Below are 60,948 nucleotides of genomic sequence, written 5' to 3'. Positions count from 1 at the left end.
AGAGAGGGGAAAGAGATGAGAAAATCTGATTTTTCATCTTAAGTCACCCTATTTATAGAAAAACCCTAAAAGTGCCCCGAACGGGTCCGGAAAAGTGGAATTTGCGCAGACGCGCTCAAACGGTAAAACACTATAAACAAAAAAGAATCGAAATGAGATAAAATGAACAATGGAAGAAATGACATCGAAAACTAAGTCTCGAGCAGAAAGATATGCCCCGAACAAGTTCGGCAGCAATCGAGGCCAGAAACCCTAAAACTGGGAAAAAAACGATCGGAAGGAAATTCTAAGAGTACGCAACTCGACGAAAAGTGAAAATGAATCTCGTACGAGGATCCAGGCTCAAAATAAGACATTTTTGCAATAACTTTAATTAACTGCACAATAGCCCCTATAAAAAATAATAACTACTAATGACCCGGAATGAAAATATCTTCTAAAAATATTTTCTTAAAAACCACTGAAATAAAATATCTCCAAAAGCTATTTATGAAAAACACCCCAAGAAAAGAAAATGTTTCTGAAGAACTATGCATCCATACCTCTATAGACACCAAGAGTAACCAGAGTACATTTTTACAAAAGTAAAGATATGTATTTCGTGGAAACCACTTAGAATGAAGGTACGTGAAGTCGGAAATCAACTCTGAGCACAAAAAGTGAGGCTATGCCAACAAAGTGACAAACGGGAAAAAGGACGAAAAGTGAATAGTGTCGAAAAAACAAAAAAGTGGAAATGACGCGGTCCTTTAAGGAAGTTGTCAATCCAAATGAAGGAGTCTTGGAAACCATTCCCGGGCACTCAAGATGACTCTAAGTGACGAGAAACCAAACTCAAAAAAGAAAAGATCAATTGGAAAAAAAAATATCCGTGATATTTAAGGAAAAAAGAAAGGAAGGAAAATGACCGGATCATTACACTAAAAATTTATTAAATGCCTTCAGTTATCCTTTTTTTCTGAACCAATGTAGTTAAAAATGATTAGTATGGTTTCATTATGACTCTTAACACTTAGTAAGGTGTATAATGACCATTTTTCCTGTAACGACCCGGTCTTTTTCCTCCTTTTCCTTTTTCGGTGATTTTCTTTTTTCGTCTTTTTCCTATCTTGTCTTTTCCCTATTTCATCTTTTTCCCGTTTATCATTTTTCCTTGCATAACCTCACTTGTTGTGCTCGAATTTGATTCCGATTTTGCGTGCATCCATGATATTTGATTTCCATGATAGTGGTATTTTTACTTTTATAGAAAAGCATGTTAGTTGCTTACTTTTTTTCATAAAGGGCATGGATGCATACTTTATTGTAATTATTCTTTATTTTTGGGGTTTTGTGTAATTACATAAAGTAATTATTTTTCGTCTTAGGAACCATTGTGCAATTTAAATTGTAATATTTTGAAAAATGACTTTTTTGTAATTTTTGAAAAATGTGACAAGTGTCACATTCTCATGGAGCCACTTGTTGGCATTGGGGTGGAATGACTTGGGAACACAATCTATTGACATTTGGAGGGTGGAGATTCACCCACTTGTTGGCCTAGGATTGGTGCACTTGTTGGCTTAGATGGTTGACAAGTGTAGGCTTAAGATTAAGCCTATGAAGGAGCCATTGATTTGTGACAAGTGTAGGATCATAATTTAGTTTTACATTGTGTGTGTGAGAGAGGTAGTGTAAGAACACATAGTGAGTGGAGGAATATTAGATCCTCCACTCACCATTTTCAGTTGATCCTTTTCATTTCACATGTTCTTCAAGAACCTTAGCCTAGCCACCATTGGAGAAGAGCTTGGTTAATAGCTTTGACTTCATTTTTGGCCTCCTTCCGTTCACCCTAGACTTAAAACCTTGGAACACAAAATTTTCCCCTCACTCTCCTCTTCATTAACCCTAAACTTGTTTTCCATTTTGAGCTTGGTAGCTTAGATTATAGAGATTCAATTCTCTATTGAGGTAGGGGTGGTAGTATGTTTATATTTTAAGTGTTTTATAATCCTTGAGATTTAATATATATTGTGTACATGCTTTTAATATGATAGTCTTGCATATTATAGGAAACCCTCACTTCTTGACATAGAGTTTATTGATTTAAGCATGTATGATATGTATAAACCATGTGTAGAATGATTATATAATTTAGTAGTATATTAAATTCTAGTATTTTTCACATGTGGTAGTGATATAGAGCTCTTGTAGAATTATTAATATTATATACAATTACTATTGTCTTGAATTGTTATATTTATGGTGGTGATAATTCTATAATCTTGTTGATGATAATTGTGATTATTTTAGAAGCTTATTGCTAAAATGTTAAGATTTAGTATATAAAGCTTGTTGTTGAAGCATGATTTAAATTGATAAGTTAGTGGTATTATTTTGTACATTATATCATGTTAGAGACTTGTCATTTATTATGTCATTCTAGACTTGGAACCCTAAGACATGGTTTGTGTAGTTTCAAAAATGTTTGTGCATGGAAGGTGGTATCTATATGCCTAAATATTGTGTATAAGTTTTGAACTTGATATATTTTGGATTCTCTTAGGACATTGTTACAAGTGACATGGTTAAAGTTTGGCTCTAGTGTGGGAAGTATGAGTTCTCCCCAATTGAGATAGTGCGCACTAGGGTGGTCTTCCCAACGGGTTAATGCCCGGAATAACCATTGAGGTCTCCGCAGAATTCTGAGCTTACGTGTCCAAGGATTCCACTTTTTGATTTCGCATTCAATTCTAAGTTGACAATCAATATTTAAATTGTAACTTTTAATTTTGGTTTCATGCGATTTAATGTTGTTAAGTACATCCATTTTGGAATTGTATTGCTAGATTCATTTAAGTTAGCTTAAGATGATCCCTTAGAACACCTTGAACATAGACGTTAAGTGGAATGCTCCCTTGTATTCGTCTATATTGATCTTGCAATGATATTGAAACTTTAAGGTATACGCATATGCTTCTTTCTACGAGTAACTTGATTACTCACCCTAGTGGTTTGGGTTGTTTTACAGTTAAGGAGATTATGTTCTTGGATGCTCATCATCCTTAGTGGCTTATGAGCAATTTGGAACATTTTTGTTTATTGATATGCAAGTGTTAGCATGCTTTACTTTTGAAGTTATACTTTTGCATACCATGGATGTATGATATTTTTGAGGTTAATGTAGCTACCTTGATGGTAATGATACCCAAGTATTTACTTTTGATATTAGAAGAACGTATGTATGGAGGCCAAGGGCCAAGCATGTTTATATTAGTACTTGTATCTATTTGGTACCAACTTTTGTTACAAAAATGTATTTTTAACTACTTTGGAGGTTTGGCATGTGAAAATCTTGTAAAGGACATGTATGAGGCCATGGACTATTGTTTTGTATTCATTTATGCATTTAAAGGTTGTTGATATGCTCACATACTCACATCTCATTGAAAATCAGTTTTAAACTTTCATTTTTGAACCAAATCATCATGGGATTCAAAGCTTGGGTTGAGCCTTAACACCTTTGGTATATAGCAGTTCATATAACAGCATTTCGAGGTGTTTCGGTCGATCGAAACTTTATTTTGGTCGATTGATAGCTTTTGTAGCTTCATTGTATAGTAATTCATCAATTCCAGTAACCATTTTCAGCTTTCAGGGCCATTTCGGTCGACCGATGGTTCAATTCGGTCTACCGAACCAAAGACTCCTTAAAATCATGATTTTAGAAAAGTTTCTGTCCAGTTCGGTTGACTGAAACTCTATTTCGGTCGATCAAAACTCTATTTCGGTGGACCGAAATAGCTTGAACATGCACAGCTTCTCTATTGGGTTTCAGCACTAAAGTTTTAACTTCAAAATGGCATAACTCCTTCATTTCTAACCCAAATGAGGTGATTCTTAAGCCTAAATTCATGGATTTTGAGTCAGATTTCCAATGGTACTAATTCCATTCTTAGATTCCAATCATAGTGGGAGTTATTCATGTTTTAGTGAGGTAGTGTCAGTTTTTGCTTAAACCGGGAAAGGGCATTTTGTGGGATTCTTGTCCAAAGTTCTTAGAACCTCTTGAAATGTTGTGAAATGATTAGATTAGGTTGTATTCACCTTGTTTGACTTGTTTAGAGTCAATTATCTCTTCTCAATTATGAATTGACCTTTTTGCCCTTAATTGACGGATCTAGGCCGTTTTGACTCTCGTTTGCCCATTCGCTTTTCTTTAACTTTCGTGCCCTCATGGAATGTTACATTGATGTCTTAGAGATGATTTATATCTCAAAGGAATATGGTTTCATCTTTTGCTTCCGCATTTCGAATCCGTTATCGGGTTAACTTCGGGTCATCACTGACGCACCGGGTTGAAAAACTTGGGCCATCACATTTCCCTTGGGTGTTTCCAGGTCGAGTTAGACCCGGATAGAGATTCGGACCCACGAGTTCGGATCGTTACAGTTTTATCGACTTGTTTGGGCTGTTGGTGTGTTCGGTAGCATTGTTCTTCATCTTTTCTCTTTTTTCTTTATTATTCACACTTGTTGTCACTGATCATCTTAATGGTAAGTTGGACATTCATGCTCTAACTTGACAGGGAGTATTGAAGATTTAATGGAGAAATCAGTGGAGAAAAATCTTTCAGTAATTGATATTATTTCCGATTATTGAAGATTTGGTGTTACTAGAGGAATCAGCGGAGAAAAATCCTCCTTATTTCCTACTTTCTAATTCTTTCCATTCTGATAATTTTTCTCCTATATATAAAGGAGCCTCCACCATTGTATTGTATATGAATTGAGTTAGTATTATAAAAGTGATGTAGCCCTTTGGGCTTTTTGTGTTGTGGATGTAGGCCCTAATGGCTGAACCACGTAATATCTTTGTGTTCTACTTGTTTTATTTATCTTTTTGTTTCCGTTTTAGTTTGGAATATAAACTGAAAGCCTCTGTCTCCACACTCTTTTTACTCTTTCTCATTCAAACCAATGACATACTTGTGTACCATAATCATTCTTACCTTTTACTCCATTCGTCTTATATTAGTTGTCCATCTTTGTAATTAGAAGTTTTTAAGTGGACATGCAATTAGTGCATTATTCCCTTTCAGAATTACGAACTTGTCCTTTTAAGTTTAAATAGATATATAACCAAGTTGGAGCATTTTTTTGAAAACTTAAAGGGTAATGATGAAAAAAGGGTTAATTACACGGACCTCCTCTATGATTTGTCATAATTATAGGACCTCTATTATAATTCAAAAAATTAGACCTTTCTTGAAAATGAAACTAACCTATACGACTTTCCTTTTTAGTGATGGAAACTTAAATGCACTAAAAGACTTGCCTAATTTACTGAAATACCCTCACTTTACTATGTAAATTACTTAAGTACCCATTTAATTTTTTTTTTTTTTAACAAATCAGACTTAGTGATGCTCCAATGAGACTAAATTGCCAACAATGAAGTCTTATTTCAATGTCAGTTACACCAAAATTTTAGGACAAGAAACTCACCCGTTTTAGTTACTAAGAAAATGTCTAAAAAAAATGAAAAAAATAATCCAAAAGCTAGATCTTTTTATTTTTATTTTTTTATGGGGTTACACACCATATCTCTACTAAAATTTCAACTCTAACCTCCCTACTAAAATTTCAACTCTAACCTCCCTTTAAAAAAAAAATTAATTTAATATGGTTGAACCTGCTGGTTAAAAAAAAAAATTAATAATACACAAAAGTAGTTCTTTTACTCCAGTGATTGCAACAAAACTGCTTATCAGTAACCAATGCGCTGTAATATCTTTAACAATCTCCGGAAAATAAGGATGTAACAGGTAACAACCTCCTCTTTTCTTTTCTTCTTTTTAGAACGAACTTGCTTGCTTGTTGGTCTTCTTAGAGTTGTACAAGCCATTCTTTAAAGAATCTCTCTCTAAGCACTCACTTCCTCTCTCTAGATCAGAGATGATGATACCACCTGCCACGAGCATGAAACCGATCAACAAACCCAGCATCCAAAACCTCAATTTCCGGAAACCCAATTCACAATACTCAACGAGGTATCCAAACGATTCTCCCTCTTTCTAAAATATACTCACTCACTCTCTAGACCTGCGATCCACCATGGAGATGATCAAGAAAACCATCCACACCCTCAATTTCACAAAACCCATTTTACAATACATCTTTCTCCTCATCCTTTTCTCTCTCTACTCAACACCATCTTCAGTTTCTTCACATCCAGTACCACCACCAATTCCAATTTTGCCCATCCCAACCTCACAACAGCTCTCATGGCAACTCTCGGATATGGCCCTCTTCCTCCATTTCGGCCCAAACACGTTCACCGATTCGGAATGGGGCACTGGCCACGCCGATCCCTCCGTCTTCGCCCCCACTGCCCTGGATGCCGGGCAGTGGGTTAGAGTTGCCAAAGAAAATGGATTTTCTCGTGTAATCCTAACAACCAAACACCATGATGGATTCTGCTTGTGGCCTTCCGACTATACTGATTACTCGGTGAAGACTAGTCCTTGGAAGAGTGGCAATGGCGATGCTGTAGCTGAATTGGCTGAGGCTGCTAACAATGCTGGTGTCCAACTGGGGCTCTATTTGTCTCCGTGGGACCGGCACGAGCCCAAGTATGGGAAGACTCTGGAGTATAATGAACACTATATGGGGCAAATGACTGAATTACTGACAAGGTAAATTGTGATTGAACCGTTTCTGAAATGGGTTTGTTTGGACCAGTTATGGAAGTTCTACATTGTTTGTTAAAGTTTGTGATTCTGATTAATTTATATTAGTTCAATTTGATTAATTATGCCTTTGGAGGATTCATGTCACGGACTGTTAACTTTTAAAATAGCGAAGGGTGGACTTGGACATTCCATGGAAATTAAATTGCCAAATTATGTTTTGCATAATCTCATATAATGTTTTGCATAATCGCACATACAAACACAATACTTACCCAAACAAAATTATATACGCCCACAAATGCAACATCATCAACTGCGCCAATCTAGAAAATGTATGTTTGAAAAAGAAAGTGTGAAAGATCATACGATCGATTTTGTCTTCATCTCATTGTAGATAATAGTTTGCAACTAAAAATACCATAAAACATAAATGGATGCTTTTAGTTTCATGGGGATGTCCAAGGATGCAATGCAGTTGGAGAATTAGGAGCTTTCAAGTAATTCAGAGAATTGAGGAAGTGACCTTGTTTCCTATCCTTTTTTTTTTCCTCTCCCAAATTTGGAGCAGATATGGTGTGATAAAGGAGGTATGGCTAGATGGCGCGAAAGGGGAGGGAGAGAAAGATATGGAGTATTTCTTTGATGACTGGTTTGCTCTCATTCATCAGCTCCAGCCCGGAGCAGTCATTTTTTCTGATGCTGGTCCAGATACCAGGTGGGTAGGAGATGAAGGTGGTGTTGCTGGGACTACTTGCTGGTCGCTTTTCAATCGGAGTGCTGCAAAAATCGGCGATACTGATCCCAAGTGAGTTCTCTTTCTGCAACATCTCTACTTTGATTACTTAAAACAACAGACATGGACTTTTTTTTTTCTTCTTCTTAGTTGGTACTCACACACACGTCCCTTCTGAGACTTAAACCCCTAACCTCCCTTTGGGAAGTAAAAGGCTGATACCGCTAAGTCACTGGCCCGTTGGTCAGACATGGACTTTATCACCATTTAGAAATCATTATTTAATGCAGAGTTCATTAATATATTCATTTTGACAAAAAAAATTACAACTTCTCTCTGGAGTAGTCTAGCCAATGTATTGGAGCTTTGAAAGAAATATAATATAAATTTGAAATGAAATTATGTATCATTCCTTAGTAAACATATTTAGCTTGAATAGCTTCACAATAGTTGTATGAATTAACCTTTGAGACGGGCAGAGGCAGAAATTTCGTTTGGGCTGAACTGGTACGAGGTAATTAATATTTGAAAAATTTATAAATCAATTGTAATAAAATTTTGTTTATAGTATTAGTCTTATTATATATCTTGAGAAAAATACAATCCGAAAATTTGAGAAAAATGCAACTTAAATTAATAGAGATGGGAAAACTGATATGTGCAATAAAAATTCAGAGAGAAGAGGAACTGATAAGATACAATAACAAGTGGTACATTTGAAGCATTGTTAAAGAATAAATTTTCTTCAACGATTGTTACAATTTTATTCAAAAATTCAATTTCCGGGAAAATATATCAGTAATTAAAACCAAAAAAAGTACTATTTTAACTAAACAAAAACCCACAAGCTTTTATAAAGGACAATAGATTTTTTAGTAACTTATTTAAGGAGTACCATAGATTTTTTCATATAACAAGTATCAACTATAAACACACCCTCAAAATCAAGCTCCTAATCCTTCAGATGTCAAGGAGGATAAAAAAAAAGGGGGTAAAGGGAAAAAAAGGTCTAGGATATATGATATCATCCTTGTTCCTGGCATTCTTGCCATCTTGGTCTCACTACACTTCAGTTTCCTTTCTTCCTAATAATCCTAAGTCTCTCCAATGGAGTGTTAAAATATAATTTTAGATATTTTTCTTGTAAACTTGTATATATATATAAAAGAAAGATCATTTTCTTGTAAACACCATCCAAAGAAAATTTCTGGTAGGGAAGGTTTGTATATTTGTATTAAACATGAGGGGCAATAGTGTACTTTGCCCTTTTTCTCTCTCTTGAATTCATATAATGGATATTATACATGAGTGTATGTAAATGTGAATGAAGTATTGTGATGTTGTAACAAGTAGCAAGAACTACCATCATAATAAACTATTTTTTTGTTTCACAAGATTAGGGTATTCAAAAGTAAGTTTAGAAAGGTCAAAGTTTTCTACAACTTTTGAGGGGAAGCAATTGATATTTTTATTGAGTTTTGGAAACCAACAGTTAGGTTTTCTTACAAAATCATTATTTTTGAGGGTCCATAAATAAGAATTTATGAAAACTTTTGTAGTTAGTTTAGCCCTTGCTTTGAGAAGTATATGACTTGAGCCAAGGAACAGAAAGTTATTCTCTTTTTCGTAAGGTTTGCGCTTCTACAATGTATTTCTTGTGTGGTAGATTTCAGCATCCACCTTTATAAAATAACAATTCAGCCAACAGTCGTAATTTCTCTTAGTCTGCAAACTTGGAGAAGCAAAATTTTCACCAAATATATAATACTTTATTATAAAGTAAAGAGTGAGGAAGAATGCCTAAAGACTAATTGGAGATTAGATGATAGTCCATGATTTCAAATAAATAAATTAAGAATCAAAATTCCGTTGTTAACTTGCAAAGTTCTAAAATTCATGCTGAATGAAAGCAGAACTAGATTCAGTAAATTTTTTTAGGGCAAATTACCCTCACATCTCCTAGAGTTTGGCCTCTTCACCTACAAATTAAACTATTGCTAAAATTACTCTTGTCGGAATTGGAAATCTCGGCATTTGTGAACGGTGTATGTGAAATGGAAAAAATGCCTTAGGATTATCGCAAAAATAGAAGTGTTCGTCTTACGGACATGCGATCGTATATGATGACAAAACTAACCCTATTTCCTCTCCCTTAGACTTCTTCCACCGCCACAACCAGAACCACCTCCCTCTCTCTCTTTCTTCTTCCCTGTTTCTATCTTATTTGCTGCACAAAAATCATATCTCACAACAAGAATATCAGCAACTGTTGAAAAAGAGATATTCGGTTTTAATAAGACTAGATTTTAGGGGATATGATAGGTGTGTAAATATAGATAGTCCATGACTAAGATTAGGAATTTTTGTTAGTGTACAGCTTGTAGCTTCTGTTAGTTTACAGCCTGTAATTACAGCCTGTAGCTTGCTGTTACAGCCTGTAGTCAGCCTGTAGTTTCCTTTTGTTAGCCCCTTGTATTTCCTATTTAACTAAAGCATTGTAAACCATTCAAAGTACGGCAATATACAGATTCTTTTCAATCTTGAAATCGCCTATTTGGTATCAGAGCATCTTACCGATTCTTCTGAAAAAAAACCCCTAGCCGTCTCTTTTTTTTTTTCTCTCTTCCAAACAACCCTAATCACCATGTCTGATGATGTACCTGAGTCCAAGACCAAGACCAAGACCTTTTGATGTAGGAGAAGCAGAATGGAGTTGGGGAAGAAGAAGAAGAAGAATATAGAGAGAAGAAATTTCCACAATAATCTCAATATCAATAATCATAAAACGTCCATCACAATGCCTCCATCAGCCATATATATAGGCTTAAAACCCTAAATAATTAAAGAAAGTCAAATATAAAAATTAGGTAACATAATCCCTAAATAAATAAGGAAAGATTAAAGAAAGTCAAATATAAAAATTAGGGAACATAATCCCTAAATAAATAAGGAAAGCTGAATATAAAATAAAATAGAATAAATCATAAATCATCCTCTGCGCCTACGCCTATAGTAAGTGCGTAGACCACTTGGCTCGGGATCTCCATCAATTCTCCTCGGCTGAGAAGAACTCTCCTCTGGAGAGTAAAGCTCGTGATACTGCTCCAAAAGATCTGGATCAATGCGACGAAGTTCACCCTCTGTGATCCATGCATCATCTGTATCTGGACGATCTCTCCAATGGACAAGGTATCGCTGATAACCACCCTGACGTGAAGCAATAATTTGATGGTCAAGTATCTCTGCAATCTGATCTGTACTCGGTGGCTGAATCGGAGGAAGAACTGGCACTGGTATAGATGAGGATGTAACTCCACCTGTGGGTATACCTGCTGGAAAAGTGGGAGGCTCAAAGGTGCCTCGGTAAGGAAACAAATCCTCCACATTGAAAATTGGACTAATACTCATATTAGATGGTAAGTCAAGTAAATAAGCATTAGGTCCCAACTTACGAATGATACGAAATGGGCCAGTGGCACGGGCATGCAATTTCTTGAAGGAGTTTTTAGGATAACGCTCTTTGCGTACGCAAACCATAACATAATCTCCTTCATTGAATTCTTTATTCCTACGATGAGCATTAGCAGCAATTTTATAATTTTCATTAGTTAGAGCAATTTTTCGTCTTATATCGGCATGAACATCACGGATGTGCTGGGCGAAGGAATCAGCAGACTCAGAGGGACGGGATTCAGGTGGTAAAGGAATAAGGTCAACAGGTTGGCGAGGGGAAAAACCGTAAACAATCTAAAAAGGGCTCTTACCAGTAGACCTATTCACCGAACTATTATATGCAAACTCAGCTGTAGGTAATAGCGAATCCCATATACCTGGGCGCTCTCCTACCAGACACCTTAGTAAGTCTCCTAAACTTCTATTAACAACCTCAGTCTGACCGTCAATTTGGGGATGGAAAGCAGAGGAAAATTTCAAATTAGTCCCAAAGAGTTTCCAAAGTGTCTTCCAAAAGTAACTCACAAACTTTACATCCCTATCAGACACAATGGAAATGGGTAATCCATGGAGCCTAACAATTTCCCCAAAGAACAACTTAGCGACATGTGAAGCATCGGCTGTCTTGCTACAAGGAATGAAGTGAGCCATCTTAGAGAACCTATCCACAACAACTAAGATCGAATCATGTTTGCTAGAGGTCTTAGGCAGCCCTAGAACAAAATCCATGCTAAGATCTCTCCATGGCATGTGTGGGACAGGCAAAGGGGTATACAATCCAGTGTTTCTCTTCTTAGCTTTAGCCAGCTGGCATGTGCAACACTGAGAAACGATCCTAGCAACGTCACCCTTTAAAGAAGGCCAATAAAATCTGTCCTCTATGAGGGAAATTGTCTTATCTCTACCAAAGTGACCAGCAAGTCCTCCCGCATGCAACTCCCAGACTAAGAAATCTCTAATCGAGGTTCGTGGAATGCAAAGTCTAGAGCTTCGGAATAGATAACCGTCTCTAATCACAAAGTCAAGATAATCTCTACGGTTACCATTCTGAATCTCTGAAAATATTTCCCGAAAGTCAGGACAAGTGGGGTACTCATCCTTCATCCTTTCAAAGCCTATAACATCGACACTCATAGCTTGAAGAACAGCTACAACTCGACTGAGAGCATCAGCAGTCTTATTTTCTGAGCCTTTACGGTGATTGAGCACAAAAGTGTACTCTTGTAGAAAAGCAACCCATTTTGCATGTTTTGCACTTAACTTTCTTTGGGACTGAAGGTACCTCAAGGCTTGGTGATCGGAGTATAAAACAAACTCTTGAGGCAACAAATAATATCGCCAATAGCGGAGTGCCTGGATAACAGCGTACAGCTCTTTCTCATACGTAGAATATTTTTGTTTAGCTTCATTAAGCTTCTCACTGAAGTACGCAATAGGTTGACCCTCTTGACTTAAGACACCTCCTATTCCAACTCCAGACGCATCACAAGCAACCTCAAAAACACTGGAGAGTCAGGATGACGTAGACCTGGTGCTTTAGTCATTTTCTGCTTGATTTCATTAAAGGCTTGTGCTGCAGGTACAGTCCATTTAAACTCCCCTTTCTTCAAGCAATCTGTGATAGGAGCCATAATGGAACTAAAACCCTTGATAAACCGCCTATAAAAAGTAGCCAAACCATGGAAACTATGAACCTCTGAAATGGATTTAGGTTCAGGCCACTCTTTAATTGCTCTTACCTTTTCAGGATCTGCAGCAATTCCTTGTGCAGAGACAATAAATCCTAGGAAAATCACTTCAGTCTTCATGAAAGAATATTTCTTGAGATTGACATTTAACTTTTCAACTCGAAGAACCTCAAAAACTTGTCGAAGGTGGCTTAAGTGTTCTCCTTTAGACCGGCTATAAATTAAAACATCATCAAACTAAACCACCAAAATTTTTCCTATGAAAGGACGTAGGACTTGAGTCATGACCCTCATGAATGTACTTGGTGCATTTGACAACCCAAAGGGCATGACTAGCCACTCATAAAGTCCATCATGTGTCTTAAAGGTGGTTTTCCATTCGTCACTTGGTCTAATGCGGATTTGGTGGTAACCACTACGCAAGTCAATCTTGGAAAACCACTGGGAACCAGCCATTTCATCCAACATATCATCTAAACGAGGTATGGGAAATCTGTACTTGATTGTGATTTTGTTAATGGCTCGGCTATCAACACACATTCTCCAAGAACCATCTTTCTTAGGAGTCAAAAGAGCTGGCACAGCACATGGACTACGACTATCTCTAATAAAACCTTTATGCAAAAGTCCATCAACTTGCCTCTTCAATTCAACACGCTCCTTAGGATTCATTCGATAATGAGGGAGGTTAGGCAATTGGGATCCTGGAACTAAGTCAATTGCATGTTGAATATCCCTCATGAGAGGTAATTCATCAGGCAACTCCTCTGGTGTCACATCTTGAAATTCTTGTAAGAACTAAGTGACCTCAACTGGAGGTGGATCCACCACTTCATCAGTAGGTTCTTCAGGAACTTCCTTGGCAACTAGTGCTAGTACAATGCCTGATTCCTTTCCTTCTTTCTCAAACTTCTTTCGGGTCAAAATGTGGAGATGTTTCTTTGCATCAGACTGAGATTGCAACTTATGTTTGGATTTACTAACTTTCTCAATTGGCTTTGTGGGTGTCAACATGATGGTTTTTCCCTTATATTTGAACACGTGTTATCTCTGCCATGATTAGTAACATCCAAATCATAAAGCCAAGGGCGACCAAGAAGGATATGGGCTACATCCATAGGTAGGACATCACACCAAATCCTATCTGAATATTCGCCCATTTGGAGAGGAACCAAACACCTCTCTGACACTGATAAGGAAGTCTTATCTACCCATGCTACCTTATATGGTTGCGGGTGTGGTTCAAGTTGAAGCTTCATCCTAGCAACACCTGATTTGGAAACTAAATTCATTGAACTCCATCCATCAATGACAATCTTGCAGACTTGATCTCCACTTCTTAGGTATGTATTGAAGATGCTGGTGCGTTTCCAATTATCCTCTCCAGTGGGAGTAGATAGAATGCACCTCATGACGCTAATGTGTGTATCGTCGACTTCCAAATCTGCCTCAACCTCCTCATTTCCAACGGGATCTTTCACAGCGTCAATGAGACTAAGCTCTTCACCTTCAACAACTTCATTCGTCTCAGTGCTTATGGTCATTGTACGAGGAGGACAACATGAAGCATAGTGACCCTTATTGTGACAATGAAAACACTCAATAGATGACTTGTCAGGCCTAGTGTTAGACTTTGGAATTTCCTTAGCCTTGGAAATATTAGATCTCTGATCGAAATTATTGCTATATCTGGAGGCAACAAACCCACGGGATCCCTCGAAAGATATCAATTTTGTTTGTTGGGACTCCCCAGCTTGAGAAGTCATTCACCTTGGGTTAGGAAGCTTATAGTACTTTTCAATCTCTAAAGCCTTGTGATAAGCTTCTTCCAAAGTGTCAGGCGCATGCAAATTGACTTCTCTCTTGATCTCAGGCTTTAACCCATTGATGAATTTAGCTACTGTGACCCATTGTTCCTCGTTTACCTCGCATCTTATCATGAGTTCTTCAAAACGAGCCAAGTAATCAGTCACACTAGAAGACATCTGTCTCAAATTCATCCATTGGTCTAGCAATTGCCTCCTATAGTATGTGGGAAGATATTTTTCTTTTAATTTCTGTTTCATTTCAGCCCACAACGTAATAGGTGGTTCACCCAAGCGTTCTAGGTTTCTTTGAACTCCCAGCCAATGCCTATTGGCAGAGCCCACCAATTTCATTTTTGCAAATCTTATTCTGTGATTATATGACATATCATACCACTCAAAGTAGTCTTCCATGTCAGCTAACCAGTCAAGGAACGCATTAGGATCTAACCTACCATCATAGCTAGGAGCATCGACCTTAACTTTCTTGGTAATGTCGCCCGAATCATTAGGATAGTACCTAGGTTGGTCATGGTAATGTCTTTGAGGGAAGTGATGACGCCTATCTTGGTTTCTACCCTGGGGCCTAAAAGGTCTCTGATGATTTTCACGGTCATCCTCACACACGGGCTCAAAGTCATCTAAATCCTCAAAGTATTCATGTGGAAAGCTACGATCAGGCTGAACATGTGATATAGGCCTTCTAGAATTTGGAACTTGACTATCTCTAAAATTAGAATCCCTTTGTTGGAGAAGACCACGGCGAGGATTTGAAGGCTCGATTGGGTTATCATGATGACTGCCATTGGGACTTGTCCTAAGTATAGGAGAAGCGGATGGGTGACCCTCATGTACATTACTAGGACGCTTACCCGTAGACGTGGTTAGTTTAGCCACCTCTTCACTGAGTCGGGCCATGGATTCTACAACAGTATTCATATTTTGTTCCATGTTTTGAATTTTCTCTACCATTTCAGATTGACCTTTGTATAAGTCTCCAATGGTCATGGTGACTTGATGGAATACGTGCCGATATTTGACTTTAAATTGAACTAAGTAATTCAAATTTTTAAATACTATGATGAACAAATAGGAATTTAGAATGCACTGAAATCGATTATACTAAAAGTTCAAGCACAAGAAATAGGGATTTGGGTGCAAACAAGGTGCGTGGAGATGATTTCAAAATAATGAATTTTATTTTATTTTATTTATTTATTTAATTTTTGTGTTGTTGTTGTTGTTGTGAAAAGGGTTCAAAATTTAAATGGTTTCAGCTAGGACCATGCAAAATTTTCTAGACTACCAAATAAATATATAAAGTATTAGAACAATTTTTAAATGAAGGAAAAAGTACCTTTTCCGAAGTCCTATAAGTGGATCCCAAGTGAAGCAGATAATCCAAAAGCGGCAGGAACTGAAATGGATTTTTTTTTTTTTTTTTTTTCGGGAACTGGTCTACTTCTGGACTGGCTTCTACTGAAAGCAGATAATCCAAAAGCGGCAGGAACTGAAATGGATTTTTTTTTTTTTTTTTTTCGGGAACTGGTCTACTTCTGGACTGGCTTCTACTGAAACTGGTTCAGTTCCAGGACTGGACTACCTCTGTAACTGTTAACAGATGATGAAGCAGCGGTGAGTGATGACGAAGGCTAGGGTATTTTGTTTGTGGCGTGAATAGTGTGGAACTTGATCCTTTGCACTGAATAAATTCAATAAACTAAGAATCTTTCGCTCTGATACCAAAACTGATGTAGGAAAAGCAGAATGGAGTTGGGGAAGAAGAAGAAGAAGAATATAGAGAGAAGAAATTTCCACAATAATCTCAATATCAATAATCATAAAATGTCCATCACAATGCCTCCATCAGCCATATATATAGGCTTAAAACCCTAAATAATTAAAGAAAGTCAAATATAAAAATTAGGTAACATAATCCCTAAATAAATAAGGAAAGATTAAAGAAAGTCAAATATAAAAATTAGGGAACATAATGCCTAAATAAATAAGGAAAGCTGAATATAAAATAAAATAGAATAAATCATAAATCATCCTCTGCGCCTACGCCTATGGTAAGTGCGTAGACCACTTGGCTCGGGATCTCCATCACCTTTGAGTCCCAAGTCCAAAACTCTCAAACACACTCGGTCCAGATTATCACAATTCGGCTAAATGGTGAAAACTTCCTTTGCTAGTCCCAGTCCGTGCGGATGTACATTCGAGGCAGAGGCAAAATTGGTTACCTGACAGGAGAAAAGAAGGAACCGAAACCTGAAGATCCATCCTACTCGACCTGGGATGCAGAGAATTCGATGGTGATGACCTGGTTGGTGAATTCTATGGAGGAGGACATCAGTTCTAATTATATGTGTTACCACACAGCAAAAGAACTCTGGGACAATGTCAACCAGATGTATTCAGACCTGGGAAATCAGTCTCAAGTCTATGAACTGAAACTCGGAGAGATCTGTCAAGGAGATAACAGTGTTACAAAATATTTCAACTCTCTAAAACGTTTGTGGCAGGACCTTGATTTGTTCAGCGATTATGAGTGGAAATCGCTTGAAGATTGCAACCATTACAAAAAGAAGGTGGAAGACAACCGTATCTTCAAGTTTCTCATTGGACTCAATGTCGAGTTTGATGAAGTGAGAGGCAGAATAATTGGACGACAGCCCCTGCCTTTAATCGGTGAAGTCTTCTCCGAGGTTCGAAGAGAGGAAAGTCGCAGGCTGGTCATGCTTGGAAAAAAGTTATCAAATGGTGCCATTGAGACCTCTGCCCTGGTCGCATCTGAAGCGAATATTGGCAGGAAACATAATGAAAAGCCCGTCTTTGGTGTGACCACTGCAACAAGCCTCGCCATACCCGTGAAACCTGCTGGAAAATTCATGGTAAACCAGCGAATTGGAAGAGTAAGCAGGAAGGCAGATTCAACCAGGAAGGCAGAGTTAATCGAGCCCCATCAGCTCATGAAGCCGAGGCACTTCCCTTCAGCAAAGAACAGATGGATCATCTTCTAAAATTGCTGAAATTCAACTCCTCATCTGGTACTCCTAATGCTTCTCTTGCTCAAACAGGTAACAACCCGAAGGCCTTATCTTGTCGTTCAAATTCCAGTGTTACCCAATGGATCATTGATTCAGGGGCTTCTGACCATATGACGAGTTTTTCTCATTTATTTCAAACTTATTCACCCTGTTTTGGCTCTGAAAAAATCAGAATAGCCGATGGTTCTTATTCTCCTATTGCAGGCAAAGGTTTGGTAAAACTTTCAAAAATTATTGATCTTAAGTTTGTCCTTCATGTCCCTAAGCTTGCTTGTAACCTTTTATCAGTTAGTAAATTGTCCAAAGACTCTAATTGTCGTGTTATCTTTTTTGAATCCTATTGTGAATTTCAGGACCAGAGCTTGGGGAAGACGATTGGCAGTGCTAAGATGATAGATGGTCTCTACTATTTTGAAGATGATATTTCAAGTAATAAAAAGGCTCAAGGTCTGAGTAGTTTTCATTCTATCCCTGTTAGAGAACAAATAATGCTATGGCATTTTAGACTAGAGCATCTTAGTTTCCCTTATCTTAAAAGATTATTTCCTACTTTGTTTAAAGGATTGGATTGTTCATCTTTTTATTGTGAGAATTGTTTTTTATCAAAGAGTCATCGTACTACGTATTCTCCCAAACCTTACCAAGCATCAAAACCATTTTATTTAATCCATAGCGATGTTTCCCTTCTAGAATCACAACTCTTTCTGGAAAAAAATGGTTTGTGACTTTTATTGATGATCATACACGTTTGTGTTGGGTGTATTTAATGAATGAAAAATATGAGGTTGAAAAATTATTCAAGGATTTTTATATGATGATCGAAAATCAATTTCAAACAAAAATTGGCATTCTTCATACTGATAATGGCACCGAATACACACCCCAACAAAACGGAATTGCTGAAAGAAAGAATAAACATTTACTTGAAGTTTCTCGTGCCATCATGTTTTCAACGAATGTTCCTAAGTATTTGTGGGGTGAAGCCGTTTTAACAGCAACATATTTGATTAACAGGATGCCTACTCGTGTTCTTAACTATTTTACACCCCTTGAAAGCCTTAAAAAATCTTTTCCTGAAACTCGGAATTATTCCAACCTGCCTTTGAAAGTATTTGGGTGCACTGTCTTTGTCCATTTACCTAGTAAACTTCGGTCTAAATTGGATCCTTGGGCTGAAAAATGTGTATTTGTTGGGTATGCCCCGAATAAAAAGGGGTACAAATGCTTCAATCCGAAAACAAAAAAAATGTTTATCAGTATGGATGTTTTTTTTTCTAGAAAATCATTCTTATTTTCAGAAAACTTTTCTTCAGGGGGAGAAAGAGAGTGAAGAAAATTTTTGGGAGATTTCTATTAATATTCCCTTACCCAAAACTATTGTCTCACACTCTATTACTCCGAACACTGATCTTTTTAAACAAGGAAATGATGTTCTAGAATCAGGAAACCCAAGGCCTCCTAGTCTTAATCTGCTGAGCCTTACTGTATCTCCAACAGGGGGAGAAATCCTACCAACGGTTCCAAAAAAACCGAATCCTGAGCTTTTGGTTTATAACAGGAAAAAGACTCATTAAAAGAGTAGAGAGCCTACTATTGTACCTGAGCAAGGCCAATCAGAGGTCCCGAGCAATGACTCCCTGAACACTCAAGGTACCCTAAATCCTAACTTGTCTGCAGTTGTCCCTACTAATTCTGATAGTACAGAGTCATCTAGCCAAGTTCCTGTAGACCTTGATATCCCTATAGTTGTTAGAAAAGGAATCCGAACCTGTACCAAGCATCCCATTGCCAAATACTTGTCTTATGATAAACTTTCCCATAAACATAGGGCCTTTACTTCAAATATTTCTCACTTGTTTGTTCCAAGAAACATTCAGGAAGCACTAGATGATCCGAATTGGAAATCAGCAGTGTTAGAGGAGATGACTGCTCTTAAAAGGAGTGGAACGTGGGAGATGGTTGACTTGCCCAAAGGAAAGAAAACTGTTGGGTGTAAATGGGTTTTCACTATTAAGTGTAAAGCTGATGGTAGTGTGGAAAGGTACAAGGCAAGACTTGTGGCGAAAGGTTTTACGCAAACGTACGGCATTGATTACCAAGAGACGTTTGCTCCTGTAGCAAAAATAAATTCTATCCGAGTCTTATTGTCGTTGGCAGTCAATTCTAACTGGCCATTACATCAGTTGGACATAAAAAATGCCTTTTTAAATGGAGACTTGGAAGAAGAAGTGTTTATGAGCTTGCCACCTGGGTTCGAAGGAAAACACGGTCAGAGCAAAGTCTGTATACTCAAAAAATCCCTGTATGGTTTGAAACAGTCTCCAAGAGCGTGGTTTGAATGCTTTGGAAAGGCTGTGAAGAGTCATGGGTATCATCAGAGTCAGGCAGACCATACCATGTTCTACAAACACGGTGAGGAAGGGAAAATTGCCATTTTAATTGTGTATGTGGATGATATAATTTTGACAGGTGATGACATTGAAGAGTTGACCAGATTGAAGAAGAAACTTGCTAAAGATTTTGAAGTCAAAGATTTGGGAGCATTAAAATGCTTCCTTGGAATGGAATTTGCCAGGTTAAGAGAAGGAATTTTCGCGAATCAACGAAAATATGTACTTGATTTGCTTAATGAGACAGGACTACTCGGGTGTAAAGCTGCTGACACTCCAATTGAAGTCAACTTGAAGTTAGAAGCTGCCAAACCCGAGAATATGGTTAATAGTGAAAGATATCAGAGATTGGTGGGAAGACTAATTTACTTATCTCACACACGCCCAGATATAGCATTTGCAGTCAGTATGGTGAGTCAGTTCATGCACTCTCCTGGGCAGGAACACTTTGAAGCAGTGTACAGGATTCTGAGGTACTTAAAGGGCTCACCAGGTAACAGACTTATGTTCAAGTGGAGGTGTACACAGATGCTGATTGGGCAGGCAGTATAGTTGATAGACGATCTACCTCAGGATATTGCACCTTCGTTGGAGGAAACTTAGTCACGTGGCGAAGCAAGAAACAAAATGTAGTAGTGAGGAGTAGTGCAGAAGCCGAGTTCAGAGCACTCGCTCATGGGATTTACGAAGCTATATGGTTAAAAAGACTCCTTGAAGATTTGAAGGTTACTGTGTCTCCTCCAATGAGAGTCTACTGTGACAACAAGGCTGCCATTTCAATTGCTCATAATCCAATACTCCACGACAGAACCAAACATGTGGAAGTTGACAAACACTTTATCAAGGAAAAGCTTGACTGTGGTATGATTTGCATTCCTTATGTCTCTACTACTGAACAAGCTGTAGACATCCTTACCAAAGGACTACACAAGAGTCAGTTTGAAGTTTTAAGAAGCAAGCTAGCTATGGAAGACATCTACAAGCCAGCTTGAGGGGGAGTGTTGAAAAAGAGATATTCGGTTTTAATAAGACCAGATTTTAGGGGATATGATAGGTGTGTAAATATAGATAGTCAATGTAAGATTAGGAATTTTTGTTAGTGTACAGCCTATAGCTTCTGTTAGTTTACAGCCTGTAATTACAACTTGTAGCTTGCTGTTACAGTCTGTAGCGTCCTTTTGTTAGCCCCTTGTATTTCCTATTTAACTAAAGCATGGTAAACCATTCAAAGTACGGCAACAACAAAAAGCCTACTACTAGGCCGATCATTCTAATGCATATCAGCACAAGCACAATAAAAGCATTTGCAGCCTAAATTAGCACCTATTCATCCTTTAGGGGTTTTGCCTTCGCAAGAAGAACAGATTGAATTCGTTGAATTTGGTGGGGCAGTGCCAATTCCGTGGAGTGGTCGTGGAGATCGTGAGAGGCTATGTCAGGCGTAGGCATAAGGACATTTTGTTTGGTTTATTATAGTATTATTGGATATTTTATATTCTTTTTCTTTTTAGGGTTTGCCCATCAAAGGCTACATGTATCAAAATACTAAATGCATTTGTCCATTTAGCCCAACCTGCTTTGATATTGTGATTAGCAATTTTTTTAATTTCTCCATCATTATAAATAGTTGGGCCTAGAAAACGGAAATGTTAACTTTTTTTTACTTCATGATCCTCAATCTTTGCTACATCCCATTTTGTATTCATAGTTTAACTAAAGTTATGATTCACATATCCAGTTTTATTCCTGTTTATCTTAAATCTTTTAAGTCTCGTGTTTCCCTCCAAACCTCCAATTTAGCACGCACTTGTTCTTTAGTTTCTTCAATTTAAACAATATAATCAACAAATAGCATACACCATGGAATCTTGTCTTGATTGTGTCTTGTGTGTGCATTCCTAATTAAGGCAAAAATATATGGGCTTATTGATGACCTTTGATGTAAGGCTATAGTGATTGAAAATTCACTTGTTTTCCCCTGAGTCGTCATAACTATAGTCATATCAATCATACATGAACTTATTGTATTTATATATCCCCTTGTCACTCCTTATGATGGGATAAAAATGTTAATCTTAATCTACCTTTACGTAACGGTAAAGTCTACTCCATTGTAACCTAGAGGTCACGGATTCAAAAAGAAAACAGTCTCTCCGCATACAAAGGTAAGGTTGTGTACATTTGACTCTCCCCATACCTTGCAATGGCGGGAGCCACATGCACTGGGCTTATGTGGGCCATTATCATATTCTTTAAATTGATAAAAACCATATGAAGATCTTTTCTCTTCTCTTTATATCTTCTCATTAGTCTCTATAAACAAATATGGAGAGAAACAAATCTATTGCCATGTGTTTAAATTGTTTACAAGGTATTTCTTAAATAGAATTACAGGGAGATAAATTAGGAAACTAACAATTGTACACCAGCTAATTTTCCTAATTTCTAGCAGTTGACAAAATCTCTTTCTTTCTATATTTACACACCTATTTTACTCCTAAAATCCGGTGCAATAACCACCAAATATTCTCCTTTCCAACACTCCCCCTCAAGCTGGCTTGTAGATATCTTCTATAGCTAGCTTGTCCATCAAAGTGTCAAACTGCTTCTTGTGTAGCCAACTTAATCAATAGTAGGAACATAGGGTATACAAATTAGGCCGCTTTCGAGTTTCTCTTTGATAAAGTGCTTGTCTACCTCAATGTGCTTGGTTTTGTCGTGAAGAACTGGATTGTGTGCAATCGAGATAGTTGCCTTATTGTCACAGTAGACCTTCATAAGAGGAGGAGGTGAAATCTTCAAATCTTCTAGAAGTCTCTTTATCCATAACACTTAACAGATTTCGCGAACAAGTGACCTGAACTCAGCCTCTGCACTGCTTCTAGCAACAACATTTTGTTTCTTGCTCCTCCACGTGACAAGATTTCCTCCGACGAACGTGCAATAACCCGAGGTTGATCGTTTGTCAATCACGCTTCCTGCCCAATCTGCGTCTGTATGGACTTCAACCTGTAAATGACCACGCTTCTTAAATAACAAACCTCTTCCTGGAGTTCCCTTTAGATATCTCATAATCCTGTAAACGGCATTAAAATGTTCCTGTCTAGGAGAGTGCATGAATTAGCTCACCATGCTGACTGCAAATGCAATATCTGGGCATGTGTAAGACAAGTAGATTAATCTGCCTACCAAGCGTTGCTACTTATCTCTGTCTATAACATTCTCGGGTTTGGCAGTATCAAGTTTTAAGTTGGCTTCAACTGGAATTTTAGCAGCTTTGCAACTAAGGAGCCTTGTTTCTCCAAGTAAATCAAGTATGTACTTCCGTTGATTTACGAATATGCCTTCTCTTGATCTGGCGAACTCCATCCCGAGAAAATACTTTAGTACTCCCAGATCTTTAATTTCAAAATCCTCCGCAAGTTTTTTCTTTAAGCTTGCTAATTCTTCAATATCATCCCTTGTCAATATTATGTCGTCTGCATAAACGATCAGAACAGCCATCTTCCCATTTTCAATGTGTTTGAAGAACATAGTATGCTAGGAAGCACGGACACTCCAAAATGGGCGAAGAATCCGTGTCCGACACGTGTCGGACACGGACACGCGTTGGACACGCCCCGACACGCGTCGGACATGCCCCGACACGTGTCGGACACGCCAAAAAACGTGTCTGGAATTTTTTTATTTTTTTTTAATTTTTGGACACGGCTCGAACACGCCATGGACACGCTCAGACAGCTCGGACACGGCTCGGACAGTTCGGACACGGCTCGGACACACTTTTCTGGAAATTTTTTTTTTTTTAATTTTTAATGCTGATATGTTAATTTTTTTTTTTTTTTAAATTTTTAATGCTGATATGTTCTATTTTTTGTTTTGTACTACCTTAAAGATGCTGATATATATATATATACTAACCTAAAGATGCCACAATTCGCCGTGTCCGTGTCCTAAAGATGTTGATATATATATATACTAACATATCAGTGATATATATATATATTCCAACCTAAACATATCAGTGTTTTTTTTTTTTAAATTATTGATTCTGATATATATATATATATATACTATTCGCCGTGTCCGTGTCCTAATTTTTTTGGATTTGCCGTGTCGCCGTGTCCGTGTCGTGTCGTATCCGTGTCCCGTATCCGTGTCCGTGCTTCTTAGATAGTATGGATTGCTTGACTTTGACAGTAACCATATCCCTTCACGGCTCTTCTAAAGCGTTCAAACCACTCTCTTGGAGACTGCTTGTGGCCATATAAGGATTTTTTCAGTCTGCAGACCTTATCTTGACTGAACTTCTCCTCAAATCCTGGTGGCAAGCTCACTTATCCAAAAAAAAAAAAAAAAAAAATCCTGGTGGCAAGCTCATAAACACCTCTTCCTCTAAATCACCATTTAAGAAGGCGTTCTTAACATCCAACTGGTATAATGGCCATTTAGAATTGACTACCAAAGATAATAGAACATGGATGGAATTTATTTTGGCCACCAGAGCAAAAGTTTCTTGGTAGTCAATTCCATATGTTTGTGTAAAACCCTTCACTACAAGCCTCGCTTTATACCTCTCCAAGCTTCCATCGGCTTTACATTTAATTGTAAATACCCATTTACATCCAACTGTCTTCTTCTCTCTGGGTAAATCCACAATTTCCCACGTTCCACTTTTTCTAAGAGCATTCATTTCTTCCATCACTGCTAATTTCCAATTTGGATCATCAAGTGCTTCCTGAATATTTCTTGGAACAAACAAGTGAGAGATTTTTGATGTGAAAGCCCTATGATTATGAGAGAGTTTATCATACGAAAGGTATTTTGCAATGGGATGTTTGGTACAGGAGCGAATTCCTTTTCTGAGAGCTATAGGAATATTAAGATCCTGAGGTTTCATGGAAGGCTCATTAGACTCAGGAATGGGTGCTTGAGGTTCCATGGAAGGTGTATTAGACTCAGGGATGGGTGATAAGGTAGGAGAAATGGACGATAAAACTTGTAAAACATAATTTTGTGTACCTGGTTGGTTCAGGAGTTCATTACTCAGAGTTTTCGATTGGTTTTGTGCAACGATGATAGACAGATCCCTACCCATTTGTTGACTTCTTTTCCTGTAAACCAAAAGCTCTGAGTTGGGTTCCCTTGGAACTGTAGGTAGTATTTCTCCCCCTGTCGAAGACACAATCGCGTTTGGCAAGCTTTGGTTAGGTTCACTAGTTTCCCTCAACTTCGAAGTGGTATTAATTTCCTGATATTTAAAGCCAGGTTCAAACACAATGGTTTTAGGTAAGGGAACATCCCAAAAATTTTCTTCATTTTCCTTCTCCCCTTGAAGAAAAGTTTTCTGAAAATAAGGTTGTATTTCCACAAATGAAACATCCAAGCTAACAAAAAATTTCCTAGTTTGGGGATTAAAACATTTATATCCCTTTTTATGTGGAGCATATCCTATAAAGACACATTTTTCAGCTCTAGGATCGAATTTTGACCGACCTTTATTGGGTAAATGAACAAACGTAGTACAGCCAAAAACCTTTAGGGGTAGGTTGGATTGAATTCGTGTTGCTAGAAAAACTATTTTAAGACACTCAGGAGGAGTAATGTAATTAAGAACATGCGTAGGCATTCTGTTGATCAAGTATGATGCAGTTAAAACAGCCTCGCCCCATAGATATTTAGGAACATTTATAGAAAACATGATAGCACGAGAAACTTCAAGTAGGTGTTTATTTTTTCTCTCAGCAATGCCATTTTGCTGAGGTGTATCAATACAAGTTGACTGATGATGAATTCCCTTTTCTTTCAAAAAACTTTCTAGTACTTCATTAAAATATTCAGTGCCATTGTTGGTATGAAAAATACCGATTTTAGTTTGAAATTGAGTTTCAATCATGGTATAAAAATTCTTGAAAAGATTTTTAACTTCTGATTTCTCACTCATTAAGTAAACTTGACATAAACGTGTGTGATCATCGATAAAAGTCACAAATCACCTTTTTCTAGAAATAGTTTTGATCCTCGAAGGACCCCAAACATCACTATGAATCAAATAAAATGGCTTTGAAGCCTGATAAGGTTTTGAAGGATAATAAATACGATGACTTTTTGCCAAAATGCAATTTTCACAATGAAATGATGAACAATCCAATCCTTTAAATAAAACAGGAAATAACTTTCTTCGATAAGGAAAACTAGGGTGCCCTAGCCTATAGTGCCAAAGCATTATTTTGTCTTTAATAGGGATAGAACTGATACTATCAAGCCTTGACCTTTTTTATAATTGGAGACTTCATCTTTAAAATAGTAGAAACCATCTATCATTTTAGCACTGCCAATCGTCCTCCCAGAGCTCTGTTCCTGAAATTCACGGTGGGATTCAAAAAAGGTGACACGACAGTTAGAGTCTCTAGACAGTTTACTAACAGACAAGAGGTTACAAGCAAGTTTAGGGACATGAAGAACAGATTTTAGAGTTAGACTTTTTGACAAATTGACCAAACCTTTGCTTGCAATGGGTGAAAAAGAGCCATCTGCTATTCGGATTTTTTCTAAACCAGAACAAGGAACATAAGTATGAAACAGATGGGCAAAACTGGCCATATGATCAGAAGTTCCTGAATCAATGATCCATGGAGCAGAATTTGAATGTAAACGACAAGACAGGGCATTTGATTCACTACCTGATTGCGCAAGAGAGGCATTAGGTGTACCAGATGATCCGGAGTTGGATTTCAGCAGTTTTAGAAGGTGATCCATTTGCTCCTTGCTGAAGGGAACTGCTTCAGTTTCATGGGCAGAGGGAGATCGAGTGATTCTGCTGTTTTGTTTGCCCTTCCAGTTTGCTGGTTTACCGTGGAGCTTCCAGCAAATTTCATGAGTGTGACGAGGCTTGTTGCAATAGTCACACCAAACACGGGGCTTGTCTTCAGTTTTCCACGGAATGGCTCGACTCACGTTCGCCTCGGAGGCAATCAGCGCTGAGTTTTCAATTGAGCCGCCGGAGGACTTTTTTCCGAGCATAACAAGGCGGCAACTTTCCTCCCGTCGAACTTCAGAAAATACTTCCCCAATTGAGGGAAGAGGCTGCCTGCCAATGATTCTTCCTCTCACCTCATCAAACTCAACATTGAGTCCTATGAGAAATTTGAAAATACGATTATCTTCAACAGTCTTCCGATAATGGTTGCAATCTTCAGAAGACTTCCACTCGTAATCGTTGAATAGGTCTAGGTCCTGCCACAAACGCTTCAAAGAATTGAAGTACTTCGTGACACTGTCTTCACCTTGACGAATTTCACCAAGTTTCAGTGTTAATTCGTAGACTTGGGACTGATTTCCCAAATCAGAATACATTTGGTTGATATTGTCCCAAAGCTCCTTAGCTGTGTGATAACACATATAGTTGGAGCTTATATCTTCATTCATGGAGTTCACCAGCCACGTCATCACCATTGAATTCTCGTCATCCCAAGTAGGATACGTCGGATCTTCAGGCGCAGTTTCCTTATCTCCAGTCAAATATCCGATTTTTCCTTTGCCTCAGATATACATCCGTACAGATTGCGATCAGCGCAGAAAGTTTTCTCCATTCAGTCGGATGGTAGTGATTTGGACAGAGTATGAGTTTTCTCCATTCAGTCGGATGGAGTTTGAATCGGAATTAAGGTTGGCTTGAGATTCAGAGGGTTTTGGTTGCTCAACATTGTCGTTGGAGGATTCAGAAACAACATCAGACATGGTGTTTAAGGTATTTTGATGTAATATGGCAAGGGATTTTTTTTTTTTTTTTTTTTTTTTTCAAGGGGATCGACACTCTGATACCATATAAACAAATATGGAGAGAAAAAAATATATTGCCATGTGTTTAAATTTTTTACAAGGTATTTCTTAAATAGCATTATAGGGAGATAAATTAGGAAACTAACAACTGTACACCAGCTAATTTCCCTAATTTCTAGCAGTTGACAAAATCTCTTTCTGTCTATATTTACACGCCTATTCTACTCCTAAAATTTGGTGCAATAACGACCAAATATTCTCCTTTCCAACCGTCTCCTCAATAACTAAATAGCCTCGGTCATAGACCTCTCCGGTACGAGACCAAATTGATTTTTCGAAACTACAGTTTCTCGTCTTAGTTGTTCTTTAAACACTCTCTCCCAAAGTTTCATTGTAAGACTTATTAATTTCATACCACGATAATTTGTATAATTTTGTATGTGCCCTTTATATATATATATGTAGGTTTTAAAATATTTTACATCACTCATCTGACATTTTCTTGTTATTTTAGTAAACAAATTTTGTTAGCCGAGACACCCCATCTGATGAGGCAGAATTTCAAATTTCTGCAAGTGGAATTTGTGTTTTTCAGAAACTTTCCATATTTTGAAAGTTTACTTAGTTTGAGTAGTTTTCTGATTTTCATCGGCTGTCCTTTTTAAGTAGTTTTCTGATTTTCAGAACTTTTCTGATGGTCATCACGGTTTGGTGTGTAATGGAAATGTAATTGAAGTGGGAGACCTCAATGATGAAGGGTCTAGGCGAGATCAGTTGGCGGTTATTAAATTGGAATTAATTGATTATTCAAATAAAACCAAAACAGGAAAGCTGCTGAAAATCAGAAAACTACTTAAAAAGGATAGCTGATGAAAATCAGAAAACTACTCAAAATAAGTAAACTTTCAAAATATGGGAAGTTTCTGAAAAACACAAATTCCACTTGTAGAAATTTGAAATTCTACCTGCATTAGTACCATCATTCCCTAAAAACTCCAAATCACTAGCAATGCAATTTGGTTCAAAAGCCCTTTATGATTTCATCTTTCTTAATGCATTTTAACCCCACATTCCTTGATCCTATGAAAATTATGTTTTCCCTAAGCCTAAATTTCCGATACGATTTTCATTAAACAGTTTTTCAAAGTAACTTTTCAATCTTCCTGTAATTTCATCATCTTTTAATAAAACCCTTAAATCTTCATTTTTTATGCATTCAGTATGACTAAATTTCTAGTTCTCCACTCCCTTAATTTATCAAGTTGGTATGTATTTTTGTCAGTTTTTTTCTCTCAAAGCATATGGTTTCTCTCTCTAGCGTTTTGCTTGTTTGCTCGACGTCGGAGTCCTATACTCTGGCGTCTTTTGAGATCCTCTGTTCTTCTGTTTTGCTGGTTTCCTTGGGTGCTCTTCGCTCTCTCAATGAGAGGTCTGGATGGTCAGAAATTGTCGTTTCTCCAACTTGCAAGGCTTCCTCATTTGGATTTACAGGGAGAAGTGGATTGTGAAACCACAAACAGAGGGCATGTTCTTTGGGTTGATAACCACAGCACCGTCATTTGCAAATCAACGCTTAAATCTTGCCTTGTTGGGAGATTCGACAGAGACGTGGGGTCTTTGGAAGAAATCGAAGAGTGGGCTACGAAGACATGGTGCATCTCGTGTGGGGTTAGGGTTTCTACCCTGGCTGATGGTCTTCTTCTGTTCAGATTCCCGTTAGAAAAGGAAGCTCAGAAGGTTTTCAAAAGGGGCAAGAAGTTTTGGGGTGATGCGCAGCTTTTATATTGACTTGTGGTGTCATCATGTTGGGTGTTTTGGGTGGAGGAAGAAGACCAAGCACCGGCGAGTCATCTTGTATGGTCTTCCTCTGCATCTTTGGTGTCAGAATCTTTTTGTAGCCAATGGGGACCGTTGTGGAGGGTTTTGGGATGCTGAGTCTTATGAAATGAGCGAAACTGAGAGGATCGTCATTACTGTGGTCGAAGGCAGTGAGGTCCCGGAGTTCATCATGGTGGAAGACAAGTGGTGGGCTTTCAGATTATTGTTGACTGAAGAAATTTCTCCTTCCCTTGTGCCTCTATCCAAGTCTTACACCGGGAGTGATGATTTGAGGTCTCATGTGATGACGGCAAGCACGACTCAATTGAATTGAAGGTCTGGGTTGTGATGCTGCCTTACCAAGAGGAGACGATTAAATCGACTTCACAGCAATACTAAAACGAAATAAAAGAACGATGCAAGAGAAAAGAGAATTGCAAAGCAAACTTTATTTGCTGCAAAAATATAAAATCTTCAACTAGACTGTAAACCCTAGCAATTACAAGGCTTTGTATAAACCTAAGACTAGCTAATTACCAAATATAAAATAAAATCAAAATACGAAAACTGTTGAAAGTCAGAAAACTACTCGAAAAGGAAAGTTGCTGAAAATTAGAAAACTACTTAAAATAAGAAATCTTTCAAAACATGGAAAGTTTATGGAAAACACAAATTCCACTTGCAGAAATTTGAAATTCAGCCTCCATCAATCCACTTGCAGAATTTGCCCTCGAGTTTGGAGCAATTTTCTACGATCAATCAAAAATTCAAACATGGCTTTCCATCCCTTCTTTTCCGAAATCGAACCAAATACATTAATCTTCTTATACTAGCAAAGAATACAGTTGCATAAGACTTTCTTTGAAACTGAGTGGATTCTCAAAACTTAGTAGAACACGTATCTGGAACTATAAATTTAATCAACTTTAATTTTTGTTCCAACAATCACATAGTAGATGTAGTGCACTCCAAGAATTCATCCCAAACCATATCATAAAAATAATTTCCATTATTTTTCATGTTCATGGATCCAAAAGCTTAATGATTAACCACGTATACTTCATCTTGATATCCTTCTTTTGTAACTTCCTTATTATCCTCATGTTTCGGAATCAATAGTGGCTTTTGCATAACCAGAAATTCACCTATATCACCATATATGATATCATCCTCTTCCTCCGAGTAATCATCATATTTTGGCTTGACCATTGGGGTTGCATCATCTCCCTCGATCAAAGGTAGTTTTTCTTCCCCATCAAGATTTCCTACAAATTCAGGAATTTCCTCCATATAGCCACCATTCCAACGCATTTCATCAAGTGGAATAGGTGCTGATCTGGATGTTGCGCTACTGCAAAAAGGATTGAAAAAATCCTCTTTAAGTCTGTCCTTATAAAAATAGAAATCTGGAAATTGATATCTGTTGACCAACAACAATCAGTCCACTCGTCGAGTGATCTATAGTGACGCGAAAAATAGAATGATTTTTTCGCAATAGTATCCGTGTATGACACATCATCATTCACCGAAACATTGTCATTAACTAGTGTGAGTGTTGACAACACGTTGACGCAATAGTTGAGTCAACAACTCACCTTGTCTCTGCAAAAACTCTATCTCGCTTTCGTGTTGCTTGGGTAAGGGTTCAACCAGATTCTGCATCCTACGATTTCCTCCTCTCGGTTGTTGTCGTGGAGGCATGATTGAGTAGTTGGAAAGCCGAAACCTAAGCTCTGATACCAAACTGATGCCACCTTACCAAGAGGAGACGATAAAATTGCCTTCACAGCAATATTGAAACGAAATAAAAGAACGATGCAAGGGAAAGGAGAATTGCAAAGCAAACTTTATTTACAGTAAAAATATAATATCTTCAACTAGACTGTAAACCCTAGCAATTACAAGGCTTTATATAAACCTAAGACTAGCTGATTACCAAATATAAAATAAAATCAAAATAGGAAAACTGTTGAAAATCAGAAAACTACTCAAAATAAGGAATCTTTCAAAACATGGAAAGTTTATGGAAAACATAAATTCCACTTGCAGAAATTTGAAATTCTGCCTGCATCTGGTTGGTTTTGGTTATTTGCCGAAGGCTTAGAGTTTGGAATTTCATCCTGGTCGGACCCAAGGACAGGGATGCGTGCAGCTCAACGCGCCAAAGGAGAGTGGGATGGGGAGAAATATGAGTTGTACACGTGGTTGGTGCACAAACGCCTCCCGTTGTAATTGTAATTGCAAGACAGCTGCCTTCTCACGTGGATGGGCACGTGAGCGGATGGGGAGTTTAAACTCTGCAAATGATGGGCCAATGAAGATTGGGCCTGGACAGATTGGACCACGACATGGACGAGATGGTTCATCCTCTTCAGGTTGTTGGACCAGGGTTGATAGGCCCAGGTCCATTGGGTGAAGATCTTTAGCTGGGCCTGGTCAGACTAAGTGCGCGTCCAGCCTTTTTAAGCAAAAAGGAGATAGGGTGGTGGTTTCCGAATAAGGGTCTATCTGTTTCTATTAAGGGGAGGCAGCCCAGCCCATTTAGTTGAAAGGAGCCAGAGTTAAAGGTCAAGCCCAAGCCTAGGTTTTATCTTCTTCGCAGCAAAAGGCTTCTTTGCAGTCGCAGTCTGTTGATAAGCATTGGTCTCAATCGGAGAAGGAAACTGGGTCAAGGTTTGTGCTAACATGAATGGTGATGGGTCGACGACGAAGTTGTTCCGACACAGTGCGTGCTGCCAGAAACTGCTCTCTGGTAATAGGTTTGGATCGCTTCAGTTGGGTTCCTTCAGTGATGCTTCAAATGATGGATGTACATCCAGTAGTGATTGGCTATCAGTGATGCCTCGGAGTCTATTGCCTGTGGTGGAGGTGGGTTCTGAGGCTCATGTGTTTGACACGGATTCGACTGAACTTGGGTGTTTTGGGCTGTCTGAAAGGGATGGGATGGCTGGAAAGATTGTTGACCGTTGCACTAATCTGGAATTTTTGGGGAATGATGGGTCTGTTTTTGAGTTTTCCTCCTCTACTCAGCCTTCTTCGGCTGGGGATGTTTCGGGTTGGGTATCCGAGCTTCATTTGGGTAGGGATGAAGGAATTGGTATAAGTAGGCCAGAAGGAGACATGATACAGGCCATAGATTGTTTCTTTGGCTGGTGTTTCTGAGAAGATGACAGTTTGTGTTGGCAAGGATTTTCGATGGGCTATCAGTGATGCCTTGGAGGCCATCGCCTGTGGTGGAGGTGGGTTCTGAGGATGAGGTGTTTGACACGGATTCGACTGGACTTGGGTGTTTTGGGCTGTCTGAAAGGGATGGGATGGCGGGGAAGGTTGTTGACCGTTGCACTAATCTGGACTTTTTGGGAATGATGGGTCTGTTTCTGAGTTTTCCTCCTCTACTCGGCCTTCTTCGGTTGGGGATGTTCTGGGTTGGCTATCCGAGCTTCATTTGGGCAGGGATGAAGGAATTTGTATATGTAGGCCAGAAGGAGACATGATGCAAGCCACAGATGGATTATTTGGTTGGTGTTTCTGAGAAGATGACAGTTTGTGTTGGCAAGGATTTTTGCATTACCTTTAGCGATGAGTCAGCTGCTTTGTTGGTTCTGGAACTGAAAAAAACACACGCTATTGTCTGATGATCATACCATTGCTCCGGACACTTGGGTTGATGGAATGGAAGGTGGGGCAGATAGTGTTGTTGACTGGTTGTCGTGTGTTGATGAGGAGGAGGAGCTAGAGGATGGCATAGGAGAGGTGTTGAGGGATGAGCAGGGTGGGTCTCTTGACATGATTTTGTCGGCTGAGGAGGGTCATCCAAACTTGGGGGTGGTTTATGCCCTGGCTGTTGTGAGACCGGAAAGTATGGAGAGTGATGATGTTAGGCAGGATTGTGTTGACTTAGGCAAAGATGGGTCAAGGAAAATATTGATGTTGCTAGTGAGCTGTTGGGTGTCTCCTCTAATGGCAACCGTAAACAGGCATTGTCGATTCTCCATGCGATGGTGGAGGGGAGAAGAAAAAGAAGTCTAGGAGGGGGGGTTGAAAGAAGAGGATTTCCCTCCCTTGTAAAGGGGAGAGGGAGGTCAGAAATCTTTTCTTTTATGTAGACTATTAAGGAAAGGATTTGGTGGGGGGGGTGGGGGCGGGGAAGAAGGGAGTGGTGATTGACATTGTTTCCGCATGAAGGTACGACGCATTTCTTGGAATGTTCGTGGTCTCAATGGCCCGAACAAGAAGAAGGTAGTGAAGTTGGTAGTGAGAAAATGGGGGGCTCATGTGGTTTGTTTGCAGGAAACGAAGGAGGGAGATTCTCTATTTTATGTGCCTTTATGATGGAAGGATGGTTTTAAATGGCCCTTTTTTGGTGTTTATGGGCCGGTGGATGATAGCGAGAGAGTTGTACTATGGGAGGAGCTCAGTGTTGTGAAGGGGATGTGGTCTCTTCTATGGTGTGTGGCCGAGGATTTCATTGTGGGTAAGTTTTCGTGAGAGAGATCTACAGGTGGTAGATGGTCTTTGGCAGTTTTTGGAGTTCATTGATAGACATCATCTTATTGACTTACCATTGGAGGGTGCTGCATTTACTTGGTCCAATTGTAGGGATTCCCCCACTCTTTCCCACTTTGACAAATTCTTGATTTTTGGGGAGTGGGAGAAGTATCCGGATGTTTTTCAGGTTGCTTTGGATAGTGGAGGATTGAGTTCTCGTATTTGAGAACATGTGGCTTAGAGCAGATGATTTTCAGGGGAAAATGCCGGTCTCATATCTTGAAGACAAAGCTTAAAAGATGCAATGAGAGGTTTTCGGGAACCTGGAGTGGAGGAAGAATAGGGCCCTTGTTGATATTGCTGAGATTGACCGGTTGGAAGGGGTGGGTGGCATTGTTGAGTGCCAGCGCGATAGGATGGCAGCTAGTCAGACAGAGATTGCAGAGATTGTTGTTATAGAGGAGGAGATTTTATGGCGCCAAAAATCCCGGGCTTTATGGCTCAAAGAGGGAGATCGTAATAAGAAGTTCTTTCATAGACTTGCCAATGCCCACAGAAGGGGTAATCACATTGGGCGGATCCGAGTGGATGGAGTGGAGTTGTGTACGGAGGAGGAGATGCGTAAGGGAATTGTCTCTTTCTACCGAAGGCTTTACTTTGAGCCTTTAGGTTGGAGACCTCAGGTTGATTGTCTTCATTTTGACTCTATTTCAGCAAGGGATAAGGATGGCTTGGAAACTCCTCCTTCAAAGGAGGAGGCGTTGAGGGGGCTGAAGAGCTGTAATGGTGATAAGGCTTCGGCTTCGGATGGATTTACTATGAGATTTTGTTGGAAAGCTTGGGGTGTGGTGAGACATTAAGTGATGGGCACTTTTCATGAGTTTCATTCTAATAGGAGGTTCGAAAAGTCGTTGAATGCATCTTTCATTGCCCTCATTCCTAAGAAGGGTGGTGTGTCCGATGTCAAGGACTATAAGTATGCTGGCATGTATTTATAAGCTTCTTGCTCAAGTCCTTACTTTGAGATTGAGGGAGGTTCTAGATGAAGTCATCTCATCTTCTCAGAGTCTCAAAATGCCTTTATAGGCTGGCAGATTCTGGATTCAACTCTTATTGCCAGCGAATGTGTGGACTATAGGTTGAGTAGTGGTGTTCCTAGAGTCTTGTGCAAACTCGACATTCAGAAAGCATATGATCATGTTAGCTGGAATTTCTTGTTGTATTTGTTTTTTGGGGGGGATGGATTGCGGCTTGCGGCTTGTATTTTCTCTGTTAGATTCTTTGGGTTGGTGAATGGGTCTATCTCCCTTTGATTTTTTTGGAAGTTCCCGAGGTTTGAGGCAAGGGGATCCTCTTTCTCCTTTTTTATTCATTATTGTTATGGAGGCCCTTAGTAGGTTGATGAGGAGGGCAGTGGATTTGGACTTTATCAGGGGATTCAGGATGGGTCAATATTCAGTTCAGTAGATGGATATTTCCCATTTAACGTTTCTGGATGATACCTTGGTTTTCTGTGATGCGGACATGTCCCAAGATTTTTGAGGTGTGTTTTGGTTTGTTTTCAGGCAGTGTCAGGTTTGAAAGTTAACGTGGGAAAGAGTGTGCTTGTCTTGAGGGGGAGGTTCAAGAGGTGGCTTTCCTTGTTGCGGTGCTAGGGAGTGGGACGAGTTCCTTTCCTATTTCTTATTTGGGTTTGCCTTTTGGTGTTTCATTAAGGAGGGTGGGAGCTTGGGATCTAGTGATTCAGCATTTTGAGATAAGATTGGTTGGGTGGAAGAAGCAGTATCTTTTGAAGGGCGGGAAGGTTACTCTTGTGAAGAGTACATTGTCGAGTCTCCCAACATGTTTCCTTCTCTCTTCCAGATTCCTTCCCCTATAGCTGGAAGACCTGAGAGTCTCCAACGGAACTTTTTTCTGGGCGGATGAGGGGAGGAGTTCAAGTATCATCTTGTTAGGTGGGAGCAAGTTTCCAGGCCTCTTCAGCTGGGTAGTCTTGGTATTAGAAGGTTGGTCCCATTCAACAGGGCGCTCCTTTGTAAGTGTTGTGGAGATTCAGTAGCGAAAGACATCGTTTATGGAGGAGGGTTATTTCGTGCCGCTTTGGGGAGGAGAGGGGGATGGTCTCTCTCCAATAGTATAAATATAGTTTGATTGCAACAATATGAATCATTTAAATATTACCCTTCTGCATAAACGATGTCTTTCGCAACCATTTAAATCATTTAAATGTAGAAATAACTAAAGCATGCAACCACACAAGAACATGATTTTTACGTTGGAAATTCCCAAAAGGGTAGAAACCACGGGATCTAGTCCAGGTAACTAATCAGCCATCAAGAAAGAAGGATTACACCCTAGTTATAGTTCAGTGAACCTTGAACCTCTAATTACTTTCAGACATAGAAGACATCAAAGTTTTAGTAAAACTCAAAAGTCTCAAGGTGGACCTCCACTCATCTACGTCATCCGCTCCACAAGAATCTACTTCTTTAGTAGATCGTCTCAGCCACTAGTCGATCGGATGGTATGTTCCTTGTGTATAAACATTTTGGTGTTGATGCTAATGTAAGCTCCACAAGATGCCACTCGCATCCTTCCAATGACATTTCCTGTTTTTTCTTTCTTTCGCTTGTTTTGAAAATAGAGAAAGCGTTGCATTCAAGGCAGTTGACTGGATAAAGTTAGAAGTTACTAGAACGTATTTTTTATATTAAGAAGAGGGGGTATATAATTAATGAAAGTCATTCGTGTTTGTACTGCACTATTTCATGACAAAATCAACATTCCAAATAATAACTCACCACCTAATGCAAGATGTAGATGATGAAAATAAAATATGCACTCTAAAATTTATGATCTCTTTCAATAATGAGTGTATAGATCTCCCTGTATGTCTCTCTATATGTGCATATATGTGAATATGAGAGCATAGAGGTCTTTGTATAGTGCTTTAAGTCCAAAGGAATAAGGGTAACTGTTGTAAAGCATAAAATGGAAGCGAAGAGATAAATAAAACAAGTAGAACACACAAATATTACGTGGTTCAGCCACTAGGGCCTACATGCACGAGCCCAAAAGGCTACATCACTTTTATAATACTTTCTCAATTCACATACAATACAATGGTGGAGGCTCTTTTATATAGGAGAAGAAATTATAGGAATGGAAAGAGATAGAAACTACGAAACAAGGAGGATTTTTCTATACTGATTCCTCTAGTAACACTAAATCTTCAATAATAGGAAATAATATCAATTACCGAAAGATTTTCCTCCACTGATTCCTATATTAAATCTTAAATACTCCCCCTCAAATTGGAGTATGAATGTCTAACTTGCCATTGAGATGATGAGTAGCAACAAGTGTGAATGATGAAGAGAGAAGAGAGAAGACGAAGAATTATACTACCGAACGCACCGACAGCCCAAACCAGTCAGCAAAAAACTGTCGGAGACATGGCAAAGGCGAGGATAATGCTACCGAACACACCGGTAACCCAAACAAGTTGATAAAACTGTCAGAGACACGGCAAGGACGAAGACAATGCTACCAAATACACCAACAACCCAAATAGGTCAACAAAAAACTACCGGAGATACGACAAAGGCGAGGACAATGCTACTGAACACACTGGCAACCCATACAAGTCGATAAATACTGCCAGAGTCACGGTAAAGGCGAAGAACATTACTGCCCAACAAACCGGCAGCCCAAACAAGTCACAAATAGCACCGAGAAACCCTTAGTAACATTTCAGATGCCAAGGCAATACCTCAAAATAAGGGTCCGAACCTAGGAAGAGAAATTAGGCTCTGATGCCATGTTGTAAAGCATAAAACGGAAGCGAAGAGATAAATAAAACAAGTAGAATACACAGAAAAATAAAACAAGTAGAACACACATGTATTACGTGGTTCAGCCACTAGGGCCTACATCCACGGCACAAAGAGCCCAAAGGGCTACATCACTTTTATAATACTCTCTCAATTCATATACAGTACAATGATGGAGGCTCCTTTATATAGGAGAAGAAATTATGGAAATGGAAAGAGAGAAAATAGGAAACAAGGAGGATTTTTCTCCACTAATTTCTTGAGTAACACTAAATCTTCAATAATAGGAAATAACATCAATTACTGTAAGATTTTCTTTCACTGATTCCTCCATTAAATCTTCAATAGTAACCATAAAAGGAAACCTAAACGTATTAGAATTTTTTTAGAGTCGTTTCCAAACTCTGCAGGTCTGACAGGTTCGATTGTTTTGAAATATTGTTGATCTCAATCTAGCTATTTTGCTGACTGCACATAGCCTAACGTTAGTCACTATGTTGAGGGGTCAAACGGACTCGAAATTAGGGATAGAATATATTGTTGGAAAGCTTGTCAAGCCTAGTTATTGAATGTATAAAGATCATAGATTCATAAGTAATGTTTTTGGTGAATTTTTGAAGATACATATGCCTGTTTCAACAACTTGAAACTTCACCAAAAATAACTTCATGCATTCAAAACGTCTTTTCTATGAATCAAAATATGTATGCATTGTTTCCTAAAATGGATCATGATAAGAATGCATAATTACGAGTCCCTAGTTAGTGAATTAATTATTCAAGAGTTGATTTTACCTTTTTGTCCTTTGATGTAGCTTCAAATTCCGATTCTATTTTTGGACATAAGTACCACCATAATGTCACGGGCTTAGAGTTTTAGCACCACTCTAGCTGCTCCCGTGTGGCACCAAGACGTTGCTTCTACTCTCGCAAGTACTTGGTCAGCCTAACTCCCGTGCACACCTTAGCCAACACACTCCCCCTGTGCGCTTACTAGTGTTGTAGTGGCCCTCGCCCTCTCCTCACTTGGCTTGCACACTCACACACACTAAGGCACTTAAGTTGGCAAGGAAAGAACACTTCTATTATTTCAAAGAATGCTTTGTACAAGGCTAGCACTTAAACTCTGTACAAGGCTCTCAAGACTCACTCTAGGACTTGTTGGTTACAAAATGAAGTCTTACTCCTATTTATAGGCATCCCCATCCCTAATGGATGGCTAGGATGCATTCTAACCAACGGTGGAGATCGATTCTCTAAAATCTTCTCCCACCTTCTTCACACTTTCATACTTATCTACTAGTATTTACAACATACTAGAACTCTCCACATTACTCCACACAATTCTGGAGAACTCTAGAATATACTACACATATCTAGAATCTTCCACACAACTCTAGACAATTCCGGAAGACTCTAGAAACTCCACTCGTCATGCAGTTGCCATGCAGCATCCTACTCAGCGTCCGCGTGTCGCCTGCGTGGCACAACCTCCATAGGCGGGGCGTGACAATAAGCTGACTAACTAAATTTGAAAATCTAATCAAAAGTTAAAATAAAAATACTAACTCTGGCTTTTGTTGCGAATTTTGCCAACACTATGTTCTAATCCTAACAAACACAATTGCTTACCCCACATTATAGTTATTCTAACTAGGTAGCTCCAATTTTGCCTGAATGAGTACTAAATAAGTTAATGCAATGAACTTGTGTGCTGAAAACATGAGAGGAAAAAAAAGGTTGTTTTTTGGCAGGAGGAAGATTGCTATTCCCTGGCATGTCATCCCCGGTTCATTTGCTCAATGTGCTTAATATAATTATCTTGCTGTTTAGGCCTAAGGCTCATTCTGTTACTTGTTTTTGAATATTGATAGTGTACTGATCGTGTGTAACATTACATCCTTCCCCACAAGTGTAATACACATTGATGCGCTCTTAATCATAACTAACTTTGGTGTGGGAGGGTTTCCTAAAATTTATATTATGCTGGCATATAATTGTTAAGCAATTGGGACAGTGGTGTATATCAAATAAAAATAAAAAATAAAATAAAATAAAATGAAAAAGAAAAGGTTGTAGTTATGCGAAACATAACCTCTTGTTAATGAAATAGACGTTTTGATTTTGTCAATCATTTTGTGATTCATGTGAGTTGTATGCAGCGGAATGGTTGTGGAATATAATATGGATAAATAACCTATAGGGGGTGAGTAGGTTCAACTTGCTCTTTTATTTGATTTTTGCTTAAATTAAATTTATCGAAATAAAAGTAAATTAATCAAACCATAAAGCAAAAATAAATGCAAGTACAGTTAGAGTGACACCGGATTTTAGCGAGGAAACCAAATGGAAAACCTTGATATTTTGTGCGCTATCCCAAACGTAAAAAGATCTACTATGTATAAAGCAAAATACACTGAATTTTGACTCAGCCTCACACCCCTTCACTCTACCAAGACCCAACTTGCTGAAAACCCCTGGCTTTGCGACTCCCCTGTCCAACATCTCTCGACTTTAGATTTACTCCTTGAACCTTGTAGAAGGATTGCTGGTAGATCAACAACACTTCGCAAAGCGCCTTGACCCCTTCAAAGTGTGATCTAAACACTTTTCTTCTTCAAATCTCAACTTGTTGCAGAAGGAATGAATTTTGCTTTCGGAATCTCTGAATCTTCAATTATGCTCCAATTCCAATGAGATAGAGAACAACACTACTAAATCACTCTTGTGTGTGTGCTCTCAAAAATAAAATCAGATTGATTTTTCTGAATAAAAATCTCACAAAGATTTTTCAGAATAAAAATCTCACAAAGATGGCTCTCAAATAAATCAGAATTTTGTATGCAAAAAGCCATGAAATCCTAATTGAGAAAACATGTTTATATGGACTTTCAAAAATCTAGATATGCTTGGAAAATAACGTAAATTCGTGTATAGGATTTTGGAAGGAGGAAACTAAAGTTACTTAAGCAGATCTGAAGCCTTGAACCGGTACTGGATTTTGGCTACCGGTTCAGGATGGGCAGAGAATAATCCTCTTCGTGAACAGAAGTTGGCTACCGGTTCCCAATGGACAGAATAGAAACCTCATAATAGAAACTTTCTTTTTGGTTTCCTGTTCCTTGATTTGGTTACCAGTTCGAAATAGGCAGAATGTAAACTTCCTAAAAACTTCAAACTTTCAAAACTTCCCAAGTGTTCTCACACAGTTACATACATTTCTAAAACATTGTTCTCATCATCCCAGAGTGTATTAAAGTATGAACACTTGAACTTCTTCAAATCCGCATCCGATCTTCAATCTTGAAATTCTGAACGAAATTTTACAACTCGATCGGACTTGTTTTGATAACGAAATTAGCCAATTACAAAATATGTATATCTCACAATTTCCCCAATATATATATATATATATATATATATATATATCTCACAATTCAGAACTCAGCAACTTGGAGAAATAAATTTAGACCATCTATGCTACTGATTTTTGGTTTGATCTTAACCTAGTCTGTCTATATATTGATAAAAAATTGACTATGCCACTAACTAGGATTTTTGCTTCTAATGAGATGTCAATCACACGTAGAACATTGAGAATGTGTTTCCTTCACTCAATTGTCCATCAATTATTGCATTCATTAATTTTATGATATACGAAATTCTTGAGGAGCTTCCTTGATGTACTGGTATTCTCTCGTCTTCCTTAACAAAGCTATTACTGGTTCTGTGAAAGAATGAGAGAGAAGAGTGGAAAACCTGTTTCCTTTCTTTAGTGTCTTGAATTTTTCTCTCATTCTCCTCAAATACTGGATGGAGGATAATCTGAATCAATTGTGGTTGATATTTCTAACAGATATTCTCGAGGAGGAGACCCGAGTGGTCATGACTGGGTGCCTGCTGAATGTGATGTCTCCATCAGACCGGGTTGGTTTTGGCACGCGTCCCAAGTTCCAAAATCTGCAGAGACTCTTCTTAACATATACTACAAATCAGTTGGCAGAAACTGCCTCTTGTTACTAAATATACCCCCAAATTCTTCAGGTCTCATATCAGAAGAAGATATACAAGTGCTTCAAGAATTCACTGAGCTTCGGGGCTCCATATTCTCCCGTAATCTGGCAAAAGATAGCCGTCTTACTGCCAGCAGTATACGAGGATTTAGTGATTCTCGGTTTGACTCCCACAATGTCCTTGAAGAAGGCATCTACACTTATTGGGCTCCCGAAGAAAATCGCACTGAGTGGGTATTATACTTGGACTTTGAGGAACTAGTGACTTTCAATGTTTTGCAAGTTCAGGAGCCAATTCACATGGGACAGCGGGTCGTTGAGTTCCATCTTGATACCCTGAATGGAAACGGACGATGGGAGAAAGTGGCTAATGGAACAACGGTGGGATATAGGAGGCTATTGCAGTTTCCAAAAGTAGATTCCCGCCGCTTGAGGTTTGTTATCGACAGGTCCCGGGCAGACCCACTGATTTCTTTTTTGGGAATTCATTTGGATCCATTCTCCATTTTAAGCAACACAACCGATACCAGCATCGAATGTCCTTCAATGGCAATCAATTTCTTTAGCAAATTACATGCAAGCATTCTCAAAATTTTAGAATACTTTCTTTGAATAATGTTTTCATTACAATCCGTTTGAGCCTTTTATTTGTATATAAGATTTAAAGAAAGGCTAAGAGGCTCCCATCAATGTAAAATTTGGGAGTCTCTTTTTCGTTTTGAACCCATGACTTTCAGATTGTTGTTGTGGCAAAATAAATTTTGTTTGTTTGTTTTTTATTTTTTAATTTATTTTTTCTTGAGATTATATATATATATATATATTTTATAATGAGGTTGTTTGAGATCTTGAAGGATCTGTTTGCGCATTCTTAGTGTTTTTTATTTTTTAATTTATTTTTTCTTGAGATTATATATATATATATATATATATATATATTTTATAATGAGGTTGTTTGAGATCTTGAAGGATCTGTTTGCGCATTCTTAGTGTTTTTTTTTTTTTTCATTTTTTTTTGGGACTACTGTCCGGGCTTTGCCCCGACTGTACAAGGCGCCCCCACACAGAACTGGTAAAGCTCGGCTAAGCCGTGGATGTGACTCCAAAGAGATTTATCCCGTGGGTGTGACTCTAAAGAGATTGATCGCAATTGAGAGCTTCACGAGGCACCAAGTCTTAAGTTGCGCCACTGGAGCTAACCACCTTGGGGTTTGCATGTTCTTAGTTGTCAACCCACAAATATTCGGGATTATTTATTGATGGTACTAATCAGATAATTTTTTTTTTCAGATGGTATTAGTTATTGGTGGTACTAATCAGATACATATTTTCAGATGGTATTAGGTGTGGGTCTGGTAAGGACGGTAAACGAGGATTTCCTTTGTTTTTTTCAAACTAATTTGTAAATGAGGATTTCTTTGGTGGAGCTTTTGAAAAGAGTTGAATAGAAGATTTTTTTGATGGGGAAGAATTCTTCATTGGGGCGTTGAAGTTTTTTATAATTTGTTATCCTTTTAGTTGAGTTATTGGGGATAAATGGTACATCTTTAAATGAAATTTGTGGACTTTTTGAATTTTTGTGGGTCTATAGGACTCCCTTTTACTTTTCTTTTTTTTCGATTTTTTGTTTAGTTCTTGGGACTCGTTTTCCTTCTGAGTTATTTCTAATACATTTTTACTTAAAAATAAAATAAAATAAAAAAAATGTGGCCAGCACGCACCACCAACCAGACTAAGAATTGTTTTGTATACCCCACACGCCAACAAAGAATGAAAATTCACTGGATGTAGGGTTGGTTTTGTCTTTTTTTTTTTTTTTTTTGGTAACAGTGAAAATTCACTGGATATTTAATAAAAATGACAATTTTTTTTATAAGGTAAGAAGAGTTAAAAATTAGATTAGTGGTTGGATTAGTGGTTGAATAGGGTTGACGACATTCCAAAATTCAGCAGACATAACTCATTGTGTTATCGACACATCAACACGAGGCACAGACTTTTAAATGCAGTGTAGATATCCAAATTCATACAATAACACAGATTGGATGAGGTATTAAATAGAAAACAATAGTAATACTTAGGAGAAAATGATAAAAATGCGAACCATTATTACGGATTGATACGACACTCATCCAGATACAAATTTCTATAATTACTGTATCTAATACCGACTGCAACCAAAAATTGGATCTGGTATTGCTCATTCCAAGGCCTTGGATGCTCCCGTACAAGGCTAGGCAAACCTATTTATAGGCTTCTGACTTCAGACGTTAAAACCAGATTAGACTTTATAAGAGACACAAGGTTAACTTCAATGATGTTTCTTTTTTCTACCTCTTCGTGGAGAGGAGGTGAAGGTGCAAAGCTCAAAGATGAGGAACAACCCGACCACTCTGACAATACGGCACCCACAACTACTTTCTTTTGTTAGAAAGCGTTAATTAGATTCTTCTGTTATCCTATACACCATTCAAACTCAGGCCGTCGTTGTCTTCATTGTTGCCATTCATGAAGTTTCCCTCAATGCTTTCTTTGGGATCTAATTAACAATGCTAGTTAGCTCATATAAGTGCTTCAATTAAAGAGACTATCAATATATTCTATTAACTATGGTGGTGGTGACCATTAGGAGTTTTTGTTGATTATATATGGTTACTATATATAATAATTTTTTTCTCACAATTATAGCGAAGAGACATCTACAATAATTAGTCTTTGATAATTTATTTGTGAAAATGTATATATAGTTAAAAACCAACCACACCTAAAATCGGGTCAAGTGCTAATTGTTCAAATTGACTATAATATAGTTTATTCCATAGAGATAATTTTATTTTTGGCAGACAGAGATAATTTATTCAATAGTGATATATATATATTTTTTTTGGGTCTAATCAAAATAGATAATTTATCCATCAAAGTTAACTTTTTTTTTTTTTTTTTTTTTTTTGGGTCCCGTCAAAAGAGAAAATTTATTCAATAGAAATAACTTTATTTTTATTTTATTTTTATTTGTCTAGTCAAAAAAGATAATTTATTCTAAAAGAGACATATAGATGTAATCTTTTTAGTGGGAACAAATAAATGACAAAGAAAATAAAATACCACACACAAACGAGACAAGAGTTTACGTAGTTCGGCTATACTTACGTCTACGAGGAGAAGACACATTAATATTTTATTATAGAAATAAAGAAATACAAGGCTAAGTGGCTTACACCTAAAACTCAATTACACCCAAGTTGTCACACACTTTCTTTTTACTGATATTGAGCAAACACACTCAATCTTGGATGATCTCGGATGAATGAGAAAAGTCACCAACATAAACTTGTTGATCACACGCATGTATACTTGCTGATTACACATGGATATAGCTGGCTTTGAAAAACTTCTTGATCAATCACCATGAATGGTCCACACGGCAAGACTAAAAACTTGTATTCATTTGACTGTTAATAGATATATGGTATAGCTTGGTTGTCCCGACAAGACGGTTATAAGTTGCTGATATAATAGGTGATGCGCTACACTTGTTGAGTGGTGCAAGTTTGGCAACCTCAATTTTTGAGCCACATTATTCAACAAACTAATATGCTGAATCTCTTTGTTTAAGATGTTAACAAGTTTTTTCTTATCTGGCAATACTTCCGATTCTGGTCACTGGTATGTTTTGTTCCGACTAGATCTTTTACTTTTGATTTCATAATGTTTGTGTGCTATCAGGATTTTATCTTAGGTCATCTGTTTGCAGTTTTAGTTATAGCAACTATAATGTCCTTTATTATTACACCTATTAATGGAAGTTGTTATTTGTTTAATGTGATTGTAGCTCAGTGGCATTGAGGCCCCTGAGAATATGCCGCGGTGTATAAATAATTGCTACAACTTGGAAAGTTTTTGGAAAAATTGGCATGCTTCCTTCAACAAATGGCTCGTCAGGTGTGGCTTTCAGATCTTTTATCTTGTATTCCCATGCACTTATATGCTTTGTTCGGTAGGAAGGAAGTAAGAGGTGTGGAAAGAAAATAGGAAGGAAGGAATAAATTTCCTTTGTTCGATACAGATGATACAAGGAAAGAAAGAATAATACGAGGGATGCGTCATCCTTCATTCTTTATAAATTTTCATTGATCAAAGAATGGGCGGAAGAGAGGGAGCTAGGAAGGAAATTGGATTATTATAGAAGTTTTAAATTAAATACTATCCTAGATTATACAAGTTTTAAATTACAGTACTATCCTCTATGAATTACAATATTATAGATATTAATGGAAACAAAAAACAATTTAAAACTTTATCTTTCCTTCTCTTATAACAAACATAATAAATTATGAGCTTATTCTCTTTTTTTCCATCCAACCGAACAAAAGGAAGGAAAGACACAATCGCTTCCCTAGATCCGTTCGGTATGACGGAAGAAAATTGGATGGAAAGGAGAGAAGAAGGGAATGATGAGACATTCCTAGGGAAGAGATTATGAACTTCTCTCATTTTGTTCGATTGGATGGAAGAGAAGAGAAGAAACTACCAAATTACTTTGTTCGTTAAAAGAGAAGGGAAGAGAAAATTTAAAATTATTTTTACCATTATTCCCTTCTATATAATATATACAAAAAAAAAATAACAAAATAATGATAGATTGTCACTATGAGGCAATAGTAGAAGATATCTAATTTTTTTAATTTTATTTTAAAAAATTTACCAAAATAAATAAATAAATATCGGCAGAAAAATGCTAGTTTACGTGGAATTACTGGTAAATGTTTAAATTATTATTCCAACTGGAAGATCAAAGTTAATGATTTATTGCTCTTTAAGGGTTACATTCTTTTTATTTCATCGTTGACTTACGACATGCTATATACATTGGATGTGCCAATTGAAATTTTTTTTGTTCTCTTGATGGGTTTAACAAGATAATTAGTTACACTTCTATCCTCACTGGATCATTTACTCAATGTATTTGTACACAGTTTTCAATTTCTTCATTGGTGCAATTTTGGATGATTGAGGGTGAAAACTTAGTATATTAGTAGCACAAAAAGTTAAACATGATCATCAATCACTTTGTAGAGTTGTTATATATATATATATATATATATATATATATATATATATTAGAGCAACCCACTTTGTACAACCAATCACCTATATATATTATAACACATGAATCAAATCTGCTTGTAAATATTGTCATATGTACACATCGAGAAAGAGCAAGAAAGAGTTTCTTATCTGCGTGAGAGAGATCGTTGGAGAGAGCATTTGATAGAGTTCAACGTGAAGGTGAGTTCTTCTTGATAGGATTTTGCGTGAGACTAGATGTGTAGGGTTTATTTTTTAATATTTGGGAAGGATAATCTTGTAATTTAGTATTTTTATAATAACTCCGCTTGTTTTCTCCCGTCTTCCGCCCAAATTTGGGTGGATGAAAATTTGTAAAGAAGGAGGGATAAACCATCCCTCCTATTATCCTTTAAACCATCCCTCCTATTATCCTTTCTCTCCGTGTCTCCTCCTACCGAACAAAATTACCGAACGAATGAATTTTGTTCCTTCCCTCCTATTTACCTTTCACCCCTCTTCCTTATAGGGAATGGTCTCATCCATCCCTTCTTCTCTCCCTTCCATCCAATTTTTTTCTTTCCTACCGAACGAAGCATTATCGTATTTTAAATGGCAAGTAATTTTAGTGAATGATTATATTTCTAGGTACATGTACATTCCTCTTGGAGGTTCTCAAAGAAAGCTGCTCAACGTATGGGTTATTTTCACATTTGTTGCCATGTGGCATGATTTAGAGTGGTATTCTTAATTTATTTCTAGCCCCAATGATTCTTATCGTATCATAGAAGCACAAAAATTTTAACTTTGCTTCCCGTCTGACAGCTTATTGCCTTGGCTTTAGGAAGCTTCTTTCGTGGGCATGGTTAACATGTATAATCTTTGTTGATACCTATATTTTGAGTCCACACGGTAAACGCCACATCATCAGCAATGACCCGCACAGCCTGGTCAAAACGGTCAATGAGCTACGCCACATCAGTAGCAATGGCCCACATAACCTGGTCAACGGTTAGAGTTGCCACGGCATCAACATGCTTCGAATAGAAGAACGAAGACCTGAGGTAGGAATAGGACTCAGGATTCCTTGGGATCTGAGGAGGTTTTGGTTTGGTGGCTGAATTCCAGGGTTTGCTGTGATACCCCTCGATTCTAGAGCCATGGGTGATCAAGTCCGAGCACAGATCCGAGGGATATTAGACAATCCATATGTAAACAAGCAGGAATAAAACTGAAGTAAGACTTAAATAATAATAAACAGAAAGAATACTAATATGAAAATCCTTGAACCTTAAATAAATTAATATAATTTAAATCCGTACAACTCGGGAATCCACCTAGTGGACCCCTAATTTCAAAACTTTAAATAAATTTATAGAAATTAGAATCCAAAACCAAAATAGAAAGGAAATCCTATGTAACCGGAAGAGTGAGTGTCTGTATCTGCATCAACACGATCAAACTCTAAGCCTGGTACTGGCGAATACCTGAAAAATAGAAGTGGGTCAGGCCCACATGCAAGTTCCAATCTACTACAATCCGTACATAAACCCGATATGCAGATACATCCTTGATAGCTCGGCAATATCTACAATAGTCCATATATATATATATACACACTATAGGATGCTCACTAGCCTATAACATAGTTCAGCCTGGGTAGAAGGTGACCTATAAAACACGCTTTTCAGCGGCCAAGTACCTAGACTTACCAGGGAACATTAGCTATATCCAGCTACTCAACCTTTGCGATATACGCACCCTAACCGTGATCAGGAGACTCAAGCTCGTATCACGGTACCATAAATATATATATAAATTCCTTCATAATGCAGAAAGATAAAACAAACATCCATTATGTCGTTCAACTGTTTTAGTTGACAAGACATGCATCCATGTAGGATTTAACTGTTTTAGTTAATCCATTCCGTATGTATGAAGGGGTAGGACTTAGCATTTTGATCTAATCCATCCCTGATATGTCACCGTCCCATACCGGTACATATAATGCATATGATTCATGTACAATGCAGAATCACTCAAACATCCAATCCATCCAAAACCAAACATAATAGAAATCAATTATAGACAAGATCCTATTATCCATCCAGTATATGACTATATTTATAATGAAACTCCTTTTGAAATTGTTAAAACAATAAACAATTTAATCCATTCATCTCCATATAATTGACAGAACAAGAATTTATAATAGTTCAGCAATTACCATTCATAGCATGATATAATGATTATCAGAATTATAAACTGAGCAACATTATACTAGAAAACCCAAACCATCCTCTTATACTAGTTCATTCAAATTATTACAACCAAGACTAGTAATGAAAACCTCTTTAATCCTGACGGCATGAAAGTTAAGGTTTATAACACATGACGTCCCTTTTTAATCCTGCACCCTAAAACCTATGCCTGATATCATATGACACTGAGAAGTCTCACTGCACATTGTGTAAAACCCCAATGGTACTTTATACCTACTTATGTAAATTGGTTAAAACAAACCAGCAAATAAAATCTCTTTCACTTCTGTCAGCACACAACCATGTATTTAAATTACACGATGTCCACAACCACAACCTAACCAACCCTCTTGGAACTTAAATATATCTTAGACATTGTTGATATAAAGTCCCAGAAATAACCGTTATAACAGTTTATTGAATTTTGCTAAAACAACTCGCCTGTCAATCTCCCTTCCTTTCTTCCGGACAACATACACATTACTATTGTTTATGTTCATGATGCCCCTTAGAATCAAACCCTAACATAAACCCACTGTTTAAAGGTTCTAATAGGTAAATTTTTAATTATTTAGAACCCCCTTTATTTTCCAGAAACTCTGTTTAAGGCCCCAAGGTCAAAATAAATACCGAAAATACCCCCAAAGGGGTATTTGTTCAAGGGAGCCGGCTCCCCCACCATGGGAGCCGGCTCTAACACTTCCAAAGCCGGCTCCCCCCATGGAGAGCCAGCTCTCTCTTCATGGGAGCCGGCTCCCACACTTAGGGAGCCGGCTCTCCCCCTGAGAGCCCCCTTTACTTTGTCTTTGCTTCGTCCGGTGATCTTCTGTGCTTCCGGCGAAGTTCAACCTTCTGTCCCCTTTGTTTTTTAGATTTTTAAACTTCCTAGAGTTCAATTTACATCCACACAGTCCTAGAACCTCCTCACATCCTCTTAGGATTTGATTTACAGAAGCTTAAATCTTAGTCGCAACAGTTGAAACAAAGAAAAATTTCAGAAACACAAAACGTAAAAACAGATTTCAGCTTGGTTCATTATGCATAAATATTCGTTTTAAAGTTTAATTACATTCCTAGGGTTCCGTCTAAGTTCCTAGAGTCCTAGAAACTCTTCACCTTCCACCATGAATTAATTTACAAAAAAATCTCAATTCATAAACAAACACAGTATACAGGAAACCGATTCCAGTTCTTTAAACACAACAAGTTACAGTCTGTTACACATGCATCAACCATTAGTTTTAAAGTTGAATTAACCCTGGAGACTATATAGAATGCACATAACACAAGTTTACTGGAAGGAGAGAATGAAACTTGCCTTTAGATTTCGTTTTGAAACCTTACAGCAGCATCGTCTCTAAGTTTCAGAATTCTCTTATACTGCTCCCACCTCTGACCATTGTTCTATTCCTCTGTTCTTCCTCCTTAGCTTCATAGATTAATGCTACGTGAATAATGTTTTATTTTAATCCTTGCAGACTACACAAGAATATACACATTGAAGTGTATACAACCCTCTCTATGTATCTCTGTTTTTCCTCTTAAATTACCCCTACGTGAATAGAGTTTTCTCCCAAAAACCCTTGCAACATATATCGTTATATATATATAGACTCCTCTGAAACCCTAATCCCAAATCCAGTAATCCTAACCCTAAGTCCAGCCCAACTACAAGTCGGCTACCTAATTACTTAATCATAACACCCTAAGCCTAATTATCACCCAACATGGTAATAAACAAGTGACCACAACGTTTACGTTCATTATACATATATCTGGAACAAAATTAACTAACTAATTAATTAATTACCCTTAAACATAATTAAGGAAAATAAATAAATAATTATGACTAAAAACCACACAAAACACACATACAATTTCAAGTCAAATGAATAATAAAATAAAACACACTTAAACAATATTAATTTAAACACACAATTAATCAATCAATTAATTTAAACAAATACAATAAACATAACTAGTCAAATAAGTACATAAGTCACTTAGATAATCAAAATTAAATTCCCATTTTATCCTTTTGAAAACTAGGGGTATTACATTCTTCCCCCCTAACAAAATGAATTCCGTCCTCGGAATTCACAAAAATCTGAATTAATGTCTTTGCAAAATTCATTTCCGTTTTCGTGTGGCACAGCCCCTTTAGATGAGCGCCACCCAAATTCCAACACATCCAACCATATACAAGATTCCTATGTTTAAGAAATGGCATAAATGTGCAACTCCTAGATTGTATCTAGCAACGATCCAATCGTACCCAATATTTAATGAAGGGTAACCATCCTTCGTCCTTCCAATTCCATAGAACTAACACATAAAAGTCCTATGCATCCAGCGCTTAACAAGTTGGTAACGCTAAACAATAGGCTACTGCCAAAACCAATAACCAAAACCCGTGAAGAGTCAGTGCGATACATAAAACTGACTTTCCTCCAATACACATTGCTTCCGATACGGAAAACCGCTCAAACAACCCTTCCTTGATAGAAAACTCCCATATACGAGTTCAACTAGCTACAAAATCCGACTGTCGCCTCCAAACCGTGAGCACTCATTACCAAAAGAGAGCATAGTTCTCCAATGTATCCTTACATAAAGTCAAGGTCTTATTAGATAACCTCGCTTCCATGTCGGACCAACCATTAAGAGATCGACACAACCCGACTATTTAAAATCCCAAACATTGTCGCACGAACCTCCTTGTGCCAACAATAGCACAGATAATATCTGAAACGGTAAGTAACACTTTCAATTACCCATGCCAACCTAGGATACATATCCTAAGCATATTTGCCATGATTAAATAGAATATCGCGATCCAATTTCCCGTCTAGAGATGCAAAGCATAGTTGTTGCTCCAACACCTTCAGAAAGCTCCTTTGACATAGCACCAGTTATCTTCCATATTGAATAACCACATGCTATACCTCCATTATCAGCGCAATGTATAACTGATAAGAAACGCCAAATATTCTAAGTTGACCACTTCCATTTCCCTGGTAACAGCAGGTGTTATAATTTCCACATGTTAAACCACAACGGTTTGCGCAATAACCACCGAAGGTTCAATTACCATACCGGTTGATAAGATCATCCTCTTCCCTATTACTTCCACCAGACGTAGCTTAACGCAAAGTGTGAATCACCACATCTATCCATCTAAGCCGTCCCGTGATCCGCGCTATTCGTAGGAACTGATATCTTACTAGTTCCCAAAATAGACAAAATGAAACTGATTTAATTTTATCAGTCAACGATCTCCCAACCAGAATCCTGACCCTTGTGTAGAATCAGTAATCTCTCATCTAAATCCGTGGAAACTACTCTGTCAGTCCCGCTCTAGCATGAGAAGTGGCCGCAAGGATCTAATGACCTCTAACGGTCCATCTAGATTATTTACCAGATATCAGACTTTGAGACAGATATTAGATGTTCGGTTTTATCTTCAAGTCTTTTACATCTTACTTTTCTAACACAAATAAGTGTCGATTAGACATCCCGTCTAACTGCAACTGCATATGGAAATCTCCAAATAGTCAACAATTTCCGAGCAACAACAACTTGTTGCGAACAGTAACCTAAAAAAAAATTTCCATATTATTTGTGCAAATGAGTGACTCTGCCTCCTCCTTGATATGCAACTCCAGCACCTCCTCCTAATGACACTCCCTGATGAAAATAAAATTCTTGATTAAGAATTGACTGATGACTAGTAAATTTGTCTATTATCCTCAGTCGGTGTCATTCCAACAAGTACTTAAACCAGTACCAAAATCCTCTTACTGACTTAGGAACACCTGTTTAAAATTTTCCTAGAAGATATTCAGCCAAGCCAGTTCCTTCGATAAACCAGCATGACGTTACAACTTATCCAATGAATCTATATCATTTGACTCAAAACTGCTGGTTTTTTTTTCTCTTATCCCATCCTGAACACATACTACAACCACGCATGTCTAGGTTCATTTGATTGACTAAAGTTATATATACTAACCAAATCCTATGATCACATGCCTACAATCCTAGCGTAATTAACGCTATTCCTCCAAAACGGTAATTAACTGATACTTGACGAAAAAGAAACACATAAAGCACACACAATGAAACACAATAAACTCCTACGTAAAACATCGTTCCTCCTAGCAAAGAAAATCTCTTTTAGAAATCAACTTTACCCGATTGGTTCATAATCTCCTTTTTACAGTTTCGGAGGTAATCACCCAACCTCGAAACATAGCTCAAAACCAACTCCATTTGCCTCAGCAAATGCCAAAGGCTTAACCTTCATCCTCCTTATACACAGGATACAAACCGTCTAATGTAGCTGTATAAAGCAACTTAGATCGTCAAAACCTAATCCCCATACTCCCCGGAACGTGCTATATAATCTTTGCTTCGTTCTGAGAAGAACTTCATCTGATTCCCAAACCCCTGAAGAGTTCCCTTTATTTACCTCGTTTAAAGGTAATACACAAGGTTAACTACCCACCTCAACTCTATGAGTATTGTTCACTATACTATTAGCGAACAAGATCACTTTCACGTGATCCTTGATTTTCAACATTTAATACCTTTTTTCTTGAGTTTGTTAAAATCTCCTCCACTAGAATCCTCTTTGGACTCCTATTCCTCGGTTGTCTCCTTTATGAGAATAACTAAAATCGTGTTAGTCCCTTTATACGGGGACCTAAAACACATTCCTATATCCCTCATTGGCTTATACTTCTAAAAGTAGTGCCAACCGGAGCTAAACCTTAAATCCCAAGTTCTGCTTCTGATAGAGAACTCGATAACGTACTCCTCTACTCCTTCGGTCTGATTTGCTGTCGCCGCAGACCCCATCCTCCTTCTATTGTCAACCATTCCATAATTATGAAATATAATTGACATCAGGAGCTCCTCCTAATGAACCGTAAAAGAGTACAACGAATCCTAATATGGCTCTATGTTTTTAAGAGACGCAACGCGGAAGACTTCTGACAAAAGACACTCCTAAGGACACTAGAACCTGGAGTGCTCTGATACCAACTGTGATACCCCTTGATTCTAGAGCCACGGGTGATCAAGTCTGAGCACAGATCCGAGGGATATCAGACAATCCATATGTAAACAAGCAGGAATAAAACTGAAGTAAGACTTAAATAATAATAAACAGAAAGAATACTAATATGAAAATCCTTGAACCTTAAATAAATTAATATAATTTAAATCCGTACAACTCGGGAATCCACCTAGTGGACCCCTAATTCCAAAACTTTAAATAAATTTACAGAAATTAGAATCCAAAACCAAAATAGAAAAGAAATCCTATGTAACCGGAAGAGTGAGTATCTGTATCTGCATCAACACGATCAAACTCTAAGCCTGGTACTGGCGAATACCTGAAAAATAGAAGTGGGTCAGGCCCACATGCAAGTTCCAATCTACTACAATTCGTACATAAACCCGATACGCAGATACATCCTTGATAGCTCGGCAATATCTACAATAGTCCATATATATATATATACACACACTATAGGATGCTCACTAGCCTATAACATAGTTCAGCCTGGGTAGAAGGTGACCTATAAAACACACTTTTCAGCGGCAAAGTACCTAGACCTGCCAGGGAACATTAGCTATATCCAGCTACTCAACCTTTGCGATATACGCACCCTAACCGTGATCAGGAGACTCAAGCTCGTATCACGGTACCATAAATATATATATAAATTCCTTCATAATGCAGAAAGATAAAACAAACATCCGTTATGTCGTTCAACTGTTTTAGTTGACAGGACATGCATCCATGTAGGATTTAACTGTTTTAGTTAATCCATTCCGTATGTATGAAGGGGTAGGACTTAGCATTTTGATCTAATCCATCCTTGATATGTCACCGTCCCATACCGGTACATATAATGCACATGATTCATGTACAATGCCGAATCACTCAAATATCCAATCCATCCAAAACCAAACATAATAGAAATCAATTATAGACAAGATCCTATTATGCATCCAGTATATGACTATATTTATAATGAAAACTCCTTTTGAAATTGTTAAAACAATAAACAATTTAATCCATTCATCTCCATATAATTGACAGAACAAGAATTTATAATAGTTCAGCAATTACCATTCATAGCATGATATAATGATTATCAGAATTATAAACTGAGCAACATTATACTAGAAAACCCAAACCATCCTCTCATACTAGTTCATTCAAATTATTACAACCGAGACTAGTAATGAAAACCTCCTCAATCCTGACGGCATGAAAGTTAACGTTTATAACACATGACGTCCCTTTTTAATCCTGCATCCTAAAACCTGTGCCTGATATCATATGACACTGAGAAGTCTCACTACACATTGTGTAAATCCCCAATGGTACTTTATACCTACTCATGTAAACTGGTTAAAACAAACCAGCAAATAAAATCTCTTTCACTCTTGTCAGCACACAACCATGTATTTAAATTACACGATGTCCACAACCACAACCTAACCAACCCTCTTGGAACTTAAATATATCTTAGACATTGTTGATATAAAGTCCCAGAAATAACCGTTATAACAGTTTATTGAATTTTGCTAAAACAACTCGCCTGTCAATCTCCCTTCCTTTCTTCCGGACAACATACACATTACTATTGTTTATGTTCATGATGCCCCTTAGAATCAAACCCTAACATAAACCCACTGTTAAAAGGTTCTAATAGGTAAATTTTTAATTATTTAGAACCCCCTTTATTTTCCAGAAACTCTGTTTAAGGCCACAAGGTCAAAATAAATACCGAAAATACCCCGAAAGGGGTATTTGTTCAAGGGAGCCGGCTCCCCCACCATGGGAGCCGGCTCTAATAGTTCCAGAGCTGGCTCCCCCCATGGAGAGCCAGCTCTCTCTTCATGGGAGCCGGCTCCCACACTTAGGGAGCCGGCTCTCCCCTTGAGAGCCCCCTCTGCTTTGTCTCTGCTTCGTCCGGTGATCTTCTGTGCTTCCGGCGAAGTTCAACCTTCTGTCCCTTTTGTTTTTTAGATTTTTAAACTTCCTAGAGTTCAATTTACATCCACACAGTCCTAGAACCTCCTCACATCCTCTTAGGATTTGATTTACAGAAGCTTAAATCTTAGTCGCAACAGTTGAAACAAAGAAAAATTTCAAAAACACAAAACGTAAAAACAGATTTCAGCTTGGTTTATTATGGATAAATATTCATTTTAATGTTTAATTACATTCCTAGGGTTCCGTCTAAGTTCCTAGAGTCCTAGAAACTCTTCACCTTCCACCATGACTTAATTTACAAAAAAATCTCAATTCATAAACAAACACAGTATGTAGGAAACCGATTCCAGTTCTTTAAACACAACAAGTTACAGTCTGTTACACATGCATCAACCATCAGTTTTAAAGTTGAATTAACCCTGGAGACTATATAGAATGCACAGAACACAAGTTTACTAGAAGGAGAGAATGAAACTTGCCTTTAGATTTCGTTTTGAAACCTTACAGCAGCATCGTCTCTAAGTTTCAGAATTCTCTTATACTGCTCCTACCTCTGACCATTGTTCCATTCCTCTGTTCTTCCTCCTTAGCTTCATAGATTAATACTACGTGAATAATGTTTTATTTTAACCCTTGCAGACTACACAAGAATATACACATTGAAGTGTATACAACCCTCTCTATGTATCTCTGTTTTTCCTCTTAAATTACCCCTACGTGAATAGGGTTTTCTCCCAAAAACCCTTGCAACATATATCGTTATATATATATAGACTCCTCTGAAACCCTAATCCCAAATCCAGTAATCCTAACCCTAAGTCCAGCCCGACTACAAGTCAGCTACCTAATTACTTAATCATAACACCCTAAACCTAATTATCACCCAACATGGTAATAAACAAGTGACCATAACAGTTATGTTCATTATACATATATCTGGAATAAAATTAACTAATTAATTAATTAATTCTTAAACATAATTAAGGAAAATAAATAAATAATTATGACTAAAAACTACACAGAACACACATACAATCTCAAGTCAAATGAATAATAAAATAAAACACACTTAAACAATATTAATTTAAACACACAATTAATCAATCAATTAATTTAAACAAATACAATAAACATAACTAGTCAAATAAGTACATAAGTCACTTAGATAATCAAAATTAAATTTCCATTTTATCCTTTTGAAAACTAGGGGTATTACATTTGCCGAGTCGACACTCGGCCTGACTTGTAGAAAGAGAGAAATACCATTTTGACTCCCAAGCATTTGACTCCATCTTATTTAACATTGTTTTATAATTACTTGAGAAATTAATCTCTTTTAATTATTTTGTCAATTGACCCACATGTGATGTCTTTAATGATATCACTCACCCTCACTTGACCTATAAAAGGAAATGACCTAAGGCCAAGAGGGGGGAGACAAAAAAAAAAGGAAGAAAAATTCCTCCTAGACCGGGAGCTCTAAGCTCTATCTCTCTAAAATGGGTTCTCCACACAACCCTTAACAGATGGATCAATGAGTCAATGGTGTTTTCCATATACATTGCCATCTCTCTCTCTCTCTCTCTTGTTTGCCTGGGCTTCCACCTCTCTCAATCCACCTCGGATTCCATCACGTTGCAAGATTTACCTCACCATTTGTTATTTGGTGATAATCTGGAACCCACCTGAAAATCAGTTACCTACATTTGGCGACTTCACTGGGGAGGTATTCTTGTGTAAATCGTGAGAAGAGCCCTTTGTGGATTGGGAAGAATTCAGAAGCCACTGTCAATCTCTATTTTGCAATTGAGCATTCATTGATAAGAACAAAAAAAAACAGAAGAAAAGATGGAAGAACTCTTTGTGCAAACTCAATTGAGCTCTTTATGCGAACTCACTGCCTTACATGGGTGACTTTGTTCTAAAATTCATCTCTGTATACTTATGGTCTGACATTAATTGATGCTTAATTAGAAAAAGCTGATGTTAATCACAAATCATTCGAATATTCGATCTGATAATCAATTTCACGCATATTTACTTTCTGTAATATATATATATAGGTATTACTTTTCTACTTTCATCTATAGTCAGACACCTTATCACTACAGTTGTTAAAAAATATCTCATTTCTTACTTTCATTTGGAGCCACACAAATCTTATCTGCTGACATCTATATAATATATATATTTATAGAATGCTAGCTGGCAAAACCCACAATCCTTATATACAAATGTCTTTATCCACAAGCACTACGTCAATTTATTTATTTATCTTTTATTACTACACCAAAATCCACTATTTTATAATTGTATATGTATAGCCACGTATATATGTATGCACACATGTATACATCGACTACACATGTTTCTACTGACCAGTACTGTTAAACGACAAAACTCGTCAAATTCATGCAACCATCTCAAGGACGATACACACTCGTCAATGGTGGTTCTCACAACCAGCTGTGACTCCTCTATCCTTCACTGGTGCTTCACCAAACATTAATTTCATCATCCCATTGTGTTGCACGCCCATAAATCAACACTATTCATGACATAATCAAAGTATTACACGCAGATAATTTTGCAATGCAAACGCATTATTTAGATGGGCTCGTCCGATAATGACCCATTGCTTTTGTTAACCTGTTTGGATTGACGACCCAACTGTTGATTTCATGCAATTGGTTTGATCGATGGGCCAGTTGATTTCCTAGAACCGCCAACAACGCTGGTCGATTTCCAGCAACCGTTGTTCCTCCAACCACATGTTGATGCCATTAACAAAACTCATCGTTTTCCCTTTATGCAGTCAATTTTTTCATGCAACGGTTTTTTTGCCATTGTCGTACACCCCTGGATTCCAACTAAGTCACTCGATTTCATGCGAAACTTTCCTTCTTTTTTTTTTTTTTTTCCGACGAATACCGTCGATTTCAGACAAACCAGTTTGTCCGACGTCTGTCGTACGTTTCCATGCCACCGCTTTTATCAAAGATGCTTGTCGATCTCCGGCGACAACCCATCAAATTTCGTCGAACCAGTTTCGGTTTGATCTGCCAGTCGATCTCGTGCAAACTATCAGCGACAAAGCCCAGTCGATTTCATGCAGCCGTTCTTTTCCAAAATCGCCGACACTGGTTGATTTCTTGCCATCGGTGTTCACGATGACCACTGGTTTACTTGTCAAACACCAGTTAAATTCCTGCAAACAGTCCGTCAACATCGATGGGCAATTTCCTCATACAATCGTGGATCTAATGCAATCATTGACAAAGCTCGTCCATCTCGTGCAATCGTTTTCATCTACGCCGGTCGATTTTTTGCAACCTTCTGTCAACGCCCGCTTTTTTGTTCGACAACCTATCGATTTTACACCCTTGGTCAATTACCTGTCGGCGACGAACCTGTCGATCGCCAGCAGCGGTCGTCGACTTCAAACTTTATCGACAAAACCCGTCGATCTCATGATACTATTTTGGTCAAATGCCGACGCCCGTTGATGTCAAGCAACCAGTTTTCATCGATAAGGGCTCGTTGATTTTTTTTTATGCCGTCTCAAACACCCAACCAGTCGATTTCAGACCCATCCGGTGATTCTGTCAGTTCCCGTTCAATTGTTTTTGGGCTCCTACCTTCATCCCCGACTTAGGTTGTCGTCGACGAAGCCTGTCGATGGCGAGGCCAGTCGATTTCGCGCCAAGTTTTTTAACTACGCTGTCCAGTGATGACCCGTCGATTCGGAGTAGCTAGACTTGTCAATAACCCCTCATTTTTGTTTGGGCTACATATCAACCAATGGATTCACAATCTGTATGTCAATTGCTTGCTCAGTCCTTACCAACTATGATGTAGGGATTTAAATTCATAAATTTTAATTCATCACATAGAAACAAGTTTTATTTAAAAATAAAATCTGATGTATCATTCAATTAATGGATTGAATACTTATAAGTAAACCTTTAAATCTTTCCTCTAAAGTGAATGTTCTCACTTATTATAGATCCCTTAGCAAGATGCATTCTCCTTGGATCTCCATCTCTTTGGTAATTGTTTTGCCTTTAGTAATCACTCATAAGCCTCTATGAATGACCTTGGAAAACTAAGCTTGTGGGAGCCTCCATTAGATGAGAACATAAACCCTAATTTTCTAGAGAGAGAAAATAAGTTCCTATTTTCTTTTTCCAAAAATCACCCCTAAAATATACATAGACCATGTATATTTATAGACAACATAAAAATAAAGAAAAGGATACAACAAATCCTTTTCAATCTTCAATTCATATGTCTCAAATCTAATATGATTCCAATATCAAGTTGGGCTATGAGTGAGAATCTGTTCGGCCTATTATTTTATTGGCTACAATGAATTTATAATTGGCCCGGTCCATGAACTCAATTCAATTAATTCATAAATTAATTTCTACTCCACTAAAAGAAATTAATTGAACTCCAATTAAATAATAACTAACCTTTAAGTCAATATTACACTTTGACCCCTCTATGCAGAATTAGTTATCGGATAAATAAAGTCATCAATCCGACTACTTAATTAATATATTTATTTTGCTACCTTTGATTATTTCTGACTCGATCACAATAAAATATTTGTTTGACAAAAATAATAATTTAATAAATAAATATATATAATAAATCATTTCGTCTAAAACCACACGAAGGCATTCGAATTTACTTTGTGATCAACCATAATCAATACAAAATAAATACAAGTAGCAATGATGCAAATATTGAAAATATAACCCTCTAACTATTAATTACATAACTACCCAAAGTGTCGGTCTAAGGATCCCGAAGAATCCGCCGAACAAATCAAAGTAATTATTAATTAATAAAAGAGTCTATAATTTTCTCAT

General features: G+C 37.7%; 1 protein-coding gene across 1 annotated transcript; it reads left to right on the top strand.

Moving 5' to 3' along the window:
• Positions 1–5,828: 5,828 nt before the first annotated feature.
• On the top strand, positions 5,829–42,507 carry LOC132306094 (alpha-L-fucosidase 1). The gene is made up of 3 exons (XM_059803320.1): positions 5,829–6,679; positions 7,245–7,481; positions 41,572–42,507. The coding sequence occupies exons 1-3, from the start codon at positions 6,099–6,101 to the stop codon at positions 42,338–42,340; spliced, it is 1,587 nt and encodes a 528-aa protein (XP_059659303.1). The 5' UTR covers positions 5,829–6,098; the 3' UTR covers positions 42,341–42,507.
• Positions 42,508–60,948: the final 18,441 nt, after the last annotated feature.

Source organism: Cornus florida, unplaced genomic scaffold (assembly GCF_030987335.1).
Source record: "Cornus florida cultivar Cherokee Brave unplaced genomic scaffold, ASM3098733v1 CherokeeBrave_3.0.0_Hap2_Chr05, whole genome shotgun sequence".
Lineage (NCBI taxonomy): Eukaryota > Viridiplantae > Streptophyta > Magnoliopsida > Cornales > Cornaceae > Cornus > Cornus florida.
This window is presented reverse-complemented; position numbering and strand designations above follow the sequence as displayed.

What these genes read in the sequence shown, in the direction of transcription:
- LOC132306094 (XM_059803320.1), top strand. Translation starts at nt 6,099, where the DNA reads ATGGAGATGATCAAGAAAACCATCCACACCCTCAATTTCACAAAACCC. An exon ending in ATGACTGAATTACTGACAAG is followed by an intron (nt 6,680 to 7,244) that starts GTAAATTGTGAT and finishes AATTTGGAGCAG; the next exon opens with ATATGGTGTGATAAAGGAGG. An exon ending in ATCGGCGATACTGATCCCAA is followed by an intron (nt 7,482 to 41,571) that starts GTGAGTTCTCTT and finishes TATTTCTAACAG; the next exon opens with ATATTCTCGAGGAGGAGACC.